Genomic DNA, 60948 nt, shown 5'->3' on the forward strand with positions numbered 1-60948 from the left:
GCATTCTAGACTATGATGGGTACCAGTGAAGGGACCGTCCATTCTTGCCTTGAAGAATCCACCATTTTAAGCCTATGGAGAACACTAGAAAAGTTTTATGAGGGGGAATTACCCAATTTTGTAATCTAAATAGTAGAAAACATTGACAGAAAGCAGTAAAGATAGAAATCCATCATGATTCTACATGACATTCCAACACATGTGGTCCTTACAACCAATTTATTCCATCAGGTACTGGTTTTGGCCAGCACCCAGTGGAGATCCCAAGGCCAGAAGTGACTAGACCAGGGATGTGAAGGGGATTACATTAGATCAATCAGGAGGAAATCTCACACAGGAGTCTTAAGATTGGCAATTGTGCTAATCACTTAAGTAGCTGTCCTATGACCAAGACAGACGACTTTGTATAAGGGCAGCAGTAAAGAAAGAACATCAAGTTTCTGGGTCTTATTAACCCCTGGCCAGGTTACTAACTTCCAGACAAAAGGCAGAATTTCTCCTCCCCATAGAGTAGCCATGGGCTAGAGGATTGCAGCCAGACCAACTGATATGAAAATGTTCTGATAAGACCATACTCCTTGAAGAATCCCTGAAATGAGAGTAAATGAAGAGAAGAGAGAGTACTCACCAAGTTTGCATGAAGCTCAGTATCCAGATGTAAAGACTCAAAGCCCCATGATCTGGTCCCAAATGATGTAGGAAAGATGTCATTAGAGTTTGAAGTCCATGGTCAAAAAAGAATTCTTGAGCCATCTTTGGTGCAAAATGGTGGTTTATTAAAGAACATGGACAGGACCCATGGGCAGAAGGAGCTACTGCACTGGGGTTATGAAGGGTGGCTGATTATATACTATGGGGTTAGGGAAGGTAAGGGAAAAGGGAGGTTTTAAAAGAACTTTCATATGCTAAATGAAATATACCAAAGATACCAGGGGCCTCGCCACTGCCAAGTGAAGGTTGTTTTCCCCCCTCTAGCAAGACATTAACATTAAGATAGTTGGCAGATTGCTGGAAGAAGGTCACACATGTCCCACCAAGGAGTGGGAGAGGTGGGGAGGTTGCAGGGTGTCAGCTTATGCTTTGTCTTCAGCCAGCCTTCTGTTTCCTCATCAACTTGAAACCTTAAAGTTATACTAAGTGAAGTCAAATGGTGGATATTCATCAAATATCTAAATATCTTCCAAGTCACATAAAATCCTAAAACTTGAAATATTAAACACAAGTGTATCTACTTTTGGCTTCTTAATTCAAAAAGGAAATAAAGATATTTGGGTCTTTCAGTAAACATGTCTGGTGTCACACTGAAAAATTTACTGTGAGTAAAAATACACTGTAAGAAATCATGAAGTGTGGGGGAGGAGTCAAGATGGCGGAGAAGTAGCAGGCTGAGACTACTTCGGGTAGCGGGAGATTAGCTAAATAGCTTATCTAAAGATTGCAAACACCTACAAATCCAACGGGAGATTGAAGAGAAGAACAGCAATTCTAGAAACAGAAAATCAACCACTATCTGAAAGGTAGGACTGGCGGAAAAGTGAATCCAAAGCGACGGGAAGATAGATCGCGGGGGGAGGGGCCGGCTCACAGCGAGCGGCGGAGCAACGGAGCAAAATCAGGACTTTTAAAAGTCTGTTCCGCTGAGGGACATCGCTCCAGAGGCTTAACTGGGGTGAAGCCCAGGCGGGGTCAGCGCGGCCTCAGGTCCCTCCGGGTCTCAGAAGGATCGGGGGTGTCTGAGTGTCACAGAGCTTATCGGTATTAGAACGGGGAAGCCGGCTACAGAGACAGAGCCAAGGAGTGACTCTCAGCTCGGGGTTGCCTTGAACCGGTCCCAGGCTCAGTCACCTCGGAGCGCGGCCAGAGGCCAGGGTGATGGGAGTCATTGGGCGCTGTTCTCTGAGGGCGCACTGAGGAGTGGGGCCCCGGGCTCTCGGCTCCTCCGGGGCGGAGACTGGGAGGCCGCCATCTTCATTCCCGTCCTCTGGAACTCTACGGAAAGCACTCAGGAAACAAAAGCTCCCGAAAGCAAACCCGAGCGGATTACTCAGCGCAGCCCCGGGTAAGGGCGGTGCAACTCCGCCTGGGGCAAAGACATTTGAGAATCACTACAACAGGCCCCTCTGGCAGAAGATCAACGGGAAACCCAGCCAGGACCAAGTTCACCTACCAAGGAGTGCAGTTTCAATACCAAGGAGAGCAGCGGAATTCCAGAGGAGAAGAAAGCAAAGCACGGAACTCATGGCTTTCTCCCCATGATTTTTTAGCCTTGCAGCTAATTTAATTTTTTTTTTATTTTCAATTTTTTTTTCTTTTTCTCTTCTTCTGCTAATTTTTTTTTAACTTTTACCGTTTTCTTTTTTAACGTTTTTTAAATAGTTTATCTAATATATATATATTTTTTCCTATTTTTATATTTTTTCTTTATCGGCTTTCTTTTTTTAATAGTTTCTTTTTTTTTTCTTTCTGAACCCCTTTTTATCCCCTTTCTCCCCCCTCACAATTTGGGATCTCTTCTGATTTGGCTAAAGCATATTTTCCTGGGGTTGTTGCCACCCTTTTAGTATTTTACTTGCTCCTTCATAAACTCTTATCCGGACAAAATGACAAGGCGGAAAAATTCACAACAAAAAAAGGAACAAGAGGCAGTACCAAAGGCTAGGGACCTAATCAATACAGACATTGGTAATATGTCAGATATAGAGTTCAGAATGAAGATTCTCAAGGTTCTAGCCGGGCTTGAAAAAGGCATGGAAGATATTAAAGCAACCCTCTCAGGAGATATAAAAGCCCTTTCTGGAGAAATAAAAGAACTAAAATCTAACCAAGTTGAAATCAAAAAAGCTATTAATGAGGTGCAATCAAAAATGGAGGCTCTCACTGCTAGGATAAATGAGGCAGAAGAAAGAATTAGCGATATAGAAGACCAAATGACAGAGAATAAAGAAGCTGAGCAAAAGAGGGACAAACAGCTACTGTACCACGAGGGGAGAATTCAAGAGATAAGAGACACCATAAGACGAAACAACATTAGAATAATTGGGATCCCAGAAGAAGAAACAGAGAGGGGAGCAGAAGGTATATTGGAGAGAATTATTGGAGAGAATTTCCCCAATATGGCAAAGGGAACAAGCATCAAAATCCAGGAGGTTCAGAGAACCCCCCTCAAAATCAATAAGAATAGGTCCACACCCCGTCACCTAATAGTAAAATTTACAAGTCTTAGTGACAAAGAAAAGATCCTGAAAGCAGCCCGGGAAAAGAAGTCTGTAACATACAATGGTAAAAATATTAGATTGGCAGCAGACTTATCCACAGAGACCTGGCAGGCCAGAAAGAGCTGGCATGATATATTCAGAGTACTAAATGAGAAAAACATGCAGCCAAGAATACTATATCCAGCTAGGCTATCATTGAAAATAGAAGGAGAGATTAAAAGCTTCAAGGACAAACAAAAACTGAATGAATTTGCAAATACCAAACCAGCTCTACAGGAAATATTGAAAGGGGTCCTCTAAGCAAAGAGAGACCCTAAAAGTAGTAGATCAGAAAGAAACAGAGACAATATACAATAACAGTCACCTTACAGGCAACACAATGGCACTAAATTCATATCTCTCAAACTTACCCTGAATGTTAATGGGCTAAATGCCCCAATCAAAAGACACAGGGTATCAGAATGGATAAAAAAACAAAACCCATCTATATGTTGCTACAAGAAACTCATCTTAAACCCAAAGACACCTCCAGGTTTAAATGAGGGGGTGGAAAAGAATTTACCATGCTAATGGACATCATAAGAAAGCAGGAGTGGCAAACCTTATATCAGATCAATTAGATTTTAAGCTAAAGACTATAATAAGGGATGAGGAAGGACACTATATCATACTCAAAGGAACTGTCCAACAAGAAGATCTAACAATTTTAAATATCTATGCCCCTAACGTGGGAGCAGCCAATTATATAAACCAATTAATAACAAAATCAAAGAAACACATCGACAATAATACAATAATAGTAGGGGATTTTAACACTCCCCTCACTGAAATGGAGAGATCATCCAAGCAAAAGATCAACAAGGAAATAAAGGCCTTAAATGACACACTGGACCAGATGGACATCACAGATATATTCAGAACATTTCATCACAAAGCAACAGAATACACATTCTTCTCTAGTGCACATGGAACATTCTCCAGAATAGATCAAATTCTTGGTCCTAAATCAAGTCTCAACCGGTATCAAAAGATTGGGATCATTCCCTGCATATTTTCAGACCACAATGTTCTGAAGCTAGAACTCAATCACAAGAGGAAATTTGGAAAGAACCCAAATACATGGAGACTAAACAGCATCCTTCTAAAGAATGAATGGGTCAACCAGGAAATTAAAGAAGAATTGAAAAAATTCATGGAAACAAATGATAATGAAAACACAACAGTACAGAATCTGTGGGACACAACAAAGGCAGTCCTGAGAGGAAAATATATAGCGGTACAAGCCTTTCTCAAGAAACAAGAAAGGTCTCAGGTACACAACCTAACCCTACACCTAAAGGAGCTGGAGAAAGAACAAGAAAGAAACCCTAAACCCAGCAGGACAAGAGAAATCATAAAGATCAGAGCAGAAATCAATGAAATAGAAACCAAAAAAACAATAGAACAAATCAACGAAACTAGGAGATGATTCTTTGAAAGAATTAATAAGATTGATAAACCCCTGGCCAGACTTATCAAAAAGAAAAGAGAAAGGACCCAAATAAATAAAATCATGAATGAACGAGAAGAGATCACAACGAACACCAAAGAAATACAGACAATTATAAGAACATACTATGAGCAACTCCACGCCAACAAATTTGACAATCTGGAAGAAATGGATGCATTCCTAGAGACATATAAACTACCACAACTGAACCAGGAAGAAATGGAAAGCCTGAACAGACCCATAACCTGTAAGGAGATTGAAACAGTCATCAAAAATTTCCAAACAAACAAAAGCCCAGGGCCAGATGGCTTCCCGGGGGAATTCTACCAAACATTTAAAGAAGAACTAATTCCTATTCTCCTGAAACTGTTCCAAAAAATAGAAATGGAAGGAAAACTTCAAACTCATTTTATGAGGCGAGCATCACCTTGATCCCAAAACCAGACAAAGATCCCATCAAAAAAGAGAACTACAGACCAATATCCTTGATGAACACAGATGCAAAAATTCTCGCCAAAATACTAGCCAAAAGGATTCAACAGTACATTAAAAGGATTATTCACCACGACCAAGTGGGATTTATTCCAGGGCTGCAAGGCTGGTTCAACATCCGCAAATCAATCAATGTGATACAACACATTAATAAAAGAAAGAACAAGAACCATATGATACTCTCCATAGATGCTGAAAAAGCATTTGACAAAGTACAGCATCCCTTCCTGATCAAAACTCTTCAAAGTGTAGGGATAGAGGGCACATACCTCAATATTATCAAAGCCATCTATGAAAAACCCACCACAAATATCATTCTCAATGGAGAAAAACTGAAAGCTTTTCCGCTAAGGTCAGGAACACGGCAGGGCTGTCCGTTATCACCACTGCTATTCAACATAGTACTAGAAGTCCTAGCCTCAGCAATCAGACAACAAAAGGAAATTAAAGGCATCCAAATCGGCAAAGAAGAAGTCAAACTATCACTCTTCGCAGACGATATGATACTCTATGTGGAAAACCCAAAAGACTCCACTCCAAAACTGCTAGAACTTGTACAGGAATTCAGTAAAGTGTCAGGATATAAAATCAATGCACAGAAATCAGTTGCATTTCTCTACACCAACAACAAGACAGAAGAAAGAGAAATTAAGGAGTCCATCCCATTTACAATTGCACCCAAAACTATAAGATACCTAGGAATAAACCTAACCAAAGAGACTAAGAATCTATACTCAGAAAACTATAAAGTACTCACGAAAGAAATTGAGGAAGACACAAAGAAATGGAAAACTGTTCCATGCTCCTGGATTGGAAGAATAAATATTGTGAAAATGTCTATGCTACCTAAAGCAATCTACACATTTAATGCAATTCCTATCAAAGTACCATCCATTTTTTTCAAAGAAATGGAACAAATAATCCTAAAATTTATATGGAACCAGAAAAGACCTCGAATAGCCAAAGGAATATTGAAAAAGAAAGCCAAAGTTGGTGGCATCACAATTCCGGACTTCAAGCTCTATTACAAAGCTGTCATCATCAAGACAGCATGGTACTGGCACAAAAACAGACACATAGATCAATGGAACAGAATAGAGAGCCCAGAAATGGACCCTCAACTCTATGGTCAACTCATCTTCGACAAAGCAGGAAAGAATGTCCAATGGAACAAAGACAGCCTCTTCAATAAATGGTGTTGGGAAAATTGGACAGCCACATGCAGAAAAATGAAATTGGATCATTTCCTTACACCACACACGAAAATAGACTCAAAATGGATGAAGGATCTCAATGTGAGAAAGGAATCCATCAAAATCCTCGAGGAGAACACAGGCAGCAACCTCTTCGACCTCAGCCGCAGCAACATCTTCCTAGGAACATCACCAAAGGCAAGGGAAGCAAGGGCAAAAATGAACTATTGGGATTTTATCAAGATCAAAAGCTTTTGCACAGCAAAGGAAACAGTGAACAAAACCAAAAGACAACTGACAGAATGGGAGAAGATATTTGCAGACGACATATCAGATAAAGGGCTAGTGTCCAAAATCTATAAAGAACTTAGCAAACTCAACACCCAAAGAACAAATAATCCAATCAAGAAATGGGCAGAGGACATGAACAGACATTTCTGCAAAGAAGACATCCAGATGGCCAACAGACACATGAAAAAGTGCTCCATATCACTCGGCATCAGGGAAATACAAATCAAAACCACCATGAGATATCACCTCACACCGGTCAGAATGGCTAAAATGAACAAGTCAGGAAATGACAGATGCTGGCGAGGATGCGGAGAAAGGGGAACCCTCCTACACTGTTGGTGGGAATGCAAGCTGGTGCAACCACTCTGGAAAACAGCATGGAGGTTCCTCAAAATGTTGAAAATAGAACTACCCTATGACCCTGCAATTGCACTGCTGGGTATTTACCCTAAAGATACAAACGTAGTGATCCGAAGGGGCACGTGCACCCGAATGTTTATAGCAGCAATGTCTACAATAGCCAAACTATGGAAAGAACCTAGATGTCCATCTACAGACGAATGGATAAAGAAGATGTGGTATATATACACAATGGAATACTATGCAGCCATCAAAAGAAATGAAATCTTGCCATTTGCGACGACGTGGATGGAACTAGAGGGTATCATGCTTAGCGAAATAAGTCAATCGGAGAAAGACAACTATCATATGATCTCCCTGATATGAGGGAGAGGAGATGCAACATGGGGGGTTGAGGGGGTAGGAGAAGAGTAAATGAAACAAGATGGGATTGGGAGGGAGATAAACCATAAGTGTCTCTTAATCTCACAAAACAAACTGAGGGTTGATGGGGGGTGGGGGGTTGGGAGAGGGGGGGGTGGGGTTATGGATATTGGGGAGGATATGTGCTATGGTGAGTGCTGTGAAGTGTGTAAACCTGGCGATTCGCAGACCTGTACCCCTGGGGATAAAAATATATGTTTATAAAGCTGTAAAAAAAAAAAAAAAAAAAAAAAAAAAGAAAAGAAAGGATGAATACCCAAGTTTTGTAGCAACATGGACGGGACTGGAAGAGATTATGCTGAGTGAAATAAGTCAAGCAGAGAGAGTCAATTATCATATGGTTTCACTTATTTGTGGAGCATAACAAATAGCATGGAGGACAAGGGGAGATGGAGAGGAGAAGGGAGTTGAGGGAAATTGGAAGGGGAGGTGAACCATGAGAGACTATGGACTCTGAAAAACGATCTGAGAATTTTGAAGGGGTGGGGGGTGGGAGGTTGGGGGCACCGGGTGGTGGGTATTGTAGAGGACATGGATTGCATGGAGCACTGGGTGTGTTGCAAAAATAATGAATACTGTTATCCTGAAAAAATAAAAAAATTTAAAAAAAATTAAAAAATAAATAAATAAATAAAAATTTAAAAAGAAGAAATCATGATGTGTATTTATAAATGCCATTGTAATGGACAGTCCACAGTTGTTTACCTTTATTTTCTTTTTTTAAAAATTTTTGTCTATTATTTAAATTTCTTTTCAGTGTTCCAGAATTCATTGTTTATGCACCACACCCAATACTCCATGCAGTACGTGCCCTCCATAATACCCACCACCAGGCTCACTCAATCTCACACCCCCTGCCCCTCCAAAACCCTCAGATTGTTTTTCACAGCCCATAGTCTCTCATGGTTCACCTTCCCCTCCAATTTCCCCCAACTCCCTTCTTCTCTCTATCTCGCCATGCTCTCCATGTTATTTCTTATGCTCCACAAATAAGCGAAACCATATGATAATTGACTCTCTCTGCTTGACTTATTTCACTCAGCATAATCTCTTCTAGTCCCGTCCATGTTGATACAAAAGTTGAGTATTCATCCTTTCTGATGGAGGCATAATACTCCATAGTATATATGGACCACATCTTCCTTATCCATTCTTCTGTTGAAGGTCATCTTGGTTCTTCCCACAGTTTGGCAACCGTGGCCATTGCTGCTATGAACATTGGGGTACAGATGGCCCTTCTTTTCACTCCATCTGTATCTTTGGGGTAAATACCCAGTAGTGCAATGGCAGGGTCATAGGGAAGCTCTATTTTTAATTTCTTGAGGAATCTCCACACTGTTTTCCAAAGTGGCTGCACCAACTTGCATTCCCACCAGCAGTGTAAGAGGTTTCCCCTTTCTCCACATCCTCTCCAACACATGTTGTTTACTGTCTTGCTAATTTTGGCCATTCTAATTGGTGTAAAGTGGTATCTCAATGTGGTTTTAATTAGAATCTCCCTGATGGCTAGTGATGATGAACATTTTTCATGTGTCTGATAGCCATTTGTAGGTCTTCATTGGAGAAGTGTCTGTTCATGTCTTCTGCCTATTTTTTGGCATGATTATCTGTTTTGTGTGTGTTGAATTTGAGGAGTTATTTATAGATCCTGGATATCAGCCCTTTGTCTGTATTGTCATTTGCGAATATCTTCTTGCATTCCATGCATTGCCTCTTTGTTTTGTTGACTGTTTCCTTTGCTGTGCAGAAGCTTTTGATCTTGATGAAGTCCCAAAAGTTCATTTTCACTTTTGTTTCCTTTGCCTTTGGAGACATTTTGAAAGAAGTTGCTGTGGCAGATGTCAAAGAGGTTACTGCCTATGTTCTCCTCTAGGATTCTGATGGATTTCTGCTTCACGTTGAGGTCTTTTGTCCATTTCAACTTTATCTTTGTGTATAGTGTAAGAGAATGGTCAGGTTTCATTCTTCTACACATAGCTGTCCAATTTTCCCAGCACCATTTATTGAAGAGACTGTCTTTTTTCCACTGTATATTTTTTCCTGCTTTATCGAAGATTATTTGACCATAGAGTTGAGGGTCCATTTCTGGGCTCTCTACTCTGTTCTACTGGTCTATCTGTCTGTTTTTGTGCCAGCACCATGCTGTCTTGGTGGTCACAGCTTTGTAGTAAAGCTTGAAATTGGGCAATATGATGCCCCCAGTTTTGTTTTTCTTTTTCAACATTTCCTTAGCAATTTGGGTCTTTTCTGATTCCATACAAATTTTAGCTTTCCCTGGTTCAGCTCTTTGAAAAATGCTGGTGGAATTTTGAACAGAATTGCATTGAAGGTATAGATTGCTCTAGGCACTAGAGACATTTTAACAATGTTTATTTTCTGATCCAAGAGCATGGAATGGTCTTCCATCTTTTTGTGTCTTCTTTAATTTCTTTCATGAGTTTTCTGTATTTCCTCAAGTACAGATTCTTTACCTCCTTGGTTAGGTTTATTCCCAGGTATCTTATGGTTCTTGGTGCTATAGTAAATGGAATCGATTTTCTAATTTCCCTTTCTGTATTTTCATTGTTAGTGTATAAGAAAGCAACTGATTTCTGTACACTGATTTCATTTCATTGATTTCATTAGGAATTAAGAACTATAAGGATTAAGAATTCTAAACAATTAAAATATTCTAGAAATAAGAGTGAAATGAAGCAGGCTGCTTTTAAGCAACAGGCTTGAGCAAGACAGAAGGGGCCCTAGCTCCCTTAAGCTGATGCCAACAGGCTCAGTAAGCCATTGGTCCCAACCAACCAATGATCTACTTACAACCAGGCACAGTTCCTAAGATTACCAAAAAGGAATATTTCATATATTCCCATACCCCCCTATAACTATAACCCCTCACCACCACCTCGTGGCAGATGGTCTCTTTTGCTGCCATGCCCACTGCTCCCTGGCTCCTGGGCAGTGTATTCAATAAACTTTCACCTCTTTTGTTCTGTATTGGGTGAATTTTTTCACTGCCCACACTGCCAGCCCCCACCCACTCTGGACACCCCATAACAACTCTGTGTGAAAAGTAAATAAGTATGACTGTGTTTTCTAGAATAAGAAAAAGGGGGAAAAACATAAATGGATATAAAAGATGTGGTAGAAGGTTTATGGAGAAGAAATCCTGGAAAAAAAGAAATTTATGTGTGGGCAAGCTGGCTAAGATTGGAATGGATTTATTTTTTAAGAAATGTATCATAAGTACACTGAAGCATAATTGAAATTTGATTGTCTCTCTGTTAAAAAGATAGGGTTTATTTGTTTTTGTTTTTTTTTTTAACATTATCAGTCTGTTCTTAAAAATAAATAATTTCTTCTTTATCCTTTAGGTAAACTGCTAGAAGAAGAAGAACAACAACAACAAAAAAAACTTGTACCTTATCAAAATAATGTACTGTGCTTCATGTCTTTATTAGGTCTTTGATTACTTAAGAAAATCTACTCCTCTCAGTATTAAAAGATCTAAGCTTTTGTTGTTGTTGTTGTTGTTGTTTTTATAGCTATGTAAATTTCTGTACTTGCCTTCAAAGTCTTCAATGTCATTTTGATTAAATGGATAACTAAGTATTATTTCATGGTGACCTATGATCTGATCTGATCAAGTATTTTAAAACCTTTTGATATTTTTGACAAACTTCTCAGAGATAAACTCTTTTGGGGGGTTCTTTTTTTAATTTAAATTCAATTAATCAACATGGTGTATTCTTAGTTTCAGAGATAGAGTTCAGTGATTCATGATTGATTACAATATGTGCTCTCCTTAATGTCCATCACCCAGTTACCCTATCCCCCACCCCTCCCCTCCAACAACCCTCAGTTTGTTTCCTATGGTTGAGAGTCTCATATATTCAACAATTCAACAGTTGAATTTAATACCCAGTGCTCATCACATCTCATGCCCTCTGTAATGCCCATCTCCCAGTTACCCCACCCCACATCCACCTCCCCCTACCCCAGAAACCCTCAGTTTGTTTCCTATGATTAAGAGTCTCTTGTGGTTTGTCTCCCTCTCTGATTTTGTCTTGTTCTATTTTTCCCAGGTTTGTTTCTTTTAGTAACCAGAATCATGCTGTATATATTTTTCTTTGTTGTGCTTGTTGAAGATGTTCCCAGCCTAGCACACTTCTTTAATCCATTATATATTCCACAGAATTAGTGTCACTATTTGGGTTGCTTCATTCTGCTATCAGGCACAAACTTGAGCACAGGGGTTGGAATTTGAGGGGAAGAGTGTCAGTTTGAGTCCATGTCGATCTGAGGTGAAGTCATGTTGAGTAGGTATTGAGCAGGTGGCAGACCGTGCATGCTGACTCAGGCAGGAGGGGGCTGTGCTGTGGATTTGGGACACACACAAAAAAAATTCTGTTTTTTTTCTGGGAAACTCTGCCCTCCTTCTATTTTGAATGAAAGCCTTGCTGGGTAGAATATTCTTGGTGGCAGATTTTTTTTTTCCTTTTAGCAGTTTGAATAGATCATGCCACTCTCTTCTGGCCTGCAAAGTTTCTGCTGAAAAATCCACTGATAGCCTTATGGAATTTCCCATATGTGTAACTGCTTTCCTTTATCTTGCTGCTTTTAAAATTCTCTCTTTATCACTACTTTTAGCCATCTTATATACTTTGTGTCTTCATGCAGACCTCTCTGGGTTGCTTTTGTTGAGGGTTCTCTTTGCCTCCTGGATCTGGATTTCTCTTTCCTTCCCCAGATTCAGGAAGTTTTTAGCTATTATTTCTTCAAATAAATCTTCTATCCCTTTTTCTTGCTCTTCTCCTGGGATCCCTATCATGTGACTCTCATGCTTGACAGTGTCGCTGAGTTCCCTGGGTCTATGCTCATTTTGCATATTTTTTCCGCCTCTCATTTGCTCAGCTTGATGAGTTCCCATTACTCTTTCCTGATCAGGTTACTGATCCTTTCATCTATTTTTTTTCTGTGCTATTTATTCCAGGTGGTCTATTTTTATTTTCATTTAGCGAGTTCATTGTCTCTAATTGGTTCTTTTTAGGTCTTCTATCTATTTGTGGAGAGTCCCATGGAGGTCCTGCCTTCCTTTCTCAATTCTAGAGAGTACCTCTATAAGCATTACTTAAAATTTGCTATCAGACATATTATTTATCTTCATTTTGTTTAGATCTCTTGCTATTAATTTGTTCCACTCTTTCATTTGGGACATATCCCTGCCTCCTCAGTTTGTCTACTGCTGTGCCTGTTTCTATATGTTAGGAAAGTCAGCTGTTTCTCTCACACTTGAAAGTGGTGGCTGTGGGGTGCCTGGGTGGCCCAGTCATTAAGCATCTGCCTTCGGCTCAGGTCATGATCCCGGGATCCTGAGATCGAGCCTCATGACTGGCTCTCTGCTCAGCAGGAAGCCTGCTTCTCCCTCTCCCACTCCCCCTGCTAGTGTTCCCTCTCTCACTGTCTCTCTCTGTTGAATAAATAAATAAAATGTTAAAAAAAAAAGAAAGAAGGAAAGTAAGTAAGTAAGTGGTGGCGTTATGAAAGAGGTCCTGGGGCACCTGGGTGGCTCAGTGGGTTAAAGCCTCTGCCTTCAGCTCAGGTCATGATCTCAGGGTCCTGGGATCGAACCCCGTATCGGGCTCTCTGCTCTGCGAGGAGCCTGCTTCCCTCTCTCTCTGCCTGCCTCTCTGCCTACATGTGATCTCTCTCTCTGTCAAATAAATAAATAAAATCTTTAAAAAAAAAGAGGTCCTATGGTACCCCACAGTGCAATGTCTCCTTTTCACCAGAAAATGGTGCTTCAGGGGTGACTCCTATGTGTGTTGCTACAGGAGTGCCCTGCCATTGTGGTGGAGCTGTGTTTGCCTTCAGGCCAGCCTGCAATCTCTCTCTGCCTATTGTGGCCATAGTCTGGTGCCTGTAGTGGTAGTGGGTCAGTCCAGGGCTGCCTAGGGCTTGAGTTGAGTAAGACCAAGTGTTTAACAAAGATGAAACAGCACCAAACTACAGGGTACTTTCTCTGTGTGGTCCCCTGAGAAGCTTTTATTGCTGGCTGGGACTTGCAGTTGGATCAGCCCCCTGCCCCCAGCCCCCTGCTGGGGTCACAGTCAGACTGCTTTGTGTGGTTATCTTCCCCTCTCCCTGGAGCAGGACTCATTTTGAGTGATGCTGACTCTTGTCTGGGCTGCTTGCCCACTGCCAGGTTTGTGTCACTCCTTTCATGGGCTCTTGCCAAGAACGTATCAGAGGGGGTGGATCCACTTTGCTGTGGCCTCTTGTCCACATTGGGCTATGGAGAGTCTGTTCTGCCACTCTTCCAGTCATTTTCTGGGGTTATATATGCCAATATGAGTGTTCTCTAGGTGGTCATGTGGTAAGAATTGAGCCCAGGGTCCTCCTACTCTGCCATCCTCTCAGCAGTCTCTCAATAAATAAATTCTAAATGAAGCCTTTTTGACCTCAAACTAACTATGGGATTTTCTAGAGGCTGCCTTGGAACATCTCAAAAGATTTGTTCTCTCTCCTTATAAAAAGAGATTAAATTAATTAGACTTATTTCATATGTTAAATTATATTGAAAGTATTGTCAAATGAGAAGTGATGTTTAGCTTTCTTAGGTTATATTTGTATATGTTTTAATACAAATGTTCCAGAAAGTGTAAAGAATTCCTAAAAATCTGTCATGGTATAATGCTATCAGTCATAATTCCAGTTATCATCTTAAAATGTTAAATAAAATTTCTGTGTCGATTGCATTATAATAAACTCTCATGAGATCTTTAGCCATGGCCATTTTAAAATCTTTTACAATTTATGACAATTATTGTTTTACTTTGATAGGTTTGCAAAAGTGAGACGCATTGAAACGGTCCTACCAAGTACTCTTGACTACTAACACTGCTGCCAAATTACAAGGTGTCAAACTTCCAGTCCATATTTCAAAACTGAAGGATACAGCTGACATCTGGTTCTGCACAGGTGCTGGAGAGCTCAAAATCAAATTGATGAGGAAGAGAAGTAGCCAGTGTTGACGAAGGCTGCATCTACCCAAGATGTTGGATCAAGAACATTTGTTTTCCTTCTTTTTCCTTCTTTAATTATCCTTTTCCTAATTCTTATACCATGAAGATATTTTTCCACTTTTTCTTCTTGCTCTGGCCTGGGAATCTAATGTCATTATTTACATATTTCAGGCTATTGCAAAGGTTGGCAGGAGGGGTAATCCAACTTCCAAATGCTTGTTAGAACTGCTATGATGGTGGTGGTTCTGTAGTTCTGCATGTCACACACTTCTGATTCCCAATGCCTCAGCTTCACTGGGGCACTCAGCTCCCTCTCTATTGCATTAGCTTCCTTAATCCTAGGGAGCCATTTCTTACTCTAAGAGAAAGATCAGGGGCCATGACCAAAGATATAGGTGCCTGGCTCTGGACTACGTAATTGCAGAACAAGAAGGACTTTATGCAATAATCAACAATACCTGCTGTTATCTGGATAAATACTTCTGAGAAAGAAGAGACAAATTTACATGAAATACATAAAGAGGACAACTAACTTAAAGAAGTATCCCCTTCTTTGGGATCTTTTCTTGACTTACTTAATTCTGGATGATTTGGTTCATGGAGACCCTGGTTCAGGAATCATTTCCAAACCCAGGGTATCATTTTATTGGTAATGACTACTATTTTCTCCCTAATACACTGAATTTCCTCAAGAGTCTTAAATGTATGTAGGCAGCCATTGACTGGGTTATAGATGGTCTCTGACCAACTGAAACAACAGAAGAATGTAACCAGCTCCAATAATACAGCTTGATATCTCTTGTGACTATTACACCGAGACCCCAGAGGCAACAATTGCAGAGAGTCACAATGACACCAATTATTTTTAAAGATTTATTTATTTATTTATTTATTTATTTAAGAGAGAGCACTCCAGTGGGGGGAGGGCAGAGGGAGAGAGAAAATCTCAAGCAGACTAAGCAGACTACCTGCTGAGCACAGATCCTGGCATACAACCCTGAGATCACGACCTGAGCCAAAATCAAGAGCTGGACAGTTAACCAGCTGAGTTACCCAGATACTCCTAAGGCCAATATTTTTAATCAAAACTCTTGAATGGTCAAGAGGATGATGAAAAGTGGAGGGGGGATATTGAAATAAATTATTAGGTTCAAGATAGAGCCACTCCTGCTCAGGATGCCACACCAACAAGTTTAACTTTCATGTTCCTGTAAAGTCTTCACTTGACAAGTCAGCCAAACCCTAAGCACCAATCCAACTCTGGGCTTTTTACTTATGTTCTTGTCCCTTGATCTTTCCAAATAAGGTCAGATATGCAATGGTAGCCAATCATGCCCTATCTCCATGTTGCTTCTTCTAATGCTATATAAAACTTTCTCTTAACCAAATTTGTCAGGAAGAGTATGCTATCAGTTGGGTAATACTGTATTCTCCCAGCCCATGGATTGTTTTTCCTTATAAAAAGGACATCACACTTATTACTAAATCGTTTTAGTTTTGTCATTTCACAATCCCACGCATAAAGAGAAAAGACAACTGCAGAATGGGAAAGAACATTTGCAAGTCATAAAACTAATATGGAATTTATATCCACAATATACGAAGCACTACTACAGCTCAATAAGAAGACAACTAACCCATTTTTAAATAAAGAAACCTCAGTTTTAAAAGATTAAAAAGTAACCCAATTAAATTAAAAAAAAACAATTTTAAAAATTCCAAAGGATTTGAATGGACATTTCTCCAAAATGACAAATGACAAAGAAGTACCTGGAAGAAATGCCCATCATTAGCCATTAGGGAAATTTAAGTCAAAATGAGATACCAGAGAGGAGGAGTAAAGATGGCGGAGAAGTAGCAGGCTGAGACTACTTCGGGTAGCGGGAGATCAGCTAAATAGCTTATCTAAAGATTGCAAACACCTACAAATCCAACGGGAGATTGAAGAGAAGAAGAACAGCAATTCCAGAAACAGAAAATCAACCACTTTCTGCAAGGTAGGACTGGCGGAAAAGTGAATCCAAAGCGACGGGAAGATAGATCGCGGGGGGAGGGGCCGGCTCACAGCGAGCGGCGGAGCAACGGAGCAAAATCAGGACTTTTAAAAGTCTGTTCCGCTGAGGGACATCGCTCCAGAGGCTTAACTGGAAGCCCAGGCGGGGTCAGCGCGGCCTCAGGTCCCGCAGGGTCGCAGAAGGATCGGGGGTGTCTGAGTGTCGCAGAGCTTACCGGTATTAGAACGGGGAAGCCAGCTGCAGAGACAGAGCCGAGGAGTGACTCTCAGCTCGGGGTTGCCTTGAACCAGTCACAGGCTCGGTCAGCTCGGAGCGCGGCCGGAGGCCAGGGTGACGGGAGTCACTGGGCCCTGTTCTCTGAGGGCGCACTGAGGAGTGGGGCCCCGGGCTCTCGGCTCCTCCGGGCCGGACACCGGGAGGCCGCCATCTTTATTCCCGTCCTCCGGACTCTACGGAAAGCGCTCAGGGAACAAAAGCTCCCAAAAGCGAACCCCAGCGGATTACTCAGCGCGGCCCCGGGTAAGGGCGGTGCAACTCCGCCTGGGGCAAAGATGCTTGAGAATCACTACAACAGGCCCCTCCCCCAGAAGATCAACGGGAAACCCAGCCAGGACCAAGTTCACCTACCAAGGAGAGCGGCGGAATTCCAGAGGAGAAGAAAGCAAAGCACGGAACTCATGGCTTTCTCCCCATGATTTTTTAGCCTTGCAGTTAATTTAATTTTTTTTCTTCTTTTTCAATTTTTTTTTCTTTTTCTCTTCTTCTGCTGAATTTTTTTAACTTTTACCGTTTTCTTTTTTTAACGTTTTTTAAATAGTTTATCTAATATATATATTCTTTTCCTCTTTTTTTATTTTTTCTTTATCGGCTTTCTTTTTTTTAATAGTTTCTTTTTTTTTTTTTTCTTTCTTTCTGAACCCCTTTTTATCCCCTTTCTCCCCCCTCACAATTCGGGATCTCTTCTGATTTGGCTAAAGCATATTTTCCTGGGGTTGTTGCCACCCTTTTAGTATTTTACTTGCTCCTTCATAAACTCTTATCCGGACAAACTGACAAGGCGGAAAAATTCACAACAAAAAAAAGAACAAGAGGTAGTACCAAAGGCTAGGGACCTAATCAATACAGACATTGGTAATATGTCAGATATAGAGTTCAGAATGAAGATTCTCAAGGTTCTAGCCGGGCTTGAAAAAGGCATGGAAGATATTAAAGCAACCCTCTCGGGAGATATAGAAGCCCTTTCTGGAGAAACAAAAGAACTAAAATCTAACCAAGTTGAAATCAAAAAAGCTATTAATGAGGTGCAATCAAAAATGGAGGCTCTCACTGCTAGGATAAATGAGGCAGAAGAAAGAATTAGCGATATAGAAGACCAAATGACAGAGAATAAAGAAGCTGAGCAAAAGAGGGACAAACAGCTACTGGACCACGAGGGGAGAATTCGAGAGATAAGTGACACCATAAGACGAAACAACATTAGAATAATTGGGATTCCAGAAGAAGAGGAAACAGAGAGGGGAGCAGAAGGTATATTGGAGAGAATTATTGGAGAGAATTTCCCCAATATGGCAAAGGGAACAAGCATCAAAATCCAGGAGGTTCAGAGAACCCCCCTCAAAATCAATAAGAATAGGTCCACACCCCGTCACCTAGTAGTAAAATTGACAAGTCTTAGTGACAAAGAAAAGATTCTGAAAGCAGCCCGGGAAAAGAAGTCTGTAACGTACGATGGTAAAAATATTAGATTGGCAGCAGACTTATCTACAGAGACCTGGCAGGCCAGAAAGAGCTGGCATGATATATTCAGAGTACTAAATGAGAAAAACATGCAGCCAAGAATACTATATCCAGCTAGGCTATCATTGAAAATAGAAGGAGAGATTAAAAGCTTCCAGGACAAACAAAAACTGAAAGAATTTGCAAATACCAAACCAGCTCTACAGGAAATATTGAAAGGGGTCCTCTAAGCAAAGAGAGACCCTAAAAGTAGTAGATCAGAAAGGAACAGAGACAATATACAATAACAGTCACCTTACAGGCAATACAATGGCACTAAATTCATATCTCTCAATACTTACCCTGAATGTGAATGGGCTAAATGCCCCAATCAAAAGACACAGGGTATCAGAATGGATAAAAAAACAAAAACCATCTATATGTTGCCTACAAGAAACTCATCTTAAAACCGAAGACACCTCCAGGTTTAAAGTGAGGGGGTGGAAAAGAATTTACCATGCTAATGGACATCAGAAGAAAGCAGGAGTGGCAATCCTTATAGCAGATCAATTAGATTTTAAGCCAAAGACTATAATAAGAGATGAGGAAGGACACTATATCATACTCAAAGGAACTGTCCAACAAGAAGATCTAACAATTTTAAATATCTATGCCCCTAACGTGGGAGCAGCCAACTATATAAACCAATTAATAACAAAATCAAAGAAACACATCGACAATAATACAATTATAGTAGGGGATTTTAACACTCCCCTCACTGAAATGGACAGATCATCCAAGCAAAAGATCAACAACGAAATCAAGGCCTTAAATGACACACTGGACCAGATGGACATCACAGATATATTCAGAACATTTCATCCCAAAGCAACAGAATACACATTCTTCTCTAGTGCACATGGAACATTCTCCAGAATAGATCACATTCTTGGTCCTAAATCAAGTCTCAACCGGTATCAAAAGATTGGGATCATTCCCTGCATATTTTCAGACCACAATGCTCTAAAGCTAGAACTCAATCGCAAGAGGAAATTTGGAAAGAACCCAAATACATGGAGACTAAACAGCATCCTTCTAAAGAATGAATGGGTCAACCAGGAAATCAAAGAAGAATTGAAAAAATTTATGGAAACAAATGATAATGAAAACACAACGGTTCAGAATTTGTGGGACACAACAAAGGCAGTCCTGAGAGGAAAATATATAGCGGTACAAGCCTTTCTCAAGAAACAAGAAAGGTCTCAGGTACACAACCTAACCCTACACCTAAAGGAGCTGGAGAAAGAACAAGAAAGAAACCCTAAACCCAGCAGGACAAGAGAAATCATAAAGATCAGAGCAGAAATCAATGAAATAGAAACCAAAAAAACAATAGAACAAATCAACGAAACTAGGAGCTGGTTCTTTGAAAGAATTAATAAGATTGATAAACCCCTGGCCAGACTTATCAAAAAGAAAAGAGAAAGGACACAAATAAATAAAATCATGAATGAAAGAGGAGAGATCACAACGAACACCAAAGAAATACAGACAATTATAAGAATATACTATGAGCAACTCTACGCCAACAAATTTGACAATCTGGAAGAAATGGATGCATTCCTAGAGACATATAAACTACCACAACTGAACCCGGAAGAAATGGAAAGCCTGAACAGACCCATAACCTGTAAGGAGATTGAAACAGTCATCAAAAATCTCCAAACAAACAAAAGCCCAGGGCCAGATGGCTTCCCGGGGGAATTCTACCAAACATTTAAAGAAGAACTAATTCCTATTCTCCTGAAACTGTTCCAAAAAATAACAATAGAAGGAAAACTTCCAAACTCATTCTATGAGGCCAGCATCACCTTGATCCCAAAACCAGACAAGGATCCCAACAAAAAAGAGAACTACAGACCAATATCCTTGATGAACACAGATGCAAAAATTCTCGCCAAAATACTAGCCAATAGGATTCAACAGTACATTAAAAGGATTATTCACCACGACCAAGTGGGATTTATTCCAGGGCTGCAAGGCTGGTTCAACATCCGCAAATCAATCAATGTGATACAACACATTAATAAAAGAAAGAACAAGAACCATATGATACTCTCCATAGATGCTGAAAAAGCATTTGACAAAGTACAGCATCCCTTCCTGATCAAAACTCTTCAAAGTGTAGGGATAGAGGGCACATACCTCAATATTATCAAAGCCATCTATGAAAAACCCACCGCAAATATCATTCTCAATGGAGAAAAACTGAAAGCTTTTCCGCTAAGGTCAGGAACACGGCAGGGCTGTCCGTTATCACCACTGCTATTCAACATAGTACTAGAAGTCCTAGCCTCAGCAATCAGACAACAAAAGGAAATTAAAGGCATCCAAATCGGCAAAGAAGAAGTCAAACTATCACTCTTCGCAGATGATATGATACTCTATGTGGAAAACCCAAAAGACTCCACTCCAAAACTGCTAGAACTTGTACAGGAATTCAGTAAAGTGTCAGGATATAAAATCAATGCACAGAAATCAGTTGCATTTCTCTACACCAACAAGACAGAAGAAAGAGAAATTAAGGAGTCCATCCCATTTACAATTGCACCCAAAACTATAAGATACCTAGGAATAAACCTAACCAAAGAGACTAAGAATCTATACTCAGAAAACTATAAAGTACTCATGAAAGAAATTGAGGAAGACACAAAGAAATGGAAAAATGTTCCATGCTCCTGGATTGGAAGAATAAATATTGTGAAAATGTCTATGCTACCTAAAGCAATCTACACATTTAATGCAATTCCTATCAAAGTACCATCCATTTTTTTCAAAGAAATGGAACAAATAATCCTAAAATTTATATGGAACCAGAAAAGACCTCGAATAGCCAAAGGAATATTGAAAAAGAAAGCCAAAGTTGGTGGCATCACAATTCCGGACTTCAAGCTCTATTACAAAGCTGTCATCATCAAGACAGCATGGTACTGGCACAAAAACAGACACATAGATCAATGGAACAGAATAGAGAGCCCAGAAATGGACCCTCAACTCTATGGTCAACTCATCTTCGACAAAGCAGGAAAGAATGTCCAATGGAACAAAGACAGCCTCTTCAATAAATGGTGTTGGGAAAATTGGACAGCCACATGCAGAAAAATGAAATTGGATCATTTCCTTACACCACACACGAAAATAGACTCAAAATGGATGAAGGATCTCAATGTGAGAAAGGAATCCATCAAAATCCTCGAGGAGAACACAGGCAGCAACCTCTTCGACCTCAGCCGCAGCAACATCTTCCTAGGAACATCACCAAAGGCAAGGGAAGCAAGGGCAAAAATGAACTATTGGGATTTTATCAAGATCAAAAGCTTTTGCACAGCAAAGGAAACAGTGAACAAAACCAAAAGACAACTGACAGAATGGGAGAAGATATTTGCAGACGACATATCAGATAAAGGGCTAGTGTCCAAAATCTATAAAGAACTTAGCAAACTCAACACCCAAAGAACAAATAATCCAATCAAGAAATGGGCAGAGGACATGAACAGACATTTCTGCAAAGAAGACATCCAGATGGCCAACAGACACATGAAAAAGTGCTCCATATCACTCGGCATCAGGGAAATACAAATCAAAACCACCATGAGATATCACCTCACACCGGTCAGAATGGCTAAAATGAACAAGTCAGGAAATGACAGATGCTGGCGAGGATGCGGAGAAAGGGGAACCCTCCTACACTGTTGGTGGGAATGCAAGCTGGTGCAACCACTCTGGAAAACAGCATGGAGGTTCCTCAAAATGTTGAAAATAGAACTACCCTATGACCCTGCAATTGCACTGCTGGGTATTTACCCTAAAGATACAAACATAGTGATCTGAAGGGGCACGTGCACCCGAATGTTTATAGCAGCAATGTCTACAATAGCCAAACTATGGAAAGAACCTAGATGTCCATCTACAGACGAATGGATAAAGAAGATGTGGTATATATACACAATGGAATACTATGCAGCCATCAAAAGAAATGAAATCTTGCCATTTGCGACGACGTGGATGGAACTAGAGGGTATCATGCTTAGCGAAATAAGTCAATCGGAGAAAGACAACTATCATATGATCTCCCTGATATGAGGGAGAGGAGATGCAACATGGGGGGTTGAGGGGGTAGGAGAAGAGTAAATGAAACAAGATGGGATTGGGAGGGAGACAAACCATAAGTGACTCTTAATCTCACAAAACAAACTGAGGGTTGATGGGGGGAGGGGGTTGGGAGAGGGGGTGGGGTTATGGATATTGGGGAGGGTATGTGCTATGGTGAGTGTTGTGAAGTGTGTAAACCTGGCGATTTGCAGACCTGTACCCCTGGGGATAAAAATATATGTTTATAAAGCTGTAAAAAAAAAAAAAAAAAAAAAGAAAGAAAGGATGAATACCCAAGTTTTGTAGCAACATGGACGGGACTGGAAGAGATTATGTTGAGTGAAATAAGTCAAGCAGAGAGAGTCAATTATCATATGGTTTCACTTATTTGTGGAGCATAACAAATAGCATGGAGGACAAGGGGAGATGGAGAGGAGAGGGGAGTTGAGGGAAATTGGAAGGGGAGGTGAACCATGAGACACTATGGACTCTGAAAAACGATCTGGGAATTTTGAAGGGGTGGGGGGTGGGAGTTTGGGGGCACCAGGTGGTGGGTATTGTGGAGGGCACAGATTGCATGGAGCACTGGGTGTGGTGCAAAAATTAATGAATACTGTTATGCTGAAAAAATAAAAAAAATTAAAAAAAATGAGATACCACTTCACATCCATTTTATGGCTATAGTAAAAAATAAAATAAAAAGACAAACAAAAATGAAAACAGACAATAACAATTTAGAACCTGGTATTGCTGGTAGAGATATAAAATGGTGGAGTTGCTTTGGTAAATAATTTGGCAGTTCTTGGGAATATGGTTACCAGGTTACCATATCACCCAACAATTCTGCTCTGATATAGATACCCAATATAAATGAAAACATGGCCATACAAAAACACATATGAATATTTGCAGTAGTGTTCTTCATAATCTCAAAAAAAAACAGAGAAAAAAAACATATATGTCTATCAATTGATGAATGAGTAAATAAAAAAATATATATATAAGATATAGATAGATAGATAGAGATATATATGGTTTATACATATAAACCATATATATATGATTTATATATAGATGATGGTTTGGCAATACAAAAACTGAAGTACTGATATGTGCTACAACATGGAAGAATCTTGAAAACATTACGGTACTCAATAAAGTCAGCAACAAAAAGAGCACATATTGTATGATTTCATTCATTTTAAATGGCTGCAGTTGAAGTTGAGCACTTCAACGTAGCATGTGTGACTGAGTACTTGAATCTTTAATCTTTGTATAAAGACAAAATGTAGGCAAGTGGTTGCCTAGGGCTGGGGGCAGCGGGGATGTTGGTGGTGGGGTGGACAGCAGAAAGTTGGAAAGGAGTAATGAAAATGTTCTTAAGTTAGACTGTGGGGATAATTTGCACAATTCTTGGACTATACTAGAAACCACTGAATTATACACATTAACTGGTTGGATGCTGTGGCATGTGAATTATATCTGAATAAAACTATTTAACAAATTCCACCCCAAAGCTCCATTTATCCAAGCCAAAAGTTTACTCTGTGTTCTCTTTCCCATTTCAAATAATTTCCGGCCACATTGTCCAATCAAGCTTCAACAAAATTAAACAAGTACAATTAAACAATTGTACTCTAATTACAAGCCAAAATAGAAATTTCCCACCACACCCCCACCCTCATTATCTCATTCCCAGGAAAAATTAAAGTTCTAGACTAATTCCCCTTGCAAATTGAATTCATAAGTTGTTAAAATCCAAAGGAATTAAAGCCCCTCATAGAATTCTCTTGTTTTTGTATGAGTTAAAAAATCCAAAATTTTAAGTTAAGGTTTATAAACTATCCTCTCCAAATTCTTATTCAGCTCAGACTCAGCCAGAATCTGAGCCATTGAGACTCCCAGTCTCAATGTCTGGGTGAAGTCCAACTTCCTGCAGAAGCTGGAGCCTGATTCTCAGTATGATTGGGTGTAGGATTTTCAAAGCAGCAATTTCCAAAGTGTGGTTCTTGGATCAGCAGCAGCAGTAACGGCAGCCAGGAATTTATTAGCAATTCAGCCCTGCTGAATCAGAAACTCTGGGGTCCAATAATCTATGTGTTAATAAACTGTATTAGACAGCCTTCTGGATGGCCCCTATGATCTCCTTTTCCTAATCTTCAGGCCCTTGTGTACTGAGTCCCCTTCCCCTGAGCACGGGCTGGTCTTAGTGACTAGTTTGTAATAAAAAAGCTTCAGCAGAAGTGAAGAGATGTTACTGGCAAACATGGTCTGTACCGTCTAGAAAGACTATGGCTTCCATCTTGGGCATTCCCCGGCTATCTCTCAGATCACTAGCTGCTGTGAGGTAAGGACACTCGGGCAGCCATGTGAAGGAGCTTGGCTACAGTCCCCCCACCCACCACCACCAGGCAGACCTCCATCAGAGTCTGCATCTCCGGCCAACAGCTTGGCTGTAACTTCATAGAGACCCTGTGCTAGAGGCACCCAATGAAGTTGCATATGCTTTCCTGACCAATGGAAACTTAGATAATGAATGCTTACTGTCGTAAGATTAGAAGTTTTGCAGAAATTTGCTACACAGAAATATGTAACCAATTTATATATTATTATGTAATTAGGTGATTCTGACACGGGTTAAAGTTTGAAAACCACTGCTTTCACTTCAGGAATGGTCAGTCACCAACTAAAGCAGAATTTCTCACTCTTGCCCTTGTCTTTTAGTAAGGATCGGTAATTTTTTGATGGCTTCACCTGCTTCTCAGGTTGGTAACTAAACTTTCCTAATTCTGGTGGGGCTTGTTATTTGCCAGACTGAGTGCCGCCCTTTCTTGCCTTTACTTTGTCCATGCTTTCAAACCCCACTCAGTTCCTGTTCTTATACCACATTTTGCCTGAGGGGTATCTTACGGAAAGATATAAATCCATAACTGCTAGTTTGTTAAAGTTCTCTGCTATTGAAACAAGTCTTGTACATTCTTCCTTCCTGAGATGGATAACTTTGTCTAAGGAGATATTTCCCATCTCCATGTCCACTAATCCCAGCTGCCTGTGGTGAGTTTGTCCTGTCTCTGCCACACCCTCCCTTAGCTTCCTGCAGTTCATCAAGCACACTCTCCTGGAGCTGAAGCAGACCTGTATTTCCACGTATTGTGTCCTCATCACCTGGAAATCCAGCAAGGGAGCTCTGATGAGTTTAGGCTGGTGAAATTGACCAGCAAATCTGACCTAGCTGTGGTCCTTACCCCTGGCTATACATAGAATCACCCAAGAACTTTGGACACGTGCTGATCCCCAGACCCTACCCAGACTGCTAAAGTCACAGTCCTCAGGAGACTGTCAGTTTTACAGAGCAGTCTTTTAACTATTCTCGCTGTGGGTATTCTTTGTGTACCACCCCTCCCCCCGGTAGATTTGAATCTTCACCATCCTCTAAAAGTGCCATTCCAGTTTGTCCTGAGACTTCTTTTCTCTTCATCTGTAGGATGCCTTTGGCTCCAGCCACTGTTTCTAATTCAATAATAGCAGATGTTTCCCTCACCTTTTTAGTGCCCCCTTCAAGGGCCATTGGAACCACATTAGTCCCCATCTCCTTTTCCTGGCCTTCAAACCCACTTTGTGCTTCATGTCAGTCTCATTGGTCCAGATACTTAAATTCCTAGGAAAGACTCTTCCTGTATCTAAATTAGTGGATATATCAGTTACTGTTCTCCAGAGAAACAGAGTCAAGAAGATCTATGTATATATATTAAGAGATTTATTTTAAGTAATTGGCTCATATGATTATAGGGGCTAGTAAGTCGAAAATTGTTAACTGGAAACTCAGGAAGAATTTACAATATTATCTTAAGGCAGAATTCTTTCTTTTCCTGCAAACTTCAGATTTTGCTCTTACGGCACTAAATGGGTTGGACGAGGCTCATCTGACATTGCCAAAGGTGATCTCCTTTACTTAAAGTCAGCTAACTGCAGATGTTAATCACACGCATAAAAACACCTTTACAGCAACATTTAGACTAGGGTTTGACTAAAAAACTGTGCACCATAACCTTAGTCAAGTAGATACATAAAATTTAACATTACTGTTGATTTTCTTCCTTTTTGTTCTCATTCTTCTTCTGTTCTTGGTTTGAAAATTAATCTGAAGAATGTTTTACAAAATACTTCTGTTCTTGCTTATGTTTCTAAAGAAATCTCATTCCAGGAACAGAATGTTCTGCACACTGGCTTTCCAGTGGCATTCCTGACCTTTAGTTTTACAATGATATCACTGAGAAGATAAAAAAAAAATAGATTTTTTTTATAATTAAAACAAGAAGTACAGTGACATCTGCAAGAGGGCTGTTTTGTGCAATAATATGGACTAAAAATTATGTGAAGACACTCACCTGGGCCCAAGTTTGCTTTTCAGAACCAATGTTATCATTTTACAGGTCCTCATGGTTTTTATTATGATGGTAAGATCCCCTCAGTAGTAAAGATCAGAAATATGTAGAAACCCATATAGACTCAGCAACAACTACAAGAACAAATAAATGAAATCAGCAAAGTCACAAAATACAAAACCAACAGAGAAAAATCTGTTGCATTTCTATATACCAATACAGAACTATCCAAAAAAGAAATTTAAAAAAATCCGATTGACCATAATACCAAAAAGAATAAAAAAGAAATAAACCTAACCAAAAATAATAAAAAAGAAATAAACCTAACCAAAGAGGTGAAAGACATATACACTGAAAACTATAAAATACTAATGAAAGGAATAGCATGGGGGACACTATGAGAGAGAAGGGGAAAATGAAGCAGGGGAAATTGCAGGGGGAGACAAACCATGAGAGACTGTGGACTCTGAGAAACAACTAAGGGTTTAGTGGGGGGATGGGTTGGCCCAGTGATTCGTATTAAGGAGGGCACGTATTGCATGGAGCATTGGGTGTTATATGCAAACAATGAATCTTGAACAATGAATATAAAAAATAATGACATACTGCATGGTGACTAACATAACATAATAATAATTTAAAAAATACTAATGAAAGAAGTGAACGCAGAAACAAATAAATGGAAAACCTTCCATGTTCATGGATTAGAAGAATTAGTGTTGTTCAAATGTCCATACTACCCAAGCATTCCCAGGTCCAATGTAATCCCTATCAAAATCCCAAATACATTTTTACAGAAATAGAAAAAAAAAATCCTAAAATTCCTAAGGAAGCACAAAAGATCCCTAACAGACAAAGTAATTTTGAATAAGAAGAACAAAGCTGAAGACATCATACTTTCTGGTTTCAAAACACATTACAAAGCTATAATAATTAAAAAGAATGGTATTGGTTTTTTTTTTAAGGATTTTGTTTATTTATTTGACAGACAGAGATCACAAGTAGGCAGAGAAGCAGGCAGAGAGGGAGGGGGAAGCAGGTTTCCTGCTGAGCAGAGAGCCCGATGTGGGGCTCGATCCCAAGACCCTGGGATCATGACCTGAGCTGACGGCGGAGGCTTTAACCCACTGAGCCACCCAGGCGCCCCAACAGAATGGTATTGTTATAAAATAACAAATATATCAACCAATGGAACAATAAAAAGCTCACAAATAAACCCACATGTATACATGTTTTTGACAAGGATGCTAAGAATAAACAACCAGAAAAAGAAAATCTCTTTCCTTTTAGATGGTGCTGAGGAAACCAGATGTCCACATCCAAAAGAATGAAATCAGACCCTTATCTTTCACCATAAAAAAAAATTAACTAAAAATGGATTAAAGGTCTGAACATAGATTTGCAACCCTAAAGTCCTAGAAGAAGACATTAAAGGAAGTTACTTGACATTGGTCTTTGGCAATAGTATTTTGAATGTGACACCAAAAGCACAGATAACAAAACCAAAAATAAGTAAGTGAGACAATATCAAACTGAAAAGCTTCTGCACAACAAATAATCAACAGAGTGAAATATCTTCCAGCTCTTGCCTTAGATCTACTTCCTTGGAATATGCACAGCCTCTGAGAACAATCTCTTTTCAGATGTCTTTCCTCCTGCCTCCTTCCCGCTGGCAGTCTCCTGCTGGTGCCGCCCTGCCCTCCACCCCAACTCAGCAGAGCCCGACGGGGAGGAGCTGGCAGAGAAGTGCTGGAGAAGCTCAGTGCCAGCATCACAGCACATTGGAAGTGGACCTTTGTAGCCAAGAAGTAGAAGTCACTGACAATTGGAGAATGCAATCACAGCCCCTTGTTCAAGATATGTTCAAAAATTATATTTTACCCCTTTCCATATGTTCATCTGTCTTGTTTCTTAAATTCCACATATGAGTGTGGTCATATGGTATTTGTTTTTCTCTGACTGATTCCACTTAGCATAATACACTCTAGCTCTATGCATGTCATTGCAAATGGCAAGATTTCATTCTTCTGATGGCTGAATAATATTCCATTGTATATACATATACCACCTCTTCTTTATCCATTGATCAGTCAGTGGACATTCAGACTCTTTCCATAGTTTGACTATTGCTGATAATGCTGTTATAAATATCAGGGTACATGTACCCCTTTGAATCTGTATCTTTGTATCCTTTGGCTAAGTACCTACTAGTGCAAATTGCTGGGTTGTAGGATGGCTCTATTTTTAACTTTTTGAGGAACCTCCATACTGTTTTTCCAGAGTGGCTACACCAGTTTGGTTTCCCACCAACAATGCAAGAGGGTTCTCCTTTCTCCTCATCCTCACCAACATCTGTTATTTCTTGTGTTGTTAATTTTAGCCATTCTGACAAGTATGAGGTGATATCTCATCATGGTTTTGGTTTATCTTTATATTTGATTTGATTTATATTTCGATGATAATGAGTGATGTAGTATGAACACTTACCTGGGCCATTGTTCCATTGGTCAAACATCAAAAGCATCTTTTCATGTCTGTTAGCCATCTGGATGTCTTCTTTGGAAAATGACTATTCAAGTCTTCTGCCCATTTCTTAACTGGATTATTTATTTTTTGGGTGTTGGGCTTAATAAGTTCTTTATAAATTTTGCATACTGACCCTTTATCAGATATGTCATTTGCAAATATCTCCTCCCCTTCATAAACTGCCTTTTAGTTTTGTTGATTGTTTCCTTCACTGTGCAGAAAGGAGAGAGGGAGAAAGGGAGAGAAAGAAAGAGGGAAAAAGCATAAGAGACTCTTAATCATAGAGATCAAACAGGGTTGATTGAGGAATGTGGGTGGGGAATGGGCTAGATGGGTGATGGCTATTAAGGAAGGCAATTGTTATGATGAGCTCTGGGTGTTGTGTGTAAGTGATGAATCGCTGAATTCCTCTTCTGAGACCAATATGGCACTGTATGTTAACTAATTAGAATTTAAATTAAAAAAATAAAAATAACTAAATAAATAATTTAAACTCAGCCTGCATGTGTACAAAATATTTTCCACCATTTGATAGTTTGATAGGTTTTTTTTCCTTCTTTAAATATGTGTGTATGAGTAAAGGAGAGGGAGAGAAGGGAATTGGTTCTCTGATGGGTTAGTCCCTTCATTGGCTTGGGAAGACAGGAGATATTATACCTCAAAGAAATAAGGGTTTATAGTTTCAGGGTTTTATGATGTGTGAGTCAGCACCTCAAGGGAGAGTGAGTGGGAGTCAGACAAGTGAAAAATCACTGGCAGGACCCACCAGGTGTGGAGCAACAATCCTATCATTCCAGATACATCTATCTGCCCTTTGACTCTACATTTTCATATAAGGAATTCCCTTGTGGGCCACAGATTAAAACTCAAAGTGATCATATCTGTTGTTTAATCCACTGTTCACTCCAACTAGGACAGAAAAAATTTAACAAAGACAAGCATAACCATAGGAATAACCAAATTCCCCCCTAATTCCCTAAGGTTCTTCTTCCTTATCTTTTTTCTTAGCATTCTTACCTGTGTTTGAAAAATATGCAGGCAGGGCATTCCTCTGCCTGTAAATTAACCCCCTTCCCTAAGTGGAGCCCTTATTCCTTCCCTCTGATATTTTTTTCTCCTTTGGCAATTCTCTTTTCTTCCCTGTGTCCTGTTTCAAATGCCCTTGAAGTTCTGCTTTTCTTTTTCCCTTCTCTCTCAGAGCTCCTATTTGGTTTTAAAAATGCAGTAAGCATGTCCTTTCAGATAAATGCTATTTCCATATCTCTAGTTCAAATACCATTCCCAACCTCTTCTTGGAGAATTTCATTTGAATGTAGAGAAAAGAAAGTCATACAACTCCACATGGAAAACTGGGCAACCCCAGGAGGTAATGAAAATATCCTAAGTCTGAGGTTCACACTGAGAAACCAAGATTATATTGTCTTCCCATCAACCTGTCTGTCCTGGGGCCATCTAACAGGTCATTGTGATGACAGACAAGTTTTCTATCCACTTGTGGCAACTGAGCCCTTCAACTGCAGCATGTGTGACTGAGTAGCTGAATCTTTAATTTGTTTAATTTTGTTTTAAATTTTAAAGTTGAAGAGTGTAAAACTTTTTCATTAAACACAACTTTGTTGTTTTGGAAAGACTGTATTCAAATTTAACCCCCGGAAATTTAGTGTCTGAATCAAGATAAACTTCGTATTACAGAACATATTACTAATAATTTTTATATTGGTTACATTTGAAACAATAATACTTTGGATACATTTGATTAAATAAAATATGTTATTAAGATTAACTTCGTCTGATTCTTTTTACTTTTGAAAATGCAGTTCCAAGATAATTTGAAATTACACACATGACTCACATATTTCTATTAGACAGTGCTGGTCAATGCATTTCATGGTCAAATGCGGTAATGCATTTCAAAATACTTCAGCTTAAACAGTGGGAAGTGTGTGCATTCACAGAGATAAACTCTCCACAATCTAAAAACAACTGTGAGTGTTCAGCACTCCATCAGAAATCTCCATCTCAGGGTGATTCATTGGAATCAGAAGTCACTAATTCGTAAAATGGCAGAGAAGTTAACATTCACCATTGCGGAAACCCACGCCAGAAGGTTTAATCAACAAAAATGCTGATAGAATTTACTTGTGTGTGTGTGTGTGTAAATCATAATAAGATTTGGCTGAAGAAAATCTTCACAGACTTGACCATCCTTGGATAACTGAGGCAAGCTCAGGAACCCCCAGCATCTTGGGGCAATGCTCAAAATGGATGGCTGTGCTGGCTGTGTGACACCCCACTTCCTGGTGGTTCCCATGCTGAGCCAAGCCCAGAGAAGCCCTGTCTGATCCACAGAATGTCTTCATCCTGGAGTCACCCTCTCAAGCAAACACCAGCTGGAGAATGGAGAGTGAGCTAGAGGGGGACCAAAGGACTCTCTGGTGCCTGCACATTAATAATGTGTGAATAGAAGAGTCTTGCTTCTATAACTGGGTGACAAGTTTGGGAGGAAGAGAAGATTGTATAGCCCTCTTTTAGCTTTTAATTGGGAAGGGTTACTGATATATACCAAAAGAATTGACTTTTACTGAATGACCATATTTACCTACGTTATTTCAGTATATTTCCTTTGAAGGCAACAAGGTTAGGACAACTAAGTGGGTTATAGCATGCCATGTGCTGCTACAGCCATGCATTTTTCCTTCTCTCTCCCTCCTCTCCTCTCAACCTATCTCTCTTTTTTTTTAATTTACCTTCTTTCTCCTTTCCTTTCTTTGTCACAAATCACATTCTTTCCCTAATTTCCTCATCTCTATTAATGGAACCATCCTTTTCTTTACTACCCAAACTGAAAACTGCATTGACGCCTCTTTCTTTTCTTCCCTCCCCCACCCCTGCCAACAATATTAAGACAATTTCCAATATTGAATCAGTAAATAAAAACTTCCCAACAAAGAAAATGCCAGGAACAAATGACATTCACCTTTCAGTAGGTGAATAGATAAATATGCTGGGTATATGTCCACATAACAGAATATTATATATTGTTAAAAGGAATTGAGCTATAAAAAGCCATAAAAAGGCATAGGAAAAACTTAAGTGCACCTGAGTAAGTGAAAGAAACCACATGAAAGGGGCACACACTGGAATTCCAGTTAGAGGACATTCTGGAAAAAAGCAAAACTATAAAGGCAGGAATAAGATCAGTGTTTCCAGGGATTAAGGAGTAAACAGGAATAAAAAGGAAGAGCATAGAGGATTTTTAGGGCAGTGAAACTATTCCATGTAATACCATAATGGTGGATACATGTCATGCATTTGTCCAAACTCACAGAATGAAACTGTGGACTTTGTGGAATAATGATGTGTCCATGTAGGTTCATCAGTTGTAAAAAAAAAAAAAAAAAAAAAAAAAAAGAACCACTCTAGCAGGGTGTTGATAATGTGGGAGGCACATGTTTGGGAGCAGAGGGTAAATGGGAAATCTCTGTAAACTTCTGCTCAATTTTGCTGTGAACCTAAAGCTACTCTAAAAAGCAAAATCTCTTTTAAAAATTCAGTGCCCTTTTTATGATAACAAATGCAAAACAGAGAGAGAAGAAAACTACCTCAACATCTTAAAGGTCATACATGAAAAGCCCATAGCTCACCTTATTCTCAATGGTGAAAGAATGAAAACTTATCCTCTAAGATCAGAACAGCACAAGGCTGTCCACTTTTTCAACTTCTATTCAACATTGTACTAGAAGTTCTAGCCAGAGCAATGAATCAAGAAAAAAAGACAAAAACCATTCATATTAGAAAGGAAGAAGCACAGTTATCTCTGTTTGCAGATGATATGATGTTATATGTACAATACCCTAATCACACACAAATTTGAACTAATAAAGTCAGAAGTTGTGGATACAAAGTCAACATAAAAAACTCATTTGTATTCTATACACTAACAATAAATAATCTGAAAAAGAAAGAAAACCATTATATTTTTAAAGGCATCAAAAATAATAAAATACTTTGAAATAAACTTAACTAAGGAAATCAAAGACATATACTGATAGCTACAGTATGTTGATGAAAGAGAGTAAAGCAAACACAGATAAATGAAAGATATCTTGTGCCCTGAAAGATATGACAATATCATTAAGATGGCTTTACTATACCAAACAGTCTAAACATTCAAAGCAATCTCTAGCAAAATTCCAATGATGTTTTGCAGAAATAGAAAAATCCATCTTACAGTGCATTTAATTTTAAGGGAATCTAAATAACCAAAACAAATTTGAAAAAGAATTTCAAAAGTGACTACAAACTTGCAGTAATCATAGAGTGTGGTCGTGACATAAAAAAAGATATATAGATCAATGGTATAGAATGAAGAGCCTAGAAATAAACTTTTCCATATATGGTCAAATTCTTTTTGACAAAGGTACTAATAGCCACTCAACTGGAAAAAAATCTTTTCAACAAATGGCTAAAACAAGACAAGGATACCCAAAAAGTTGGGAAAACTAGATATCCACATGCAAAAGAAGGAGGTTGGGTCTCACTTAACATCATACACACAAAAAAACTCAAAATCGTTATAAGACCTAAATGTAAAAGCTAAAACTATACAACTCTCAGAAGGAAATACAGGGGAAAATCTTCATGAAATTTGCTTTAGCTATGATCTCTTGGATATGACATCAAAAGAAAAGGGGACCAAAGAAAAAAATCAAATCAAAATTTTAAAAAAATCAAAAAACACTTTTGCTCGACAAAGGACACTATCAAAAAAGTGAAAAAGCAATCCATAGAACAAGAGAAAATATTTGCAAATCATATACCTGAAAGGGATTAATTTCCAGAATATACAACTCAACAACAAAAAAACAAACTCTATTTAAAGATGAACAAAGACTACATAATTCTTAAAGGGACTATCCACCAAGATGATCTAACAATTGTAAATATCTATGCCCCCAATATGGGAGCAGCCAATTACATAAGAAAACTGTTAATCAAGATAAAGAGTCATATTGATATGAATGCATTAATAGTAGGAGATTTTAACATGCCTCTCTCAGAAATAGACATTATCAAAGCAGAAAATCAATAAAGAAACAAGAGCATTGAATGACACATTGGAGCAGATGGACCTCATAGATATACACAGAACATTCCACCCTAAAACCACAGAATACTAATTCTTCACAAGTGCACATGGAACCTTCTCCAGAATAGACCACACACTGGGTCACAAATCAGGACTCAACTGACACCAAAAGACTGAGATTATTCCCTGCATATTCTCAGATGACAATGCTTTGAAACTGGAGCTCAATCACAAGGAAAAGTGTGGAAGGAACTCAAACACCTGGAAGCTAAAGACCACCCTGCTTAAGAATGCTTGGATCAACCAGGAGATCAAAGAATAACTTAAACAATTCATGGAAACCAACAAGAATGAAGACACTTCGGTCCAAAACCTATGGGATACAGCAAAGGTGGTCCTAAGGGGGAAATACATAGCCATCCAAGCCTCCCTCAAAAAAACTGAAAAATCCAGAATACACCAGCCGACTCTACACCTTAAAGAACTGGAGAATCAACAACAAATCAAAGCAACTCTTCACATAAGAAGGGAAATAATCAAGATTAGAGCAGAGATCAATGAGGTAGAAACCAGAGATACAGTAGAACATATCAATGAAACTAGAAGTTGGTTTTTTGAAAGAATCAATAAGATCGATAAACCATTGGCCACACTAATCCAAAAGAAAAGAGAGAAAGCCCAAATTAATAAAACTATAAATGAAAAGGGAGAGATCACAACTAACACCAAGGAAGTAGAAACAATCATCAGAAGTTATTATCAACAGTTATATGCCAATAAGCTAAGCAGCCTAGATGAAATGGATGCATTCCTGGAAAACTATAAACTCCCAAAATTGAACCAAGAAGAAATTGACAACCTGAATAGACCAGTATCTAGTAATGAGATTGAAGCAGTGATCAAAAACCTCCCAAAAAACAAGAGCCCAGACCTGATGGATTCCCTGGGGAATTCTACCAAGCTTTCAAAGACGAAATAATAGGAGGAGAAGGGAGTTGGGGGAAATTGGAAGGGGAGGTGAACCATGAGAGACTATGGACTCTGAAAAACAATCTGAGGGCTTTGAAGGGGCGGGGGGTGGGAGGTTGGGGAAACCAGGTGGTGGGTATTGGAGAGGGCACAGATTGCATGGAACACCGGGTGTGGTGTAAAAACAAGGAATACTGTTATGCTGAAAAAAAAATAAAATTATTAAAAAAAAAAGAAATAACACCTATTCTCCTGAAGCTGTTTCAAAAAATTGAAGCAGAAGGAAAACTTCCAGACTCTGTCTATGAAGCCAGCATTACCCTGATCCCTAAAGCAGGCAAAGACCCTACCAAAAAGGAGAATTTCAGACCAATATCACTGATGAATATGGATGCTAAGATTCTCAACAAGATCCTAGCAAACAGGATCCAACAGCGCATTAAAAAGATTATCCACCATGACCAGGTGGGATTCATCCCTGGCTACAAGGATTGTTCAACATTCGCAAATCAATCAGTGTGGTAGAACAAATCAATAAGAGAAGGGAGAAGAACCACATGGTCCTCTCAATTGATGCAGAAAAAGCATTTGACAAAATCCAGCATCCATTCCTGATTAAAATGCTTCAAAGTATAGGGATAGAGGGAAAATTCCTGAACTTCATAAAATCTATCTATGAAAGACCCACAGCAAATATCATCCTCAATGGGAAAAAGCTTGCAGCCTTCCTGTTGAGATCAGGAACACGACAAGGATGCCCACTCTCACCACTCTTGTTCCACATAGTATTAGAAGTCCTAGCAACAGCAATCAGACAACAAAGAGAAATAAAAGGTATCCAAATTGGCAATGAAGAAGTCAAACTCTCTCTCTTAGCAGATGACATGATTCTTTATATGGAAAACCCAAAAGATTCCACCCCCAAACTACTAGAACTCATACAGCAATTCAGTAACGTGGCAGGATACAAAGTCAATGTACAGAAATAAGTGGCTTTTTTATACACTAACAATGAAAATACAGAAAGGGAAATTAGAGAATCGATTCCATTTACTATAGCACCAAGAAAACATAAGATACCTGGGAATAAACCTAACCAAAGAGGTAAAGGATCTGTACTCAAGGAACTACAGAACACTCATGAAAGAAATTGAAGAAGACACAAAAAGATGGAAGACCATTCCACGCTCTTGGATTGGAAGAAAACATTGTTAAAATGTCTATACTGCCTAGAGCAATCTATACTTTTAATGCCATTCCGATCAAAATTCCACTGGTACTTTTCAAAGAGCTGGAGCAAATAATCCAAAAATTTGTATGGAATCAGAAGAGACCCCGAATCACTAAGGAAATGTTGAAAAACAAAAATAAAACTGGCAGCATCACGTTACCTGATTTCAAGCTTTACTACAAATCTGTGATCACCAAGACAGGATGGTACTGGCATAAAAACAGACACATAGACCAGTGGAACAGAGTAGAGAGCCCAGATATGGACCCTCAAGTCTATAGGCAAATAATCTTCGACAAAACAGGAAAAAATATACAGTGGAAAAAAGACAGTCTCTTCAATAAATGGTGCTGGGGAAACTGGACAGCTATATGCAGAAGAATGAAACTTGACCATTCTCTTACACCATACACAAAGATAAACTCAAAATGGATAAAAGACCTCAAAGTGAGACAGAAATCCATCAGAATCCTAGAGGAGAACATAGGCAGTAACCTCTTCGATATCAGCCACAGCAACGTCTTTCAAGATATGTCTCCAAAGGCAAAGGAAACAAAAACGAAGATGAACTTTTGGGTCTTCATCAAGATCAAAAGCTTCTGCAGAGCAAAGGAAACAGTCAAAAAAACAAAGAGGCAACCCACGGAATGGGAGAAGATATTTGCAAATGACAGTACAGACAAAAGGTTGATATCCAGGATCTATAAAGAACTCCTCAAACTCAACACACACAGAACAGACAATCATATCAAAATGGGCAGACAATATGAACAGACACTTCTCCAATGAAGACATACTAATGGCTATCAGACACATGAAAAAATGTTCATCATCACTAGCCATCAGGGAGATTCAAATTAAAACCACGTTGAGATGCCACCTTCCACCAGTTAGAATGGCCAAAATCAGCAAGACAGGAAACAACATGTGTTGGAGAGGATGTGGAGAAAGGGGAACCGTCTTACATTATTGGTGGGAATGCAAATTGGTACAGCTTCTTTGGAGAACAGTATGGAGATTCCTCAAGAAATTAAAAATAGAGCTTCCCTATGACCCTGCCATTGCACTACTGGGTATTTACCCCAAAGATACAAATGAAGTGAAAAGAAGGGCCATCTGTACCCCAATGTTTATAGCAGCAATGGCCACAGTTGCCAAACTTTGGAAAGAACCAAGATGCCCTTCAACAGATGAATGGATAAGGAAGGTGTGGTCCATATACACTATGGAGTATTATGCCTCCATCAGAGAGGATGAATACCCAACTTTTGTAGCAACATGGATGGGACTGGAAGAGATTATGCTGAGTGAAATAAGTCAAGCAGAGAGAGTCAATTATCATATAGTTTCACTTATTTGTGGAGCATAATAAATAACATGGAGGACAAGGGGAGATGGAGAGGAGAAGGGAGTTGAGGGAAATTGGAAGGGGAGGTGAACCATGAGAGACTATGACTCTGAAAAACTATCTGAGGGTTTTGAAGGGGCAGGGAGTGGGAGGTTGGGGAATCCAGGTGGTGGGTATTGTAGAGCGCACGGATTGCATGGAGCACTGGGTGTGGTGCAAAAAATAATGAATACTGTTATGCTGAAAAAATAAAAAATTAAAAAAAATAAAAATAAATTAAAAATACAGATGTAGTGAAAAGAAGGGCCATCTGTACCCCAATGTTTATAGCAGCAATGGCCACGGTTGCCAAACTGTGGAAAGAACCAAGATGCCCTTCAACGGACGAATGGATACGGAAGATGTGATCCATATACACTATGGAGTATTATGCCTCCATCAGAGAGGATGAATACCCAACTTTTGTAGCAACATGGACGGGACTGGAAGAGATTATGCTGAGTGAAATAAGTCAAGCAAAGGGAGTCAATTATCATATGGTTTCACTTATTTGTGGAACATAACAAATAGCATGGAGGACATGGGGAGTTAGGAGAAGGGAGTTGGGGGAAATTGGAAGGGGAGGTGAACAATGAGAGACTATGGACTCTGAAAAACAATCTGAAAGGTTTGAAGAGGTGTGGGGGTGTGAGGTTGGGGGAACCAGGTGTTGGGTATGAGAGAGGGCACGGATTGCATGGAGCACTGGGTGTGGTACAAAAACAATGAATACTGTTATGCTGAAAATAAACTTTAAAAATGATTTAAAAAAAATAAATTAATTAAAAAAATTTCTTAAGGAATCTCTACACTGTTTTCCAAAGTGGCTGCACCAACTTGCATTCCCACCAACAGTGTAAGAGGTTTTCCCTTTCTCCACATCCTCTCCAACACATGTTGTTTACTGTCTTGTTAATTTTGGTCAATCTAACTGGTGTAAGGTGGTATGTCAATGTGGTTTTGATTTGAATCTCCCTGATGGCTAATGAGCATGAACATTTTTTCATGTGTCTGTCAATCATTTGTATGTCCTCTTTGGAGAAGTGTCTGTGCATGTCTTCTGCACATTTTTTGACATGATACCCAATTTTTGTATCAGCATGGATGGGCCTGGCGGAGATTATGCTGAGTGAAATAAGTCAAGCAGAGAAAGTCAATTATCACATGGTTTCACTTACTTGTGAAGCATAAGGAATAACATGGAAGACATCAGCAGAAAGAAAGGAAAAGTCAATATGGGGAAATCGGAGGAGGATACAAACCATTAGAGACTGTGGACTCTGAAAAACAAACTGAGGGTTTTGGAATGGAGGAGGGTGAAGGGATGGGTGAGCCTGGTGGTGGATATTAAGGAGGGCACGTATTTCATGGAGCACTGGGTGTGGTGCATAAACAAGGAATCTTGGAACACTGAGAAAAATAAAATTAAATTAAAAACAAGAACAGAATTTTTTTTTTAAGAACAGAATTTAAAAAAAAAGAAAAAATATGCAAATGGCCAATAATCTCATTAAAAAATAATCAGCATCACTAATCGTTAGGGAAATGCAAATGAAAACTGCAAAACATACCATTTCACACCCATTAAGATGAGTATTAATAAAAAATTGCAAAGCAACAGCAAAAAATGGAAAATAATCAGTGCTGGTGAGGATGTGGATAAATTGGAAATTTTGTGCACTGATGTGGGTGTGTAAAATGGTATAGCCACTACAGAAAACAGTATGATGTGTGTGGTGGCTCCTCAATAATTTAAAAATAGAGTCGTCAAATAATATAGCAATTCCACTTCTGGGTATATACCCCCAAAAATTTGAAGTAGAGACTCAAAGAAATATTTGTACTCCCATGTTCATAGCAACATTACTCAAAATAACCAAAGGGTGGAAGAAACCCAAGTGTGCATGGGCAGATGAATAGATAAACAAAATGTGGTGTGTACATACAATAGAATATTTCCAACCATATAAAGGAAGTGAAACCTGACACCTGCTACAGGGATGAACCTTGAGCATAGTATGCTAAATCACAATAAGACAAATATTCTATGATTCCACTCATATGAGGGGCCTGGAGTAGTCAAATTCATAGGGATAGAAAGCAGGGGCTTTCTGCCAAGGGCTCAGGGACGGGAGAATAGGGAGCTGTGTATGGATGGGGAAGATGAATAGGTCTTGAATATGATGATGGTGATGTTTTCACAACAATGTGAACGTACTTAATGGCACTGAACTATGCATTTAAAAATGGTTAAGTTAGTAAACTTTGTTATATACATTTTACCACAATAAAAAAAAGTGGAAAAAACCTCCAAATTGAGGCAAGTTTATTTTTTCCCTAGATTGTTTCTTTCATCAGTCACATCTTCATACTTGCAGACACTGAAGTCTCACCTCATGCCAGAAACAATTTCCCAAAAGGACAAGGTCTTACACATCACCGAGACTGGGGTGGGTAGAACAGGATTTGGAGTGCGGATTTCTTTCTTTCTTTCTTTCTCCTTCTTCTTCTTCTTCTTCTCCTTCTTCTTCTTCTTCTTCTTCTTCTTCTTCTTCTTCTTCTTCTTCTTCTTCTTCTTCTTCTTCTTCTTCTTCTTTCTTCTTCTTCTTTCTTCTTCTTCTTCTTCTTCTTCTTCTTCTTCTTCTTCTTCTTCTTCTTCTTCTTCTCTTCTTCTTCTTCTTCTTCTTCTTCTTCTTCTTCTTCTTCTTCTTCTTCTTCTTCTTCTTCTTCTTCTTCTTTTCTTCTTCTTCTTCTTCTTCTTCCTCTTCCTCTTCCTCCTCCTCCTCCACCTCCTCCCCTTCTTCTTCTTCTTCTTCTTCTTCCTCTTCCTCTTCCTCCTCCTCCTCCACCTCCTCCCCTTTTTCTTCTTCTTCTTCTTCTTCTTCTTCTTCTTTAGATTTTATTTATTTATTTGACTGAGAAAGAGATCACAAGTAGGCAAAAAGGTAGGCAGAGAGAGAGGGGGAAGCAGGTTCCCTGCTGAACAGAGAGCCTGATGCATGGCTCTATCCCAGGACCCTGAGACCATGACCTGAGCTTAAGGCAGAGGCTTAACCCACTGAACCACTCAGGCACCACTGGAGTGTGAATTTCTGAGGAGGACTTTCACCTTCTACTACAGGCCCTGTGCACTTCTAGCAGGGACTTGCTGGGCTGGGACACAAAGGTGTCACAGCGAGGGGCAGGAGCAATGGGTGCTCTTCTCATAAGAGCTCCTTCCAGGTCCCAAAAGTAATCACAACTTGCAAGATGTATGGCATGGGCAGAATATTCCTTATGGATGGGTGTGTTGCATTAAGTGACATGCTGTGAGCTGTGGGCAACCCTGAAGATCCTTCCGATACTCCTTCTACTGGCATGTTGCCCTGTGTTAGGGATGCATTCATTGATTCAAAGATTGTGAGACAGGAGAGCTCAAAGGACCCTCGAGACTTTCTTCTCAGTGTTTTCCAAATACTGGCCTATAGATGATGCCTTTGCTGCTACACCAGAATCACCAGGAGGGTTTGTTAAAAATGCAGGTTCCCAGACTCCACTTCCAGAGGGTCTGACTCTATCAGAAAAGACCTCAGAATCTATATACATTTTTAAGCTCTCCAGGTGTTTCTGGTGGGGAGTCAGATTTCATATTGCTGGCAATGCTGAAGAAAGATAAGCAGAGTACTCTGAAAGTAAGTTGTATTTTGAAGTCGCAGGGTCTGGTGGAGCTCAGTGGTCTCCCTATGGCATAAGTAAACCCAAATAGACTTTGAAATTGGTCACATCTTCAGGACTTTAATACCCATCTAATGACAGAGAAGAATAGGCAAGATTCTGTGCCCAGAGCATACCTGTGCTGGGGCTGAAATCAGTGCTCTGAGCTTTCACTAAGCATTTCTTTGGTTTCCTGAGGTTCTTTTGTTTTATCAGTTGGCTGGGAGTTTTTTTAGTGCTAGACTGAGTAAATATTGCTGTGAATTCAATTTTTCCAAAGCAATCTTGCAATCTCATGAGACAGGGTAATATGCAACCTCTGAAGAAGAATGTCCAAAAACAGAGACAGGAGTACAGAGATGGGTATAGACTGGGGATCCTGAAGGCAGACTCTACACCCTCAGAATCTGACTGTGAAGACCCAGGCTTTAGGCTTTTGAAACATGCGGTCGTGAATGAAGAACTCCCCATGGTTATCTTAGATAATTTAATTGGAAAATCTAAAGACAAGTGCCACAAATTACTGGCTGAATGATTTTCAGTTTTCCAGGAACTTTCCTGTCCTGTCCTGATGCTCACCTGGGTACTGCTAAGGAGAATGGATCATCCCCTAAGGAGGATAGAGCACCCCCTAAAGAAAAGGGAGAAACCCTAAGGAGGTCAGAGCATCCCTTAAGGTACTCTCTCACCCTCTTGACCCTGGCCCCCAAACTTCAATGCTCTATTAAGTCTGACAGTTTCCCTTTACAGTCAGGAGGATTTTTAAAAAAAAGCTGAGAACCATTATCTTATTTTTGTTCAAAGTAATATCTGCACATAATAGGAAGTACAGATGCACTTAAGATGAAAAGCAACAGTCTCATCTGCTCCATGCTTCTCTCCTGGCCCTCAAAGCAGGCTGCTGTGCTCCAGTTCTTCTAGTGTCTTCCCTTATGACTTGTCTAGGCTGTAGACATTTGTCAGCATTGGATAAGATTTGTCTGATCTCTGATATGAAAGGTGGCAATTGATCCACACAGGCACAAATCCATCTCCAGTATTTGATATTTCTATTTCAATACTACTATATGTTATCCTTTAACTTCAATCACTGTGTGTGGACATTGGAGATATATATCCCAAACCTAATTCTTTAGCCTGAATTCACATGGATTGCAATGAGGCTTAAGAAAGACATTCACTTAGTCAAGAGCAGCTGATGTGTCTGGAAAAGTAAAAAGGTGGAAACTGGACTGAATTAGTGTTTTGTTCCCCCAAAAAGGAGTGTTATATTTGCAGGAAGTTGACTGTTTTATGTTTCCAAAATAAGTGCCAATGTTGGACATTTGTGGTTAATCTCCAAACAACACTATTTGAGGAAGTGGAAATTTGGCCGAGTCAACGGAAACTGTTGCAGGATACCCAAAAAGAACTCTGAATGGAACCATTTCAAGGGGGAAAACAGCCGTTGTCCATGCCTGGATAGCCATTAAGGAAGGCAAAAAGGACACGTTTGTCAAATTGGCCAGGTTTAAAGAGACTGTTTTGAAAGAAGCAGCAGTAAACATTGCCCAAAAACTGTCAAATGAAAAGAATTGAGGACACCATGAACAATGTGAGTAAAATGTCCAAGGCAGGACAACCCTGACAGGCTGTGCAGACAGGGCTTCTGTGACAAAAGGCCAGCATAAAATAAAACAGAGCAGTTGGACGGAAGGTTTCAAGGGCCTCAGCCAATGATTGCATCTGTTGCTTAGGCCTTATTTTATAATACAGAAAACTTGCTCCCAGCAGAGAACAAGGAGAACCCATAGCTGCTTGGACTTCAGCATCAGGGCAGAGAACAGGGGTACTCTATGAGGCAGCAGTTAACTGATGTGTGAGAGGCCACACATCATCACTGCACATGCCTTTCATGTAAAATTCACAAATGACCATGCCATAGAAGAGGGGAAGGGGCCTTGGGAAGCCTAGGTATGGGGTAAGGGTTTTCCAGCTGCAAGGTCAGAATACAAGGACTTGAACCCAAGCTTCTCAATACTTTGAATTCAAAGCTCAAGAGGGTGAGTTTAGTTGTCAGAACTTCTCAAAAGGAAAACCATCCTATTTAAATCTCTAGATTAAGTTTTCTTAAGCTCTGATCTCAATATGAATCAGACCAGAAGTCTAAACCTAAAGCCAAATGACAGTGCCTCATCCTGTGTCCCCACCATCCCAGGGGTGCCAAAGAAACCTCTGCTTCGCTGCTTCCTCCACAAGCTCCCCAGTCCCATAGCTCAGAATATGTAGTGCACACCTTAACTCAATAATCTTCTGCTGGTGATGAGGATGGTTAAAAACAAGCTTGGCTCCTGGGGGATACTTTTCCAAAAAGGAGAAGAATCAAACAGCACAAATAGGATTTGTTGAGCATCTAGTTCTGCCAGGTTGTTTGTCATTGTCTCATGCACATTTTCTCATTCACTTCATAACAACCCCTTGGGTAAGATACCAGATCATTCTAATTTCATGGTTGTGAAAACAGAAGCTCATGTATAGTAAATTGTGTCCCAGTGCTGAAACCAGCAAGAGCTGCAAAATAGGACCCAAACTCAGGTGTGTCTAACTCCAAAGACCTCCTCGACTCTGTTTTGCCTCCTTCATGGTTTCTATAAACTACAACATATTGACCGTACAAATCATCTAAAAACTTCAGCCTCTATAAATGGATACAGTGATGATACAGCTTCTTTGCAATCAACACACATTCTGAGTCTGCACCCGCAGTTTTTTCTCTTGCTCTTCTGGGAAAGTGCTTGCCTGCATCCAAGAGATAATTCCAACTTCCCAGGAAGACAAACTCTTTGAAGAACAAACCCACAAAAGTTCAGAAAAGGATAAAAGAAGAAATCTCATGTCTCCAAATGTTAAAGGAACAGGGTGGAGCTTGTAGGGTTGGGTGCTGGGAATATTAGCAACAGCATAAATTATGATGGCTAATCCAGGAAGGGCTTCCTATGACATTTACTCCCTTTCTGGCCAAGGTCAAATGATCACTTTCTTATATTAGGCCTGTATCTTCTTCACCCATCAGTAGAGTAGAAAAGAGACTCAAAAGCAACCAACGTGTTTTAGAAAATGGCCATAAGACAGGCAGGCTATTAGACTCTGGGAGTAAAAAAGGAATTGTTCCATAAACAGTGCTAGAAAAGCCAGCTATGCATCCAGGGCTGGTGGGGGGGGGGTGGGAAGGCATGGGTGTCAAACCTTAGATCCCTACCTCACACCTAACACACACTCAGACTCCAGCTGCATCACACACATAAAGGAGAAAAGCAAAGAAAATAACACAGCTCAAAGAAAGTATAGGAGAATATGGGAGAGGATTTTTTTAATAAGCATAAAAAGAGCACAAAACCCTCAACAAAAATGTTGATACACTGTGCTGTCTTCACTTTAATCTGTATAATAATGGAAATCATTAGCATGGTGATCCTAATAAAGGTGAAGGAGGGGCTATCCCATGTCCCAGCAATATTCCTTCCAGGCCCCACCCAGAGTAACTCACATAAGTGCACATGGAAACCAGGATGAAGGTGCCTGTCGCAGGCCCAACTTTAACAGGAAAAGAGTAGGTCAACCCAGTGTCACTCAGCAAGGAATGATCTCATTAACAATGGTCAATTACAGTAAGGTTTTAATGCATTAGATCGATAAGTGCCTACATGGGCAACCTCACCAATATGATTTGAGTAGAAGTGTAAAGTTGAGTAAAAGTGTAAAGAAATGCAGTATGATATTATTTATGCAAAATGGTAAAAGCCTTCAAATTAATAACATATATTATTTTGGCTGACTTTCTCCCTGTGAGGTTTCAATGTGACAATGCTTGTAGAGAGCCTGAGGCAGCACCTGGCAAGAGTGAGCCCATGTGAGTATCAGCTACTGTCTGTACTGAGAAAAAAAATAATAAGCTTGCTTCTTGAAGGCACTGTTATTTGGAATTTCAGTTCTGTTGAGGCAAACCTACATTTTACCTAGTAAAAGTGTTTGTGTATGAAAATACTTTTTAAATTTATGGAGAATATTTTGAAGTTAAAAAAAAAAAACTAAAGTACACAGGAAAGAAAAAAGTGGGCAATGTTAGGAGAAATTCTGTTCGGGGCACATGGCAAGCTTGTCAAAGGAAAAGGTGGGTACAGGTCTGCATTGAGCCAAAGTGAGAGAGCTCAGGGTCTGTTGGAATCCAGAGAAAGATACCTTAGGAGACAAGAGCTCAACAACCATGAGCACATTTATAACAGGATTGGCTGTTTTTCTCTCTTCTTGTTTCAGTTTTCAAATCCACTTTGCCCATATACAGCTGACACTTGAACAGCATGCATTCGAGCTGCATGGGTCCATGTATGGGTAGGATTTCTCCAATTAAGAATACAGTATGGTGGTGGGTATTAAGGAGGGCACGTATTGCATGGAGCACTGGGTGTGGTGTATAAACAATGAATTCTGGAACACTGAAAAGAAAAAAAAGAATACGGTATGGTGCTGTCAATGTATTTTCTCTTCCTTATGATTTTCTTACTAACATTTTCTTTTCTCTATCTGCCTTGATTATAAGAATATAGTATTTAATATGATATAACACACACACACAAAAAAATACGTGCTAACCAACTGTTTTTTTTTTTAAAGGCTTTTTTTTTTTTTTTTATTTGACAGACAGATCACAAGTAGGCAGAGAGGCAGGCAGAGAGAGAGAGGAGGAGGAGGCAGGCTCCCTGCTGAACAGAGAGCCCGACTTGGGACTTGATCCCAGGACCCTGGGATCATGACCTGAGCCAAAGGCAGAGGCTTTAACCACTGAGCCACCCAGGTGCCCCCATGCTAACCAACTGTTAAATTATCAGTAAGGCTTCCTGTCAACCTTAGCTAAATTTTGAGGGGGTCAGAAATTACAGACATATCCCACTGCACAAGGATCAATGCCTCTAATCCCCATCTTGTTCAAGGGTTAAGCTGTATAGCCCAAGTTCAAGGAAAGCCTCTGTTTTCATGTAGACAATGAAGGAGATGGGGTAGCCAGCTCTGGTCACAAGAAAGACAAAGAATGGTTTGCAACAGTAAGTCATGGAGGAGTGAGTGGAGCGACACTCTGGTTCAGTGGGAGCCCAGCTGCCTTGGGACAAGGGGTCAGTGGGCCTGTTCCTCCTAAATGGGTCTGTAAGACCACTGGCTCATAAACACACAGCAGGCTGGATTGGTGGAAGGGGGAGAAAACTACTACAGTGACTTTCCATCTGCACATGCCACAAGCGATTCCTGGTGGAGGTGTCACATATCTTGTGGTCATATTAATATTTTTATTCTTTCTTTTGTCATTTGTATATTCAGTTGTTACTCCTCCTTATCTATTTAAATTAGCTGGAAGTCTAAATGAGATGCCTGCCTTACATGATCAGGACTCAACATCTCCTGAAGACTCAAGAAAGAAGAGCTCTCAAGATAGAAGCCCTAGGGAAGGGAGGACAAGGTAGGGAGCAGCTCTGATAAGCCTGAAGTTCTCCTGCCTCTCAGTGCTTTCCTTTGATCTGTGATTGCTCTATTATGTCCTGAGTCCTGGGGTTCTCTCTGTTCCTGCTTTTCTCTTTTACTCACATGAACTCTGGGCATAGACTTGTTTCCCAGCACAGGAACCTGAGCATCTCAGGTTATCTGGGTGGGGCCCCATGAGGCAGTATCAAGCTGGAGGTGCAGGGCCCTTAGGAAGTGGTCTGGAAGCCAAACAGGCAATCCTGGGCAAGACGGTGCAGGGCAGTTGGAGGGTAGGGCAGAGTTAGGCTGGGCAGTGAGTCAGACCGCCTAGAAGGTGTTGAGCAGTGAGGTCAGAGGGAGGGAGATGGGAGGATTGCCATGCCTTGTGTCTGGGACAGAAATGGTGGTTTCTGTTTGCTTGCTGCATTACCTTTGTCTCCACAGGGAAGAGCTGATGGTTTGGTCCTGGCCATGCTGACATTTCCTGATTTCTGAAAGGAAAGGAATGCTTCCAGAAATACAGGGTTTGGGTTCAAAGAATCAGGCCCATTTCAGTGAGCAGTTACTGAGACCTTCCTATGTGACCTACATGGGGCACTCTGTGCCAGTAACAAAAAAAGTGGGCCTGACAAAGGCCTGCATCTCCCAGGAGACAAACACTTATTACTCAGGTTAGTGAGATAGAGTTCTGCCATGGGCCTCAAGACAGCATTAGAGAAAAGATACATTTGGTTTGGGCATTGAAGGATCAATAGGAGTCCCTGGAGAAAAGGCATCCCAGATCCCAGATGGATATGTGGCCAGACAGAAGGCTGTGAAAGGCTGCTATAGGCTTTCATATACCCAGATGGGGATCATATACCACTGGGCTTACCCGGGGCCTACAAAACATCTGTGCCTATGTCTTTCAGGTTCTGACAGGGTAAGATACACATTCACTCTTCTCATTCCTTGGCTTATTATGCTTCTCATTCCTTCTTGATATGCTAGTAGCTCTCAGTCTGGACAGGGAAACCACTGCAGACCACTAAGGACTTGTCAAGAGTATAAACACACTTGTAAGAGTAGTGTGTCCATGCATCTGTGATCCCAGGTCTGGGATCAGCCGCCAACTTCCTCTTAGCTGCACTGTGAGGACCAGTGTGGTGCACAGAGGTCTAAATCGTGCCTCCTATAAGATCATGCAAAGACATTCCCTTGGATGGGGAAGACACAGGCATATGTAGGACAGATCTGTGTCCTGCAGGCCCTTTCCATGGCAAAGTGTGAGTGGCCTCCGTGAGTAGCCTCAGAGCATTTGCTGGCTCTGTTGGGTCGCTTGGAATCTATCCATGTATGTCAAGATTCTACTTCACACAGGTTTCCGCAGCCTGTCCCCACCACTGAAAATCCACAGTGACATTGCTGTGATTGCAAACACTCTTATCCCACCTCTAAACATGCACAGTCATTCTTGGGCTAAAAACCACATCACTTAAGCTTCAGTATGTGTAAACTTAAAGCTATCTGAGAATGTATCTGAAAATGATAAGACCTCTTTCATTCCTTTCCTTTCCTTTTTTTTTTTACTTTTAATTTTTGTTTTGGTTAATGTGGGTTATAGAAGAGTGATTGACACAGAAAAGCTATAACATTTAATATCTACAACTGAGAGTTTGGAGATGAGTATACACCGATGAAACTATCCTACCATCATTACAAATAACACATCACAACCTGGTAGAATGGAGTCTGTTGGGGGACAATAAAATAGGGACCATGGAACTTTGCCTGAAGAGAAAAATCACAAACAACCATGGAGGATAAGACACAAGGATGCTCACATTCCCTATAATAAGGAGATGAAGTTCTTAGGGGATAGCATTAGCTGAGGGCACCTGGCAGGGTCTCCTATTGTAGGCAACTTAAGAACGGCAAAACTTGGGGTGGAGAGGTCCAGCTCCTGGGAAGGATGCCAGCTCTGAGGGCCTCTGTGCAATGAGGACATCCTGTCAGCTTCAAAGCAGCCTTCTTTCTGTCTGTAGGATCATCTATCTGGTCACTGATGCCCGGGGTCTGCAAATCCTGCACCAGGCATGGAGTTCCAACCCCTTCCCTGATCCAGTGTGGCCCCACAAACCATCCTCAGACCCACCCCGTGCCCTTCCTTTGAGTGACCTCTCCTGATGATTCAGCTGTAACTCCCCCCTCCCAAGCCCAGGGACTGTGCTCCCCAACATGTGGACCAGAGACCAGGACGATAAGCCTCCCCTGAGAGGTGAAGTATCCAGAAACAGGTGAAGAGGCAAACTTGCCAGGCCTGCCAGACTGACTGGGTCAGAGTCCTGGCTGAGGGAAAGGCCCAGGGCTCTGGGTGTCCACAGGCCTTTCAGGGCATTCTGGTCTCCCTGAGTTCACAAGAAGCGGCATACAAGTACTGAAGCCTTTCACAGGCACAGAGCTGAAGACTTGTTTGGAAAGATGTGCTCCTTAGTCCTTCCAGAGCCCCATCTGCTGCTCCACATGGACATGGTGAGAGTCCCTCTCTAGAACCCAGACTCTGCACACAGGAAATTGTGTCCACTGAGCCTTGAGGACCTTCACCACGAGATGGCACTGATGCTCACCCAATGGTCACAGCTCAGCCATCCCTGGGAGCTCACTGGCTTTGCTCTGTGTCTGCTTCTCCCTCATTCCACCCTCTCTCTTCTAGAGAAAATTCTTACAAAGGGATCTATAGACCCAGTGTGTGTCAAGGGTCACCCCTGCTGCAACACCTTTGGAGAGCTTGTGCTTACATCATCCTGCCAGGCCCCAGACTGAGCAAGTGGCAGCACATCCAGGGGCTGAGGAGTGCAAAAGGAGATGCAGTGAGCTCAGCTGGAAGCTCCTGGTTCCAAGACCCTGAATTTCCCTTTCCTGGCATCACCCCAAGGGCCAGTGAGCCTTCTCTGCTCCACTACTCAAGGGGGACTGGGGAGCTGAGAGGGACAGAGACACTTGGACTCATCAAGACCTCAATGCTTCTTTCCAAAGATACCAGTTTTCTCTGTGTAGCTTACCTCTGTCTCCCCCCAACTTGGCTCTCAGTCACTCATCCTTTTTGGCTATGTCCTTATCTCCATGGTCCTCACCCTACTGCTCTGCCATGGGGTCACCTTCCACTTCCATGTCTTGCTCTTGTATCCTTGTTTCAGCCTTGGATTCTGGGGCAACCAAATGAAGTCTCTCCCCACTAAGGAGCTGATAGGGATGTTATGGCTGGGGCTAGGCTACAAGGGATGCCTCCCTCCCATTGCTGGTTCTTTGCAACCCATTCTGCCTGGGCTTGTCTGGACAAGAAGCAATTATGCCACTTGGAATGGGAGGCAGGGTGACATGTGGGAAAGGACAGTGTGTAATAGCAGATATGATATCCAGAGGGAGAAATTGTTCTGAAGCTGATGGACTGGACCAATGTCCAGGGAGGCTTGGAGGGAGCTTGAGCTACAAGAAAAAAGGCAGTGGGTCTCCGGATTTCTGTAGCCATGCTGCACTTGCTGTTCAGGTGGGCTCTGCCCTGGGCCATGCTCCTGCTATTACTAGGCTCCCAGCTCCTGGTGACTCACAGCTGGATTTCCCAAGAAGAGAAAGACAGTTATGAACAAAGGGATATAGAACTTCATTTCCCTGCCACTGTGGAGTATGCCTTGCACATATTCAACCTACAGAGCAAGGACTCAATGGCCTACAGGCTGGTGAGCATCCTGAATTCCTGGAAGGAACAGGTAGGTGACCACATCTTCCTGCCCGATGACCTGAACTTGCTATAAAGTCAGGGTTGTGGGAGGAGGGGTCTTATCGTGGTATCTTGTTCACCGTCTGAAGTTCATAAAATACGGAAAGTACAACCTGTCCAGTTAGATTCAGTTTTATAAAATAAAAATGTGGAAATTTAAATACCTCAGACAAAATCTACTCTCATGTAAGGTATATTTTTAATCTCCATCATTTTATAACATTATGATGAATGACTCAAAATACAAACTATGAGGTGATAAAGATCCTGAGTAAGGAAAAGACCCACAGAAGACATAAGCTGAGGAAATATTCTAAGGAACAAGTACAAGGAGATAATTAGAAAACAGAGAGCAGACACCGAGAGAGAGGGAGGGAGAAGGGCCTGAATATCAGGGCAATAAGGATTCTCCTTCATCCAGAGCAGCCCCTGTGACTTTGGGACCTCTTCTCTGGGCTCCCCCTGTGGTCTCTACCTATGGTGGCAGATGCTATTCTACACTCTTCCCAGACCTTGGCTCTCAATCCTAGAGCATTGATTGTCCTTGTAAAGGAGTGTCTGCAGAATGAGCCAGGAAGGCTGTTTTCACACAGCCTGCATCAGGATCATGTACAGTCTTGGGTGGGTAGGGGGGTAGGGTGTAGGTATGATTGTGTCAGTGAGTGTGTGTGTATATGTGAAAGTGTGAGTTGAGGGGTGTGTGTCACTTTGTGTGTCTCTGTGTGTACATGTGGATGTGAGTGAGTGTGTGTTAGTGTGTAGTGAGGCTGTGTTAGTATGTGTGCAAGTGTGTTGGTGTGTGTGTGAAAGTGTGTGAATGTGTGTCTGAGTGTGTCTGTGAGTGTGTGTGCATGTGTGCATGTGTTGGGGCCTGACGCATTCCTTTCTCTCCCTCTGGACCTCTGCCCTGAGACCCTGAAGGAAGGATAATGGGAGCTCCACCCTGCACAGCCTTCAGCCTCTGTGAACACTGCTGGGCCAGGTCCTGGCTGGTTCTACTGCCTGAGCTTTCTACGAGCTCTGCTCTGGGCTCCTAGATCTGCACTCACAGATCTGCTCTGGGCTCCCTAGAGCTGCATTCACACTAAGTTAGGGTGTGGGGAGTATGGAGTGGAATGAGGAAGATAGAGTGGAGAAGAGTATAGAAAATTCCAGCTGTACTTTGTAATAGGACAAGAGGTATCTGGAAACCATAGTTGTGTGTGTGTGTGTGTGTGTGTGTGTGTGTATGCTCAGCAGAACATGTGAGTGTTCCAGCAACACTGTAGGACATTTTCCTGTTCTTGGGCAGGTGAAAGGTGTGCCAATGGTGTCATAAATGACTCTCCTACTCTGGGGCTCACATTATTCAGCAAACTGTTGCAGAGCCAACACCCTCCCAGGCACTTGGCACCTGTCTCCTGAGAGTGCTGTTGTAGCTTCAGAAGCATGCTGGAAGTCAGTCTGGGTCTCCCTGGGGTATTTGGGGACATCATGCTGTGGGGTGAGATGTATAAATGGTGTGTGACTCAGCCGGCATCTATCCCTGGCCTCAACAACATCCTCAGTCCTCTTTGCTCTGAATTCCCCAAGCTTGGCTTTACCCGCAACAAGCTGACCCAGGCCCGGAGACAGCTCCCTAGTGGAGGAGTGATTGGGGCTCTCCCTACACTTCGTGGATCTACATTAGTAGCTCCTCACAGGAACCGAGAAGCACATTGCCATTGTAATGTCTCCATGTACCACAGATAGAAGACATCCTGACATTCTCCATGGAGATAAAGCTTCGCAGAACTGAATGTGAGAAATTTGATGACGACATTGACAACTGTCCCTTTCAAGAAAGCCCAGAGCTGAACAATGTAAGACACACAGCAGATCCCTCAGGTCACACAGCTGAGGATGCAGCTTGGGACAGATGGGGAGATGGGGCAGATGACAGTGGCATTCCTAGTAACACAGATGAGTGAGGGAACTGCAGGCCCTGCCATGTCCACTGCTGGCACTGCAGCAGGAGCACAGCTGGGCCAGCCAGCCCCAAGATCCACTTGTATGCTCCTGGCCAATCTGGGAACCAACTCTGCCCACTCACTGCATTCCAGCTGCCTGTGCCCTGGGCCTCACTGATATCAGATTGCTCCTGGTCATGAGGATCCAAGTCTTCTGGATGGAAGAGACAGGATGTCTCTTCTCTGAACTTTACCCACCTCCCTTCCTGACCTCCAGGAATAGGGGCATGTTAGGGTAGCCTACAGCATCTTTGCCTCACTGACTATTTTGAAGTCCCCATTGGCCCTGTCAACAGTGTGAAGGAATGGGGCTTAAGGAAGGACCCCACTGCCCTTTCTCCTATGCCCTGACCTGGGTCCCAGTGAACTACCAGCAACTAGTACAAGGAAAACGGTCAATGTGAACCCCAGCTCTGGGGCAATCCCACCTTGACCAGAAGCTCCTCTGAAATAGCACCCACTGGTAAAGAGTACCCCAATGCTGCACTAGGAGCATGGGTCACACTGGGTCAGTTTGAGTGTGCCCCTGGAGACCACAGACCAAGGTAAGGAGTATGACACATGTGCCCCTAAGGTCAGGACAGGTCCTAGGTCCAAAACTGGAAGGCCTTGGATGGCGGTACATCAGAGGACCACAGCCTGCATCCATAGCTGTTCACCTTGGGATGGGTGGTTGGGATGTGTCTTGTGTTTAAAGCTTGAGCCACTGCTTTCCAGTGTTCTTCACCCACCCTCCATTCTTGTGCTTGCTCCCTCAGACCATCACTTGCTTCTTCACCATCAGCACTGAGCCCTGGAGAACCAAGTTTGTACTCCAGAACAAGACCTGCTCGGAAGACTTCCTTTGATTGAAGCCATGCCCACCTGGCCTCTAGCTGTTCCTCTTCTGGACCCGAGCATTTCTCTGTAGGAGGCAAAACAGGTTGTTCTCTTGCAAGTGTCTGGGTCTCACTTCCAGGCATTGTGGAAATTCCTCATTGTCCAATTTTTTCATGTAGAATAGATCATTAAACATCTGCATTTCAAGAAGCTTTGTGTGGCATGGTTCCAGAGAGCTGCACAGGTGAAGGACTGATCCCAGCAAGGCTGTAGGGTGGGCCCAGGGAAGTGGGTTCTCTTTCCTCTTGGACCTCTGGAGCCAGATTCAGGTGGCACAGTCTAAAAGTACAAGGTACTTCTGAGCTGCTGTCTTAGGGTTCATGAGGGATCACATTTGTCCCCAAAGTTCCAATGACCATGACTTGGCAGAGAACCCAAATTGCAGGGTGGACCAAGACAGACCCTCAGACATTCATGACATATGAGTACCCTGTCTTCAGCAGTTTGCTAACACCCATATCCTGGTCCACACAGCTGTAAGGATATGGGAGGGTCAGTATCCTCACCCACTGAGTGATCCAGCCACCACCAGTAGCAGCAGCAGCCAGTCTTGAAGCCTCAAAAATGTTCCATTAGGGCCTCCCCAACTTTTCACAAGAAGGCTGCATTTTCTTGAATTCCTAGGAGACCCATGGACACTTACCACTTGGGAGGTACTGTTCTCCCAGATGCCATGAGACTCGGCCTGAATCTCCTAAAAGAGGATTGGCAAGCTTTTTCTGTAAGTAGAGTATAACTGTTTTGGCCTCTGTGGGCCATATGGCCTTGTTCTCAGCTCCCCAACTTTGCTTTGGGAGTTCCACAATGTAAACACAAACATGAGTGCTGTGTTCCAGCAAGACTATTTACACAAGTAAGCAACTTCTCCATTTGGTCTTGGAGCTGTGGCTTCCCTCCCCAACTAGCTGTCCCTCTAATGCTCATGCAGCTCGACCACCCAATACTTGACACTTTCCTCCACTGAAAGATCCTATGCTCCCCTAAGTTCTGCTCAGGGCTTTCTCTGTACAAGTGGCACTCCATCTTCAGAGTAGGCACACCTCAGTGGGGGGAGGTAGGCCCAAGGACAGCACTCCACCCCCACATACAGCTGCAGTAGGAAAAGGCCTAGAGTTCCAGCACCACAGAGGCAAGTCAGAGGCATGTTCCACGGGGTTCTCATATAATCCAGCAAGACCATGACCCATAACAATAGCCATGTTGACTGTCTCCCTCCCTTCCCCTCTGTGTGCCTCTTGTGATCATCTCCCAAACAAACCACCTGTACCTTCCAGTCCACATTGTAGGGTCATCCTGGGGACTCGTGGTAGACATGTAGTATTAGATATCTTCAGGGCTCATTCTTTCTGGAGACCTGGAATGTATGCTCCCCCAGGCAGAGCCACAAGGAAAGCCTGACAGTGGGCGCCCTCACTGCCAGATGAACATCACTTGGAGTCGACTCAGCTGTGTTCTTCTCCCCTTCTCCCTGTGTTCTTCTCCTCTCCCTTCTACCCTTCTGTCTGGTCTCAGACTTCAGAACACTTTTCTTGAAGACCCTCCAACCAACCAACCTCCTGTCTACTCCCACACTGAACTGTTCTGAGTCATGTCTCAATCTGCAGAAGGAAGATTAAGGGGTCTCTTTTTTTTTTTTAAGATTTTATTTATTTATTTGACAGAGAGAGATCACAAGTAGACGGAGAGGCAGGCAGAGAGAGAGAGGGAAGCAGGCTTCCTGCTGAGCAGAGAGCCCGATGTGGGACTCGATCCCAGGACCCTGAGATCATGACCTGAGCCGAAGGCAGAGGCTTAACCCACTGAGCCACCCAGGCGCCCCGAGGGGTCTCTTTACCCACTTTGATCCCATTGTATTTCCCACAGTCACAGCACTAATTCTACTCAAATCCCATCAGGAAGCTCAAGGAGACAGTTTCTTGTGTGCTCAGAGCCCGCAAAGCAGGCATCAAGTCATAGCTCCTGGCAAGGACTCACTAAATCCTGCCTCACACCACACCTGTGGGGCTTTCTTAATAGTACTGGCCCACACCCAGAGACTCTGGCCCCAAGGCCTGACAGGGAGTCCATGCTCCAGATGATCCAACTTTGTAACAGATGTAGGATGGCGATAATGTGCTGTGGGGAAATATTTCCTCTCTTACCCTATTCACCTCTACCTGGCTCGAGGGGTCATGTGCCCTTCTCCTTTCAGAGTAGGTTTGTTGAATAAGCATAAGCTGTCTTCCTGGGGTCAGGGAAGGGAAGAACTCTTGAGTATCCAGGAAAGGGGACCCAGGCCACAGCTGTGGAGTGAACTTGAGAAGGCACTGGGAATGGGCTGCCTGGAGCCATCCTGCCTCAGTGAGCAGAGCTGGCAGGTAAAGCCAGATGTCTGCAACCTTCAAGGTCCTGGTCGAAGGATGAGTGTGGCCATGGCAGAAGCCTTATTCAGGCTCACAATATTCCTCGTGCATGAGCACACCCTCTCTCCCTAGGAATCAGGCCAGGGAGAGAGAACACAGGTGGAATTCATCCATGGAAGATGAGGACAGGATCAGGTTTAGAGGGGCCCAGGCCCCCATGCTATGGCTGACCCTCTCTGCCCTAGGCAGTGGGTGACAAAGGCCATTTCCTGGTGTGAGGCCACTGAGAACCCTGGGGACCATATAGCATTGGCCAGCTAGGAGGGATTCCCCTTGGTCTCCACGGAGCCCCAGGACCCCTCCTGGGGGCCCTGGCCTGGAATTGAAAGAGCCATCCCAGCTGTGCCAAAAGCCAGTCTTGCAGCCTTGGCCCTGCCCTTAGCCATCTACACTCCAGTTGCTCACATGCCACACAAGGATAACGACCTCCACACTTTCTCCAAAGTCCGCCATTTGGGATACTACTCAGGGTTATGGCATAGAAGTGCTGTGTTTCCTGGAATATTCTCCCTAGTTAAGAGTCACTCTGACTACTTGCTTCTTTCCTTATCTCTGCTCAGGTCCATGTGGGCCTTGCACATTGGTCCATAGTGTCTGACTCTCGGTCCCAGGCTTGGGGACAAGAGTTAAAGTGGGCCATAGAGCTGCCACTGAGATGACAGTAAAGTGCAGATTCCAGGAGTTGTTTTCATCACTGTGATTATCAGTGACCCTGAATGTGGACCTGGGGAGGACAGAGTGATGGAGAGGATGGGTATACAGGCCTTGTCCAAAGGTGAACTACAACCCTAGCTGCAGGCCCAGCTCCTGGTACTGAAGGATTCTGTCCATCTCCCATCCAGCCCATCCACCTCGGGCACCTCTAATGCTCACTCCTCACCAACACCTGGTGCCCACTGATGCCACATGGGTGTGGTTCCCAGTGCTCAACCTGAACCCATTATCCTCACAGATCCATATAGGCATGGAGGGTCCAAGTCACTTTTCTCTCCATGTGAGACAAGGAGATAAACTCTTCCCCCACCTCAAGTGTAGACATCTATAGCCCCCTGCAAAGTCCTGTATTTTGAGCCAACTCCTTCCCACACATCATTAGTCAGAGGACAACTACAAGAACATTCTTATGTCAGCAGTGTTGTGGTACGTGGTTGTTTCAAGCTCCACAGCATATAGAGCTGTACAGTTGCAGTGAGGTGATGCTAAGAGGAATGCTCCATCAAGGAGCTCCAGTACTCATGAACCTGCATCCCAGTAACACCACAGGGTTGGACCTTCACCACCACATCTGGTACTGTTACAGGCAAAGAGGCATCAGCACATGAAGTTGGAAGATTCTATCGCCTGTCTCAGAGCTGATACCAAGAAGGTTAAACATTATAAAAGAAGCAGCAGAGTTGAAAGACGAGGGAAACTGTCTACTTCCACAGTGTCTATAAACCCCTCTACGCAATACAGAATGTGGATTTTTTTTTTTACAAAATGAGCTGATAGTCATGAGATAAGATTGCAAATGTCACAGACATGACAGCATTCTGGCAAAAAAAAAAAAATCTGATGATTGGGATTAATCACATATCCTTATAATAACATTTTTATTATTAGTAGTGAAAAGTATATTAGTAAATTATCTTTGAAATAAATTGACAACAAAAAAACTGGTAAAATAAATGGGCAACACATTAGTTTGTAAGTCCATTTTACATTTAGTTCATAGTATAAATCACAAAAGAATAAAACACAAATAAAATATTTTGCTATTTAAGTTAATTCATAATCTTCAATAGATATGTTAATCATTTTTATTTTTTATTCTTTTAAATTTAATTTTATTTCTTTTTTCAGTGTTCTAAAATTCATTGTTTATGCACCACACCCAGTACTCCATGCAATACATGCCCTCTGTAATAACCACCACTAGGCTCACCCAGTCCCCCACCTTGCTCCCCTCCAAAACCCTTAGTTTGTTTCTCAGAGTCCACAGTCTCTCATGGTTTGACTCCCCCTCTGATTTCACTTTTTAAACAACGGATGTAATACATTTTAAAACTTGTCAATTAGAGCTACTGTAGAATAACAAGAGATAAATGCACTTATTAGAAGCCATAAATAATAGGGAAATAAGAATATAATATTAAATGTAGTAGAAAGGTAAGATTATTGACAAAACAACAAAATTGTAAAATAAAAAAGTGGGTTATGAATTAAGCCTAATGTTGGGTGAAAAGGGATTATTAGAAGCAGGCAGATATTTAGCAGGAACTATCAGTAAACAAAGAGAGACAGAGAAAAAATATAAAATATTAATAATAAAAAACAGCAGACCCATAGGTGTTCAGAACAAAGATTAATGTTCATATAAAAAGGCTATAAGAAGGCAAAGGGATTTTTAGACTTAACACCAAAGCATGATTCATAAAAGGGAGACGTGATCATTCTTGTCAAAATTAAAAATGTTTGCTCAGTGAGATCCCATGTGACCAGGATGAAAAATCAAGCTATTGAGTGAAAGAAAATATTTGCAAACCACACTTCCAGCAGATAACTAGGATCTAGAATATATAAAGACTCTCAAAACTCAATAGTTAAAAAATCTAACTAGAAATAGGGCAAAAGATATGAACAGACATTTCACCAACAAAATATAAGATGGAAAATACACACATGAAAATATATTCAACATATCTAAGCAACAAAGAAATACAAATTAAATACAATGAGATAGAATCATCCAAAGTGGTAATGTAAGAAAACCCTGAATTCAGCTCCTTCACAGACACAAAATTTCATCTACAATTGCACTAAGAATAAAAAATATGTATGAATTAACCAAAGAGGTAAAAGACCTGTACTCTGAAAACAATAAAAACACTGATGAAAAAAAACTGAAGATGGCACAAATAAATGGAAAGATTTTCCATGTGCATGGACTGGAAGCATTAATATTGTTAAAGTGTCCATATTACCCAAAGGCAATCTACAGATTAAATGCAATCCCTATTGAAATATCAGTATGTTTCACAAAGCTAGGACAAATAATACTAAAATATGGCATGACAAAACATCCCCAACAACCAAAACAATTTTGAGAAAGAACAAAGCTAGAGGTTTAACAATCCCTGATTTTAAGATACTACAAAGTGGCAATGATCAAAACAATACGAGTACTGGCACAAAAACAGACACATTGATCAACGGAGCAGGAATAGGGAGCCCAGATATAAACTCACACATGTACGGTCAATTACACTATGACAAAGGTGGCAAGAATATGCAATGGGGAAAATACAGTCTCTTCAACAAATGGTGCTGGAAAACTGGACAGAATATACACAAAACAATGAAACTGTTTTCCACTTTCTTTCTTTTTTTTTAAGATTTTATTTATTCATTTGACAGAGAGAGATCACAAGTAGATGGAGAGGCAGGCAGAGAGAGAGAGATAGAGGGAAGCAGGCTCCCGCTGAGCAGAGAGCCCGATGCGGGACTCGATCCCAGGACCATGAGATCACGACCTGAGCCGAAGGCAGCGGCTTAACCCACTGAGCCACCCAGGTGCCCTGTTTTCCACTTTCTATACCACCTTCTATACCATACACAAAAGAAGTACAAAGGTACTAAATTCCTAAATGTGAGACCTAAAACCATAAAACTCTTAGATAAAACATGGGCAGTAAATTCTTGGACACTGACCTTCACAATATTTTGCTAGTTATGTCTCCTCAGCCAAGGGGAAAAAAAGCAAAAATAAACTATTGGGACTACACCAAAATAAACAGCTCTTACACAATGAAGAAAACCATGAACAAAAATGAAAAGTCTACTGGGTTGGAGAAGATATTTGCAAATATATCTCATTAAGTGTTAATATTTAAGATATATAATAACTTATACAAATTAACACCAAAAAAAATCTGAAAAAAATTCAGAATACTTGAATAGATATTTTTTCCAAAGAAGATAGACAGATGGCAAACAGACACATGAAGAGATGCCCAACACCACTAGTCATCAGGGAAAAGCAAATGAAAGCCACAATGAACAATCATCTTACACCTGTCAGAATGTATAATATCGAAACAATCAAGAAAACTAAAAGGCAGCCTACATAATGGGAGAAGATATTTGCAAATGGCATATCTGAAAAAGGGTTAGTATCCAAAATTTATAAAGTAATTTTCAAACTCCACATCCAAAAACCAAATAATCCAGTTAGGAAATGGGCAGAAGAAATGAATAGACACTTTTCCAAAGAAGACGTCCTGATGGCTTACAGACACATGAAAAGATGCTCAACATCACTCAGCATCAGCAAAATACAAATCAAAACCATGAGACACCACCTGTCAGAGTGGCTAAAATAAACAGCAAGGAAATATAACAGATTGTTAGTGAGGATGAGGAGAAAGGAGAACCCTCTTACACTGTTGGTAGGAAGGCAAACTGGTGAAGTCATTCTGAAAAACAGTATGGAGGTTCCTCAAAAAGTTAAAAATAGGGGCGCCTGGGTGGCTCAGTGGGTTAGGCCTCTGCCTTCGGCTCAGGTCATGATCTCAGGGTCCTGGGATCGAGCCCCGCATCGGGCTCTCTGCTCAGCAGGGAGCCTGCTTCCTCCTCTCTCTCTGCCTGCCTCTCTGCCTGCTTATGATCTCTGTCTGTCAAATAGATAAATAAATAAAATCTTTAAAAAAAAATACATTTGTAAAAAAAAAAAAGGGGGGGGGGGCGCCTGGGTGGCTCAGTGGGTTAGGCCTCTGCCTTCGGCTCAGGTCATGATCTCAGGGTCCTGGGATCGA

At 41.3% G+C, this 60948-nt stretch overlaps 1 protein-coding gene across 1 annotated transcript; it reads left to right on the plus strand.

Annotated features, from left to right (window-relative positions):
- Positions 1-50527: 50527 nt before the first annotated feature.
- On the plus strand, positions 50528-53878 carry LOC125109662 (cystatin-9-like). The gene is made up of 3 exons (XM_047746789.1): positions 50528-50875; positions 52614-52727; positions 53633-53878. Exons 1-3 carry the CDS (start codon positions 50636-50638, stop codon positions 53720-53722), a joined length of 444 nt encoding a protein of 147 aa, XP_047602745.1. The 5' UTR covers positions 50528-50635; the 3' UTR covers positions 53723-53878.
- Positions 53879-60948: the final 7070 nt, after the last annotated feature.

The sequence above is a fragment of the Lutra lutra genome, chromosome 9 (genome assembly GCF_902655055.1).
Source record: "Lutra lutra chromosome 9, mLutLut1.2, whole genome shotgun sequence".
NCBI lineage: Eukaryota > Metazoa > Chordata > Mammalia > Carnivora > Mustelidae > Lutra > Lutra lutra.

Excerpts from the sequence above, each read along its gene's own strand:
- LOC125109662 (XM_047746789.1), top strand. The coding sequence starts at position 50,636 with ATGCTGCACTTGCTGTTCAGGTGGGCTCTGCCCTGGGCCATGCTCCTG. Across the intron at positions 50,876-52,613 it reads TGAATTCCTGGAAGGAACAG|ATAGAAGACATCCTGACATT; the intron begins GTAGGTGACCAC and ends CATGTACCACAG. Across the intron at positions 52,728-53,632 it reads AAAGCCCAGAGCTGAACAAT|ACCATCACTTGCTTCTTCAC; the intron begins GTAAGACACACA and ends TTGCTCCCTCAG.